At 54.3% G+C, this 70078-nt stretch overlaps 2 protein-coding genes across 2 annotated transcripts in view; both read right to left on the bottom strand.

The window, feature by feature from the left end:
* The window catches only part of C1QA (complement C1q A chain), a 1834-nt gene extending 937 nt beyond the window's left edge, over positions 1–897 (bottom strand). The window contains exon 1 of the mRNA XM_065894994.1: positions 735–897. Coding sequence (XP_065751066.1) covers positions 735–897 — 163 coding nt within the window. The remainder of the gene's footprint in view (positions 1–734) is intronic.
* Positions 898–34194: 33297 nt separating this feature from the next.
* Positions 34195–68277, bottom strand: EPHA8 (EPH receptor A8). The gene is made up of 17 exons (XM_065881522.1): positions 68184–68277; positions 62843–62907; positions 56147–56810; positions 48326–48481; positions 45810–46145; positions 41292–41416; positions 41054–41216; positions 39653–39746; positions 38601–38668; positions 37611–37775; positions 37226–37411; positions 36882–36943; positions 36100–36309; positions 35186–35335; positions 34909–35099; positions 34448–34621; positions 34195–34309 (listed from the first exon to the last, which is right to left on the bottom strand). The coding sequence occupies exons 1-17, from the start codon at positions 68275–68277 to the stop codon at positions 34195–34197; spliced, it is 3018 nt and encodes a 1005-aa protein (XP_065737594.1).
* Positions 68278–70078: the final 1801 nt, after the last annotated feature.

Genomic DNA, 70078 nt, shown 5'->3' with positions numbered 1-70078 from the left:
CACGGACTACATGTAGGATGCCTGCGTGCAGATTGTTTGCAAATGCCTGTGCAGATCTTTGTGGTCTGCTATGGACTGGGAGGCTCAGGGCGATTACATGAGACTTTCCTTTCCTGCTCTGGTCGTACCCTCCTCCCTTTCCCTTCACCCTTAGCCTTTTTTCTAGAACATGAGAGTTTCTGAAGCCTGAAGGGGCAGGGAAGGGGGAAGCAGGGACAGAGTTGTGGGGAAGCTGGAAGCAAAAAAGATAGTTGCCATGAATTGATCCCTCTCAATGTGCTAGGTGGGGTTATTTCTCCATTTTACAGATGAGGAAACTGAGTCTCAGAGAGGATCAGTAAGTCGCTCAAGGTCACACAGCAAGACAAGGGCTTCTGAGTCTAAAGCCAAGAGCATTAATCTTTCTGGTAACTGAACAAAGACCAAGGACTGAGCACAGCTTTGGGACCTTTCCTATTCATTGCTTGCAGTGACCCAGTGTCCAGAGGAGGAAGGTGAGGCCAAAGAAAGAGGACCCAGGCAGTAGAGGGGATACAGAGAGGCCACTGGGGCCTGTGGACATGGCTTTGGAAGAAGGCTAGGCCCCCCCTCAGCCCCTGGGACCAAGTGCAGACTGGAGAGGCTTCGTGTGTGGGCCCAGGTGGACTCCTGTTTCTCAGTGCCAACCCAAGCTTCCACCCTGGTGGCCAGGCGAAGCCCAGGGATGAGGGACTGGGTTCAGAGGAAGGGCTTACCCTGCTCCCCTCGCTCCCCCTTGAGGCCTGGCCGTCCGGGTCGGCCGGGTATTCCTGCGGCCCCGTCCCTCCCATCCTGTGCTCGGCAAACGTCCTGGGTCACCGAAGAGGCCAGGGATATGGCCAGCACACCGATCACCAGCCAGCCCCAGGGGGCTTCCATGGTGTCACTGTGGAGACACGGGCAGGGCCTGGGCAGGCTGGACAGCACACACTCATGCACACCCAACACCCACACTTGAAACCCCCCAACCCCGCCCAATTCTATCTGTCTATATATATCATCTCCCCGACCATTGCACACACACCCCCTTGAGGGCCTTCAATGTCCACCCTCCATCCAGCTCCAGGGACCCCAAACATACACAAAGAACCACAAACTCACACAGATACACACATGCAACTGAACATACCCGTATAGTTACACACTCAGACGCACAAACACAGCTTTTCGCTCACGCACCTACACAACACAATGAGCAAACTCAAAAGTCCACCACACACTCCTGGACACACAGACTGACACCCAAACTGACATGCCCCCCCTCCACCTGGACACACACAGTCATATACTCCTACAGGTGACTGAACAAATATTTATTGAGCGCCTGCTCCCTGTTTAATTTCCACCCTCTCACCCAGATGGCAGAGCTGTGCATACACACGAGAATTCACAAACACCTGACACACACATCTGCTCCCTCCTCCGCACACTCGGCCCCCCTCAGCACCCACTGGAGGACAGAGGGCTGACTGCCACCCGCTATCCCTTCGTGGGACCCCTCTGCTGGGCTCTGACACCCCCAGCCTTTTCCCAGCTTCTTGTGTTTTGTCGGGGTGGGGGCGGGACCCAGGAACTTTGGTTACAGCTCGTGGGTCTGTCACTACCTCCCCCCTCCCCCAAGCCCCTGGAGTTAAGGTCCCCCCACTCATTCATTCTGGGTCCTAGATCAGTGTCTCCCCCCGCCACCCTCACCCCGCAACACTGTCCTGGCACAGAACCAGCCAGCAGAGCTCTCTCTCCCTCCCTGCCCAGTCCAGCCTCCTGGGCCACCCCTGCTGGTTCCCTGAACTTTACAGCTCCCTCCCTGTCAAGCGCTGGCCTCACCTGCGGCTGGTCGTCAACGCACTGGATACTCCGGTCCTTCACCCAGGGACCCCTGTGGGACACCCAGCAGGGCGGTGCTGGCCTGTGGCCAACTTTCACATCCCTTCCCACTTCCACTTCTCCTTCCCTGAAACTGCCCCCAGTGTTGCCCTAGGGCCACAGGCCTGCAAGGGACATTTTGAGCAGACCTCAGCAAGACTGGGACATGGGACATCCTACCCCAGCCACAGATGGTGTGGGGACAGGGACAGCAAGGCGGGAGTCTGCCGGGGGGGCCGTGGTGGGGATACTGGGCAGGGCTGTGAGACCCATAGAGGCCTAGAACATCAGGGCAGAAGGAACCTTTACAGAATCAGTAACTTGTAAGACTTTCGTGATTATGAAAGCAGCATGTATTCATTGCCAAAGCTTGGAAATACAGAAACGCAGAAGAAAGAAGAACAGCGCAGTAGTAATGGGAAGCTCAGTAATCAGCTTCCCAGACCTGCCACTTCCTAGCTGCATGTCCTTGGAAAGATACTTAACCTCCTGGGGTCTCAGTAAATTGGAAACAACAGGTTCCACCTTGTCGAATATTATAAAGTTTTAATGACATAATACATATACAAAACAGTGGACACACGGTGACCACTTAATAATTAGCTTTTATCAACATTTAAAAATCAGCGACAAAAGCCCATCTAGAGAATTGCTGTTAACATTTGGATGGATCATCTAGCCTTACTCACTCTCACTGACGGGGTGCTCACTACCTGTCAGCACAGCTCACATTGTCATTGACACCTTGGACCTGGAGAATGTTTTTCTTTAGATTGAGTGATTCTGTCTCCTCCAGACTGGAGACCAATGTGTTCAGGCCTGGGCTGACCATGTCTTTCTGTTTCTTCCCGGGACCATGTTTTTTGTCATTGTTGTTGTTTTGTTTTGCTTTCCAGAGGGAGGAGGAGAGGAAGAGGAGGAGAAGAAGAGGGAGGGCTATTGTACCTGGGCAGGTGAAGACAGTCTAGGGCCAGGGTTTTCAAGCCTTTGGGACTCCTTTTTCATTTGCAATCTTGTGTGACATACAATATATATACAACAAATCTAGATGGGGATGTTCTGGTTTAAGGGTGGGGACCCAGAGCTCCTCCTGCCAGCCCCTCTACTGCTCCCCAGGATTCAGGGGCTTAGGGGAACTAGAATTTCTCTATGACCTTGGGCAAGCCACATCACTTTTCCAGACCTCGGGGATACAGTCCCCTCGGTGAGCTGCCGAGGGATTATATGAATATATGAGGAAGTTTATACTGTCAAACACCACATTAAAATAAGTCATCATTATGAATAATATCTGTGTGACCTTGGGCAAGTTACATAACCTCTCTGAGCCTCACTTTCTCAAGATGAGAGAGTGGTGGGAAGCAGAGAACGGCAGAGGCGGCATGAGGGAAAAACAAATACTGTGAAAGGCTTCTCAAAATATAGTTTTCAAAATATTAAATACAAAATTCATATAGAAATACATAGTGAGCTCATGTGAATTTTCTTTGTAGCTTATAAATGAAGGAACAAAGCTACTGCAAAGAAGGATATGAGAAAAAAATTTATATATACTTATATATGGTAAGAAAGATTCAGTAAAAACAAAAACAACAATAACCAAAAAACCAAGAATTCTGGAATATTCATAAGGTTGCTAAGTTACATACAAAACTGGTTAATGTTCTATAGGGCAATAAAACCCTAACGTCGGGGCTATCTTCTGTATTGAAAAGAAATCACTTGCATCTCTACCAGACAAAAATAATTGGCAACTTATCAGTTTTGTACCAGCTAACAGCTATCTTTATAGAGCCTGGGCCCTAATCAATAGTAAATAATAAGTCGAGCAAAGTGACATTCTCCTGGAGTGTCAGATGATCCTTAGGAAGGCTTGTTAGACACTACTCGAATTTGACTTTGAAAGGACACCAGTTATCTATTTGCCTTATTTCCAAGTGTTGGATGATTTCACTTACCAGGCTGTTACAAGAGTATAAACACTTCCCAAGAAATAAAAGACATCGATAGTAAGAAGCATATCATTAGTGTGAAAAGTAATGGGTTGGCAATAGCCCTGTGAATGTCACAGCTGGGACACCTTCAATCAGAGGGATGGCGTTCTCTTCCTTTTCTCCAGAGCTCAGGCTCTTGGAGGGGAGGTAGGAGATATAGGGATGAGAGGAAACCCCTTGTCATGCTTGTGAGGTCAGGATCCAGGAGCTCCATCCCACAGTATAGCCAAGGGTCTAAGGAATACCAGAAAAATAATTTCTAAATTACTCAAATTCCTTATGGTGGAGTCACATCTCACTCAAGGGCTGCGTTCCAAAATCAGCATATAAGGCAATAATTGTAAATGGTCAGTATTACCCTTGGAAGAAATTCTTAGGAAAGCGCCATGTTGGAGACTGTATTACCATTTAGGGATACTTCTATGCTGTCACTTTTAGCTTTGACATCAGAACAGATTTCTTGTTCTTTACTTGCATATCAGTTGGCTCATATATACTCCCTTTTTCAAAAAAAAAAAAAAAGAAGAAATTCAATCTTTAAAGTTTAGAGTTGTACTCAGTGGTGAGGCATTTAGACCACAAGAGGCTCTGGATTTGAGGCAGACCTGGGGACTGCAGGAAAACGCTCCAGAATAGGCTCCTCGAGGGTCTGGAGCGATGGGCAGCATCCCTTTACCTTATTTTCATTGGTATCATTAGCTCTTTCTCACTCTGAATTTTACTAGGCAAAATACAGATAGTCAGATGTGCATGTAATGTAACTCTGAAGTTCTTGTATTCCTTTTTTTTAAATTAAAAAACATTGAGGTATAATTTACATACGGTAAAATGCACACATCTTAAGTGTCCTGTTCAATGGCTTCTCATGTAAATGAAGATATCCTTTACCGCCACCCAGATCAAAATACAGAACATTTCCATCACCCCAGCAAGTTTTCTCGTGCCCCTTGTAGTACAGTCAGCCCTCAGCGTCTGAGGGTTCTGCATCCACAGATTCCACCAACCGGGGATCAAAAATATTTGTAAAAAAATTCCAGAGTTCCCAGAAAGGAAAACTTGAATTTGCCTTGCGCTGGCCACTATCTACATAGCATTTACATTGTATTAGGTATTATAAGTCATCTAGAAAGGATTTATAGTATAGAGGAGGATGTGGGTCGGTTATATGCAAATACTTCTCCATTTTATAGAAGGGACTTGAACATCCTCGGATTTGGGTCTCCGAGGGGATACAGGGTTGTCCTGGAACCAATCCCCTGCCGATACTGAGGGACAACTGTACTTCCCCCTCCCCGCAATGTGACCAGCGTTTCGACCTCTCTCGCCATGGGTTATTTCTGCCTGTTCTTGAACTTCACGTAAATAGAATTGTTCAGTGTGTGTCTTTCGTGCCTGGCTCCTTTCATTTCACACGCTTGTGAGAGTCAGCTGTGTTATAGCTGAGTAGTTCTCCATTGCATGCGTACAGCGCACTTCATGTCGCCCTTCTCCCGTTCGTGGATATTTCCGTTATGATGAAGAGAGCTGCTGAGAACGTTCTCGTACAATCCTCCTCCTTGTGCCACCCTGTGAACGGATGTGCTTAAATCCCTGTTGTACTGTTTGAACACCAAGAAGCGGACGTGGAGTTGACGTGGATACTCCTTCCTCTCCCATCCACTGCCCCACACCTCCCTCTTGCACTCCCTCTCCCTCAAAAACACAGACCTCCTGGACCCTCTACCCTATCCGCTTGTTCTCCTTTTCCTAGCTCTTTATTATGGAGATTGTCTTAATCTTGGCTTTCTTGTGAAATCCTTCCCCTCCTCTGGGACCTTCTGAATCTCTCCTTCCATTCTCCTTCCCTCCACCCAAAAGATCAGGGGTCTTTTTGGGGGGCGGTGTTTGGGAATTCTCTCCTTCCATTCTCCTTCCCTCCACCCAAAAGATCAGGGGGTTTTTTTGGGGGAGTGTTTGGGAATTGGGAAGGGAGCTGTCAGAAACTGCTACACGTTTTCAGTGCCTCTCTCGGCAGATAAAAGAGCTTTGGGGGATTGTTTTATGAAAAACGGAGGGCATTGTAGAACGAGAAATGATTTATTGTGGAGACGGAGGCAGCATGGGTTCAAATCCAGCATCTGCCTCCCTTTTGCTCTTACACGAGAGAACTCCTGTGTCTGGGGAATGGCGGTGACCCCTCGGACTGGGACAAGGTTTCTGATCAGTGTGGCTTGAACTTGGCATGTGGCAGGCACTTAGCAAAATTCCCACCTGCTGCTCAGGGGACCATGCACGGAGACCAGTTGAGAAGTTTGCGGGAAAAATGTAAAAAGAAGACCAAACACAGCACAAATGATTTTGTGGGAAGAGTAAGAAAAATACGAAGAAGACAAACTCCCCTAACAGCTGGCCACAGCTGGAGACCAGCATCCTGGCTGCCCAGGAGGAAGCAGCCAAGCCTGCAAGGGGCCAGGTGGAGCCGCTCTGGGAGAAGTTCCTAACGTGTAGATCACAGATCGCAGGTCGAGCTGGAAAGGCGCTAATGGAAGCCATCAGGCGTGCAGGCAGATGAGATGTAAAAAGATTAAGAGGATTAGGAGACAGTTTGGAAAACAGACAGTGCAGGCTGTGAGAGCCAGCAAGGAGGACAGGCCTCTGCCTGGTGGGGGATGGGCCCCGGGTCCCGAGGGCTGCCTGGACTCCACAGCTGGGAAATGCGGCACCAGGAAGGCCTGGATAATTCGAGCGTCAAAGGAGCTCACATAGATGCAAGGGGAGTAGCCAGGGGAAAGCCCCACCCTAGCCCCACCTTTAAATCTCCCGCCACCCTTCTTCCCCCCATCCTCCTCCACCAGCGCCCCCAACTTGCCATGCAGAAATGACCTCCCTCATTTGCCCATCGCTTGGCCTGCAGTTCCACTTCTACTCATTCTTTCCGTGGGGTAAGCTTTGCCTTCTCTGGGATGTTTTACAGTTAAAGTTGTGTCTTAGTGCATTTGCAAGACGTTAATGGGCTCTACTTAGTGAACCCTACTGCTAGGCTTAGTACTGGTGCTCAATACACTATCTAAAAATTTCATCATCACAACCCCAGGGAGGTAGTACTATGACAAGCCATTTTTACAGATGAGGATCAGAGAGGGTAAACAATCCCCACAGGTCACACAGCCAGTAAGTGGTAATGTTGTTTCCACCACAGCAGGTACCTTTCTGAAGATGTTCACTGGCATCCTGCAGATCGGGGGTCTAAAACAGGAACTCTGAAAGGGAGAGAGGAATGGAGGAGATAAAAGTATTGGGTATGGGGACTCTGAAGGCAAGATTTGCCAGCTTCACAAGTTTACCTCCCCTGTGCCAAGCATTTTACATATATCTTCTCACTTAATTTACACAGTATCCTTACAGGGTAGTATTTTGGTTCGTTTTTAAAGAGGAAGAAACTAAGGCTCAGGTAAAGTGACTTGCTCGTGGGTCTAGAGCCGCCAGATTTAACAAATAAAAATCCAGGATGCCCAGTTCAATTCGAATCTTAGATAAACAACACAATGCATAGGATATACTTATACGAAAATCATTATTCATCCTGTATTTTATCTGGCAGCCTACAGAGGTCACACAGCCTGTGGGTGACTATTCTCCCCACTCTTCCTGGCTCACTGGGAAGGCTATCTTGGTAGGAAGATGTGGACTGAAGGGGATGCTCGTCTCTGCCTCCCAGGGGAAAGGGGAATAGGTGCCTTCACCTCCGCCTGGGGGCCAAGATCACTGCTCTTGTGGGCGAGCCAAGACCCCCAGCCAGGTTCTCCCACTGTGACCCCCCATATCATTGCCAACTCTCTCCCTGCCCCAGACTTTCACCAGGAGAGGCCACTATGGGCGGAGGCAGGGGACTTGGGTTCTACTCCCAGCTCTGCAGGGTGTCCATGGGCAGATCACCCCTCCGGGTCTCAGTCTCCCTATTTGTAAAAAAGAGGGAGGAGTTGAACCAAAGCAGTAGTTCCCTGGGTCAGGGTCACCTGGGGGAGCTGGGCAAGGATACCGTTGCCTGAGCTGCATCCCTACGTCCCGCATTAGAATCTGTGAGGTGGGGCTTCTGCCGTTTTCATAGGCGCCCTGAGCGAGCTGAGGCAGGCAGCCCAGCATCTTTCTGGAGCTCTGACAGCACCTGAGGGTCTCTCCAATCTTGTCAGGTGGGCTGGGCCTGCCTTTTTTATCAGACAAGTGGGGAGCAGGTGCTGAAGTGCCTAGAAATGCCTTGATGAAGTAGGAGAAGTGGGGGAAAGGCCAGGTTTGTTGGGTTGGGTGGGGGTGGGAGGGAGGGAAGGTCACTAAATCTCCCTGGGCCTGAGACCATTTCCATCCTGGGAATTCAGAAATATTTCTCACATCCGAGTAGAGATTTATGTTTTACACAGCCCCTGCCTGCCTCACGTGATTCCCCGCCAGGGGACTGGTGAGACTACTGTTGTCAGTCCCGGTGAACTGATGGGAAGACCGAGGCTCAGAGAGGGCAATCCGTTTCCGGTGTTACACAGCAGAGCTGGTCCAGTCTCCTGTCTCTGGGGCCGGGACTCCGCCGCCAGCCCCACCCTAAGGCGGTCCTGGAAGAAGCTGCTTTCTTCAGTGTGACGTTCTGAGCCTCCGCCTCTGTCCTGCCAGCCACTCACAGCGGGCAATTGTCCTACACTTCCCTACCTCAGGTCCAGTCTCCTTTCTCCTTTCCCTGAACCGGGGCAAGCCCAGGGGCAGAGCCGGGATTTGGGCGCAGGTCTGCGGCGATCAGCTCCTACTCATTTTTCCACCCACAGGGCGGCTTCGGAATTTGGGCTAATGACAGCTGCTTCAGCCTGTTTCCTCCCCATCTTCCCAGCCCTCTGCTGATTACAAATAAACACCAGTCTACCCGGGAGAGTAATTAACTCTCCAACGTGGGGAGAACTAATCAGCCTGGAGTTTGCTGCAGGTGGGAAAAATGAAGGCTTTTCCTAAGTATATGCAAATGACACCCCTAGTATGCAAACCACCCTCTCAGGCTCCCAGGAAAGGCTGTCAGAGCTGCCGGCGCCGGCTGCTGAGAAGGGAGAGGCTCTGGGAAACGGTGGCCCCAGCTGCAGGGGTCCTGGGCCGTCAAGTTTAGGGAGGTTGGAGGGGTCAACGTAGGAGTAAGGGGCTCACCTTCGGGGCTCCCCCACACACCTGCCGTCCTTGTGTCTAGAGCTCTGCGGGAAGACAGAGGGAGAAATAGGCTCAGGGCTCAGAGAGGACTGGCTTTGAATCACAGCACTGGTCCTTGCTTATGTGACCCTGGGCAAGTCACTCCCACCTTCCTGAGCCTCCGTTTTCTCATTGAAAGATGGGGATACAAAGACATACTTTTCAGGCTTGTACTGAGAGTTGGACAGCACACAAAGTGTCTAACGTGGCCCGGCATTTCAGCGTTCAGTAACTGGAAACTCTTACCAGAAAGCATCAAAATATGCCCGTGGCATCCCTGTGGGCCACGGACTCCTGAGTCAAGGCTCCGCCCCCTTGGGGGCTCATCCTCTCCCAGTCTGCCTTTCAGGGAGGCAGTCAGTCTCGTGACATGTGACTTGAAAGGCTTCAGGAATGGCCCTTCTATTCCCAGGTATGTTATTTCTCCTGCCTTGCCTGTAATTCTGGACCAGGACTGGGGTCAGGAGTGTAAGGCTCCCAGGGAGGAAAATTTAAGGAGGCGTTCACTCAGGACCCTGTGAGTGCAGAACTGATACCGAGAGTGAACATCTCCTTAAAATGTGTGCCCTCGGCACCCCACTCACCTCATCCTGGTCCAGGCTCTGCTGAAAGCCCACATTTGTCAAATCATCTCTCAGAGTTAAGTGTTGTCCTTTAAAGTGCAGGGATGGGAGAGGGGAGCAGGGAGAGGGGCACGAGGAAATTTTTTGGGTGATGGAAATATTTTATATCTACGCTGGGGTATCAGGTACACGGGTGTACACATTTGTCAAAACTTACCAAATGGTACATTTATGTGTAGTTCACTGTATATATATTTTACTTCTGTAAAACATAATTTTAAAATAAATAAAATGCAGGTGTCTTCTGGGAGACATCACACATTAATGTATAATGATGATGATGACCAAGGTGGTCATCCAGCCTCTGCTTGTATACCCCCGGTGACAGGGAGCTCACTACCAATGGAGCCAGGACATCACTTGTTTGGCAGTGGAACTAGGATTTGAAGCCAGATCTGACTCCAGAGCCCAAAGCCTTGGCCTCTACTCTACTGACTGTCCCAGGATTGTCTGTGCTCAGGAATCATCATGAGGGTTAAGTGAGGTGCGATATGTGAAATGTTTGTCACATATTGTGAGATATTAAGAGCTTCTGCACATCTGGAGACACAGGGGGACTGCACTTCCCCACCTCATCCCAGCAGTTAGGTGGGGTCTGGGACCAGTTCTGTGCAATGACATGTGAGCATAAGTGACATTGCTGGTGCAAATCCTCTAACACACTCTTGTTCTGCCGCTGCTGTTGAGGAGTCCTCATGTTGCGATGGTTAGAGCCACAGAACCCTAGTGGCCTGGCTCGCTGAGTGTCTGCATGGAGGACAACTGCCCTGCAGAGTCATCTGGACCACAACAGGCTTTGCAGGGGCGATGGGTAAATCTTGGTGGTGTCATACCACTGAGGTATGGGTTGTTTCTACAGCATAACTTCCTTCTCCTGAGCCATACAGCACAGGATGGGCCTGACACAGAATATAATGACGTTGATATTGTTGCTGGCCTCATAGGCTGAACCACCCTCCTCCTCTTCATTTTCAGGCTGTCGTTGTCATTGACAACACCCTCAAAGAACCCTTCAGGCTGCACCCTCCCCAGCTGATCCCCGTTGAGCACCAGGGTCCTGTCCTCAGCCTGAGCTCTCCAGCACTGCCCAGACTTTCATCAGTTCTGTGTTGTCTAGGCTGGGCTCCCAGGATTCTAATATGAAAAATTACCCAGGTTCACCTTTGGAGAGCCTAAATTCTGCGGCAGGGAGGCAGATACGGAAATAACTCCCAAAGTGGAAGGCTTATCGGGTGCCAGACAGTGTAGAAACCCGAGGTGGGAGCTCCCAGTTGGTAAGACAAGAGTTACCCCAGTGCAGGAATCTTGGGAGACTTCTTGGAGGAGGAGGAAGAAGGTGGCCACAGCAACTCCCCTCTGGGTACTCATAGGCTCTCATCACGACTCAAGTCTGAGTCCCAGTTCCTTTACTTCCCGCTGTGTAATGCAGAGCAGGCATCTTCCTTCCTAAAGTCTTGGTTGTCTCATCTGTAAAATGGGGACTATAAAAATACATCTTGATAGAGCTGTTCTGAGAATTGAACAAGTTAATATGTGTAAAGAGCTTTACTCAGTGCCTGGCATGTGGTAATTGCCCAATGAAGAGCTGTTTTTATGACCACATTTGACCTTTGCAACAACCCTGCAAGAGAATAGAAATAACTAGTATTGTCTCTGTTTCGCAGACGAGAAAAATGAAGCTCAGAGAGGCCAAGTGACTTGCCTAAAAACACACAGCTAAGAAGCGGCTGAGCGTGGACTGGGAGCTGTGCCTGCCTTTCACCAGAGCCTGTGTGGTGTTAGGATTTGTGTCCTCACTGCTTCTTCTGACTTGACTACTCTTTCCATGCCTGACCTTTGAGATTCCACTCTTTTTTTTCTAATTGGGGCAAAATATACATAACAAAAATGTTTACCATTGCAACCGTTTTAAAGTGTGCACTTCAGTGCATTGAATACATTTACCTTGTTGTGCCGCCGTCACCACCATCCATTTCCAGAACTCTGTTCGCATTAAACGAAAACTCTCCGTTCCTCCTCCCTCCAGCCCTGGGCAATCACGTTCTTTTTTCTGTCTCTGTGAATCTGGCTACTCTGTGTACCTCACATAAGTGCATCACACAGTATTTATTCTTTCATGACTGGCCTATTTCACTTAGCAGAATGTCCTCAAAGTTCCTCTGTGTTGTAGCATGTGTCAAAATTTCCTTCCTTTTGAAAGCCGAATAATATTTCATTGTATGTATTGTCCACATTTTATTTGTTAATATCTATTCATCTATTGATGGAACTTGGGTCGCTTCCATCTTCTGGTTATAGTGTGATTAATGCTGCCGTGAACATGGACGTACAAATATCTGTTAGAGTCCCTGCTTTCATGAGACCCTACTATTGCCGCCATCTTGGGGGGCCACTCCAAGGTCTTTGCCAGGAGCCCCAGTTCTCAGTGATCCAGGAACCAGACCCCTACCCAGCTCACGGCCCACTGGCCATTCTGCTACCTGTTCAGCTCCATGCCTTTGCCGTCACAGTTCCCCTCCACCTGGCATGCCCTGCTGTACCATCTCCATAGTCCAAATCCATGTGTTCCCCAAGGCTCATCTTGAATGCACCCCGACTCCAGGTAAGCCATCTCTACCCTCCGGGGTTCTCTCCTGCCCCTATAACACCCAACCCTCCATCTATCCCTTGCTTAAGTCTCTGATTACTTTAAACCTTAGATTACTATTATCTGTGCCTGGTGCCTCACCGACACCCTCCCTTTCATGATAGGGAATTTCCTTCAGAATATTGTTGAGATAATCTCCCTTTGAAGAAAAGCAAAAATGAGAGTCCTCCTCCCGCCCCCCAGAATGTGTCCAGCTTGGGTGACCAAAGACTCTTCGGTTTAAAGCACTAGAGGTATGAATTAGAGGTAACGTGGCTTCCTGAGTCTTGTCACGCTCTGACTTTTCAAGCTAGAAGAGGCAGCAGAGTCAGTGGCTAAATACTCCTTTTCTGAGTGGGTCTTAGAACCGAACAAGCCCCGGGGGGACAAAGATAGGAGGCGCTCCGGGAACCAGACCCAGCTTGAAGGCTGTAGTGAAGGGAGGTGGGTAGAGAGGGATCATAGCAAGAGGGCTGAGCTCCATGGCCTCTTCTTACTTTACTGGGTGGGGATTTGAGCCCTGGCCCGGTGCAGAAGCTTCTCCATGAGAACACACAATTGAAGACGGGAGCCCAGGCACAACCAAGTTCCACCCACAAGAGACTGTGGACCATGTCCTCCTCAAGAGAGAAAATGGAGGAAGGCAGGGGTGGGGGACAGGGGCCATGGACTCCCCCATTTCCCCTGGCGCGGGCCCTGAATTCCAGGTAAGAGGGCTTTCGTCCGTTCTGAGATGCCTGGAGTGGAGGGTCCTTGTGTGTGGACCCTGTGGTGGGTCAAGAAGTGTCACAATGGACTTTGAATTGTTTGAGCCACATAGAAGCCCCAGCAGACTGTTAGTCCTGGGGGACGGGGGCAGGGGCAGGTGAGAGTCACCTGTTCCCAGCTTGACACAGTACCTGGCCCATGAACGGAACCTCCTCCACCATTTCCTCCCTCTCATCCACCACCCCCCACCCACAACCCTTGCTCACTTGCTAGAGAAGCAGCCTAGAGAGCCTGGGTTCAAATCCTGACCCTGCATCTCCCCAGCTGTGTGATATTAGGCAAGTCACTTTATTCCTCACTTCTCTGCACCTCAGTGTGTCCAGCTGTAAAATGCGGACAGTAATAGAAGCCACCTCACGTGACTGGGCTGAGGCTGAGTGGGGTCAAGACAGTAATGTCTTCAGAGCAGGGCCAAGCACATAACAAGTGCTTACAAACTAGTAGATGCTGTTTATTCCAGAAACACATAGTGCTTGCTCAGGGAAACTTGGCCAAGTTAATGGGAAGGAGCATGGAGAAGGAACTTGGGCTCAAAGTCAGCAGGTGCCTGGTTGCCTCGAGGCAACTTAAGCAAGGAGAGCTGCTTAGCCGCTGGCCCCTCCTCGTCTCCACGAAGTAAAACTACAAATAGAACTACCACATGACCCAGCAATCCCACTACTGGGCATATACCCTGAGAAAACCAAAATTCAAAGAGAGTCATGTACCAAAATGTTCATTGCAGCTCTATTTACAATAGCCCGGAGATGGAAACAACCTAAGCGCCCATCATCGGATGAATGGATAAAGAAGATGTGGCACATATATACAATGGAATATTACTCAGCCTTAAAAAGAAACGAAATTGAGCTATTTGTAATGAGATGGATAGACCTAGAGTCTGTCATACAGAGTGAAGTTAAGTCAGAAAGAAAAAGACAAATACCGTATGCTAACACATATATATGGAATTTAAGGGAAAAAAATGTCATGAAGAACCTAGGGGTAAGATAGGAATAAAGACGCAGACCTACTGGAGAACGGACTTAAGGATATGGGGAGGGGGAAGGGTGAGTTTTGACAGGGCGAGAGAGAGTCATGGACATATACACACTAACAAACGTAGTAAGGTAGATAGCTGGGGGGAAGCAGCCGCAAGGCACAGGGATATTAGCTCGGTGCTTTGTGACAGCCTGGAAGGGTGGGATGGGGAGAGTGGGAGGGAGGGAGACGCAAGAGGGAAGACATATGGGAACATATGTATATGTATAGCTGATTCACTTTGTTGTAAAGCAGAAACTAACACACCATTGTAAAGCAATTATACCCCAATAAAGATGTTTAAAAAAAAAAAAAAAAAAAAGAAGTAGAGGATGTGCCTGCTGCCTACACGGCCAGGCTGCTGTGGGTGTTAGTGGGGGGCTTGGGGTGAAGGCACGGGGTTGGGAGGGAGAGCAGTGCAAACGGCCTCAGCTCAGCTATTTTCTCCCCTGGGAAGTGGACTTCAAAGCAGCCCTCTCTGGGCACCCCCCCTCCCCCGCCCCACTCGCTGTCTCCAGCCTCTTGGCTCCCAGCAGACAGCAGTGGAATCACTGGTGGAATCAGCACCCTTCCCTTGGTTCCCACCATCTCCCACAGCAACCGAGGCTGCTGAGGGGTTTTCCAGAGGCCGGCTTGACCTGGCGGGGAAGAGATGAAGCAAAAACTCCTGGGTTGGCCTCTGGGGCCAGGCTGGGTATTGGTTCCAGGCTGCTGTCAGCGTCAGGCTGGGGCACTAGTTCTGCCCAGGCACCTAGAGGGGGCCCTGGTTTGGGGGCTGGAGACTGGGTGCTCGGCCAGGCTCTGTCTATGCTACCTCAGCCCCTCCTTCTTTCTTGGGGTGTATCTTCACCTCTAACAAGCACCATCCTGCCTGCCTTGTGGGGCTGGGGGCAGACTCTATGGGGTGATGCTCAAGAAAAAACATCCCCAAAGCCAGGCAGATCTAAGGGCGTCAAAGTTCTGCTCGCGGGTGACCTGCTCAGGGTCCCCCACAGACATCCCACAATACGCAGAACTGGGTCTGAACTTAGAGACGTTTCTGGAACAGAAAGAGTGCTGGCTGGGTAGCCTCTGCTCCCTCTGCAGCCTGCGTGCTGGCCTTGAGTCCGTGACACCATCTCGGGGCCTCAGCTTCCCTGTTGCTAAAGGCGATGGCAGTTAGCCACCCTGTAGGGCAGGCAGGGAGTTTTTTTAAAAAAAAAAATCTCAATGTTCACAACTTCCCTGCCTGGGAGATATATCATTCCAAGTTTACAGATAAGAAAACGGGGGCTCTGAGAGGTGATGTCATTTGCCCCAGGCCAAACACTGAGAGAATAAGAGAGCAGAGGTGTAAACTGGGTTTTACCGTATACGGATCTGTGGCCTTGAGCGAGCACCTTTGCCTCTCTGAGCCTCAGTTTCCACATCTGTAAAATGGGAGTGGCAGTCTCTTCTGTGCAGGCACTAAATAACGGCAGGCAGTATAAGTCCTAGGAGGCCTGGCTGAGGTTTGAACCACGGCTGCGTGACCTCTTGGACCTGCTCACATGCCAGGCTGCCTCTGTCACCTGAGGGGTGGGGCTGGGTGACTTCCAAGAGCCTTTGCAGCTCGGCTTGAGTGTTCCCTGCTTTTAGCTAAGCCTCTGGATTCCTGGAAGGCCTCTGTCTGATTTCATTTGCTCCGCTCCCTGACTTTTCTCAGAACTCAGCCTTCAGGCCCCCGGGGCTGGTTCTGGCCCCTCCCAGCTCTGTTTCCCAGAACCCAGGTGTGTGCAGGGTCTTCTGTGGCAATGAGGTGTTGTGATTTCCTAGGGCCTTCAGCCTCTGTGAAGGGCTAACTGGGGGTGCCACTCCAGAGCACTCCCCCTTGGCTTCTCAGCAGGAGGGGGTGGCCAGGTTATTTTTGTGATAAAAGTTTAATAAATTGAAAGGCACGGTTTTCATTCTGTGGGTAATTAGCTGCCGCCGCTGCGCTCCCTCTTAATTGTCTCTCTCACTCCAGACGGGCGTAGATCAATAGGAAGCGGCCGCTGCATGGTGAAAGTCACAATTAATGAATTGTCGAGCACGTGTGTGTCTCCATCTCTGTCACATCAGAGACCCAGGGGTGGCAGCTGCCCACATTTCTGGCTCTTTTGGTCCAGCCCAGGCCAGAACCCCCAGATGCATGTGACCACAAGCCACACCGTGCACACTTCCTGCCTCTCCCTCGGGCAGCAAGGCTTCTGGAGAAGGGGTCCCCTGAGACCCCAGGCTCGAGAGCTTTCTCTGACAGCCAGCATTTTCCTGGTACCCCACGCCAAATGCAATCACCACTAGATCTCTGCCCAGATGCCTGTGCCCTGGTTCCCTGCCTCGTCCTCCAATCCATTCTCCTCCCTGCAGTCTAAACCCGCAGATTTTCTAGGTTAAAACTTTGGCTCTATCTTAAATAGTGGTTGGTTACCTCCAGTGCTGGTCGGGGGAGGTACTGACTGGAAGAGAGAACATTCTGGGCTGCTGGGAATGGTCTCCAGTTTTATTTGGATGGTGGTTTCATGGGTGTATACCTATGTACTAAGCCATTTTTCTATACACTTAAGATCAGTGCAAACGGTTAAACACGCGAGACCAATGTCCCTCCCTCATTCAGTACTAACAACTTACATTTATGGGCCAGGCACTGAGACAGGATCACAAGAACACGGCCAGAGAGTGATGGAACCACAGGCCCTGCTTAAACATATCTTTCCTAATCTTCACCACCAACCTTGGAGATAGACAGCGTTATCCCTGTTTTACAGATGGAGAAACAGAGACACGGAGAGGGGAGAGGGGAGAAGAGGATGGGGGTTGGAGAGGAAGGACCTGTGTACACTGGGGGCTTGTGTGCACCAGACACGAGCTCGGTGCTTCACACACCTCCTCCACTCCAAGAAGGCAGGGCGATATGTCCCAGTTTACAGACAGGGAAGCTGAGGCTCAGAGAGGCGGGGCCCCTAGTCTGAGGTCACACAGCCTGGGGTTGCTGAACTGGGTCTGGAACCTGGGTTGTCTCACTCCAACGTCTCTCTGAGCAGCAGATGTGGAGGAGGGGGAGGGAGGACAGAGAGAAGTGAAAGGGTAGTGGGGGCCTGAGGTGGGATGAGCCCGTCGGGAGTACACCCAGCAGGTGTGAGTGTGAAAGAGGTGGTGCTGAGGACACACACATGGGTGCACCCACACATATGCACACTTATGCACACTCCCCACTACTTCTGCTTCACTCTAACCTTTCTAGTGGGGCTTCCTGCTGCTTCTCTGCGGCCAGTGGGTCCAGCCCTCTCTCCTCTGTAAAGGCGGACAGGAACTGCGTGGCCTGAGGTTTGTGGTGGCCGCACGCTGCCCGGCACCCCGAGGGGCCTGGGTGAGGGAGCTGGGCCCTTCCTCTTCCTCCATCTCAGCCCCGCTCCCAGCCCCATGGCCACCCTCTCCTGCTCCTTCCCCAGCGGCTCAAGGCCCCAGCTCTGCAGGTGATGCTTGGCTCTGGGAGGGGTTAGGCCCCGGACCCCAGGGCCAGTGTTCCATTCTGCTCCCACCCCTTTCCGCTTCCTCAAGCAGGACCATCCACCCACCCTGGAGCTCAGGGTTTGACAAATATTATAAGAACTTCCTCGCTGGTGGGGCAAGGTGGTGCCCGTCCAGTCGGCTGTTTCTTGGTGAGAGCACAGCAGTGAGTCCAGCCTCCCCTTCACAGCTGGTCGTCAGGGGAGGCCACCTCTGTGCTCCCACCACCGGTGCCGACTGTCATTGAGCCTTTGAAGTGATGCCTGATTTCCAGTCTGTCTGAAGTCACCGGCTGTTCATGCAGCAGCTGGTCCAGCAAGTTCCCCCCCAACCCCCCGCCGGGCCTTTCCATGACGGTGCCAGCCGCCAGGGACTCGGGGAGACAGCCACTGGGTCTTCAGGGGGGTAGCGAGAGGAAGCCGAGATGCCATTTCTGTCCTCAGGGTCTTCTAGACTGAATTTGCTTATTTTTTGTTTAAAAGGACAAAAAAATAAAAAAAGTTTCCAAGAACCCTAATGTGCTGTTCTCTTCAAAGAGAAAGAATAAGGATTAAAAAAATAATAATAATGGGGCTTCCCTGGTGGCGCAGTGGTTGGGAGTCCGCCTGCCGATGCGGGGGACGCGGGTTCGTGCCCCGGTCCGGGAAGATCCCACATGCCGCGGAGCGGCTGGGCCCGTGAGCCATGGCTGTTGGGCCTGCGCGTCGGGAGCCTGTGCTCCGCAACGGGAGAGGCCACAACAGTGAGAGGCCCGCGTAACCGCAAAAAAAGAAAAAAAAAAAAAAAAAGGGCCAAAGGTAAAGCCTTAAATTTCTTTGAACATTTTAACTGCTGTGGCAGCTGCACAGGGGAAGGTGCTGGACTGGGAATCCTTTTGTGATGCTAATGTGCCGTGGGACCTTGGGCAAGTCACTGCTCTCTGCTCATCAGATCCCTGATGAGGGCTGGACCCATTCTGCCCCACTCCACATTTTGGGAGCCTTCCTACAGGCTGTGCTGTTTGTTTTTCTCCAAGACTGACTGCCACAGGCCACCTCCTCCTTCTCAATATGAAAGTCTTCTTCAGCCCAAGAAATTAGAGAGTGAGAGGGTAGAGGGGATTTTAGGGATCAGACAGGCAGGATGGTCCCTCTCAGACGTGGGTGCATAAAAGTCTCCATCTTGAGGATGTCACAGCTGGGGATCAAAGGGGTTACGTAACTTGCCCAAGGTCACACAGAGAGGGAATCTGTAGTAGCAGGATTGAATCTGTGTCTTCTATCTCCCCAGCCAGGGGCTTTTTCTCCTACCTCATTAAATAGTAGGAGGAAGTTCCCAGAGAACAGGGGCCACATTTATGTGACTTACTTTTTTCAGCTGAGGCCTCTGAGAGGGAAGTTTAAGGGTGAGGACTCTGGGGTTGAACAGAATTTGGCCCTGCATCCACTGCTCCGTTTGTGTGACCTTAGGCAATCAATTTCACATCTCCGAGACTCAGTTTCCCTAACTGTAAAATGGGGTTATTCCGTGTGCCTCCTTTGTGCACAGCTGTAAGAATAAAGGATAAGATGTGGTTCCTGGCACACAGGAGCCCTCCCTAAACGCCGGCAGCTCCTCTTCCAAGTCCTTAGCTTGGGGCTGGAGCTGCATCTGTTTCTTCGTCAAGCACTTGGAAAAGGAGGACACCCGGGGCCAGTCTCCAGGGCCTGGCTGTCACGTCTGCCTTTCACGCCACACCCCTCCCACCAGAGCCCCTTCCTGGGAGAGACAGGCAGCCCACGGCAGACTGTGCAGGAAACGTCAACCTCATCTCGCTAAGAGGTCTCTGCTGACACTGATGAGACCCCTCCGGCAGGCAGAGTGGGCAGGTAGCGGTCCAGGGCCTGGCCTTGCTCCCCCTGGACCTAGACTTTCTTGGTCCCCCTGTCACAGCACTGGCTCCAGCCCCTGGGAGGTGGCCCTGAATATTGCCTGGGGCCGGGGGGCCATGTAGCTGGTGGGTGGGCAGCTGGGTGGGCTCAGCCTCAAGCAGGGGGTGCACAGGGCAGGTGCCCAGTGGGTGTGGGCTCAGGGCTGGGAGACAGAATAAACTGAGTTGGAATCCTGACCCTGACTCAGCCACTCACTAGCTATGCGACCTTGGGCAGGTCTCCAAACTCAGGTTCTTCAACTGAAAGTGGGGACAGGGTTAATGCGCGCCCCACAGGGCTGTTGGGAAGACTACAACGATCTTCTAGTGCCAGCACCTGACACATGCACTAGGAACAGAATAGGTGGAAGATGCTATGAATACTGTCATGCTCTTGCCCTCACGGCTGGGCATGGGATTCCTCCATCCATTCATTCATTTACTATTCAATAAGGACTTATTGTGCACTAGTATAGTTTGCCAGCCCAGTTCCAGGTACTGGGGAGACATCAGTGAAGATAGAAAAGGTCCCTGACCTCATGGAGTTGACACTCTAGTGGGAGTGGTCCAGAGGGGACAAAGGATGGAGCTGCACAGCAGCAAGAAGTAGAAGAAAGGACACAGAAGACCTGTGTTCAGATCCTGGCTCAGCCACTAACTTGCTGTGTGACTTTGGACAAAGAGCTTCCCCTCTCTGGGTTTCAGTCTCCACATTTGCAAAACGGAAGTAATTGCCCAGCCTTGCATCACCAAGAGACGAGTCTCCAGTGAGGCACTAGGAGAATCCTTTTCCTGATCAGCTTCCTTACCCCGAATAAGAGGGCTGAGAAACTAGCAGAGGACCGGTTGGTGCTGCCTGCCGCACTTCTACTCAACCTGGACGCCCCGCCCAGAATACCCCAAAGCTACAGACCTGGAAGTGGCTGCCCCTCCTGTTAAAGTCTGGCCCTAAGGTGGGGGCAGAAGCTCTGTATGTCTCCTCTGGCCCTAGAGCCTCCAGACTAGGACCTTGAGATCTTGTTTCTTCTAGTCACTCTCAGGGTGGGATGCTGGGGATCCAGGCAGCCTTGTTGCTGGAGAAGACCAGTGATATTCACTCATTCATTTATTTGTTTGTTAGCAGTCACCCAACACACACTCATCCAGCATTTACCATGTGGCAACCCCATGTTAGGTACAGAAGATCAAGGGTGTGTCAATTTCTTTAAGCCTCTGTGCCTGGCACTGGGGACAAAGTGATTAGTTGACTTATTCGATGTTTAGAGACACCTACCATGTTCCCTGTGCAGAGTGTCAAACAAATATTGAGGTCCTACTCTGTGCCAAGCACTATGACTGGTGCAGGAAACATAGACCCATAGGCTTTCTGAGCACCAGCTCTGAGTCAGGCACCACACGCGTGGGAGAACGGCAGCCTGCATTTTGTATGCGGACATGAAACTCAGAGTCTCCCTGTGGCTAACGAATCGTTGGGCTTCACAAGAGAAGTGCGAGCAGACCCCCTTGTCCATGAATTTGCTAATTGAGCTCCTCCAACTCAGACATTAACCTGCATTACCATAAATACTGCAGAGAACAGCCATGCACAATTGATGCTCAGTGCTAATGGAGAAAATCAGTCGAGGAATAAAACTGAAATGGAATCATAAAACCTTATTTTCACCATTAATTTGAACCTAGTCTCCCTTAAATACCTTTTGCTAAATCTTTCTATAACACTCCAGGGCTGGAGAGAGGGAGTGGATGCCGACAGAAGGGAGAGGCTCTGCAGTGGAGGTGGGGTGGGGGGGAACTGGAGCTGGAGGGCTGGAGGGGCTCCTGGGTGGGCCGGCCAGTCTGCTCTGCTTCGCCGGGGGCAGCCAGCCCTGGTCCATGGCAGACAGAGGTGGGTTTTGGTGATGAGTGAACCCAGCTCCACACACGGAGAAAAATGAGGCGAGGGAAGAGCAAGGTGGATGGACGGGCAGACAGAAAGGCAGGACTGATGGACCCCCAGGTAGACAGAGGAAAGCACACAGACACTGAGAGACAGATGGGCAGCCGGCCTGACCGATAAGGGAGTTAATGCACAGACAGACTGACAGACAATTGTGATGACAGACTACAGGTGGACTGAGAGGTGGGAGGTCAGTCTGACCATTGGGAGGACAGGTAGATAGACCTAGTGGGAAAACAGAGGGGAAGACCGGTGGATAGACAGACTGACAGACAGATGGACAGCCAGACTGACCTACAAGAAGCCTGACAACCAACAGGCAGACTGACAGAATCACAGGCCGACAGACGGGCACAGTGACAGTCCAAGAAGCAGATCAGGGAGAGGCAGGTGGCCAGTCTGCCCATTGAGAGAACAGATGGACAGAAGGACTGACAGGCCACAGGGAGTGAAGGCTGGAGTTGGGGCAGAGGCTGGGGTTGCTAACCCTCCCTAGATGTGCCTGGGGGGAGGGGAGGGGAGGAGGAGGCCTGGTGGATGCCTTCCTCTCGAGGGTCAAGGACTCGCGTGAGGGAGACAGGTGTGCTGGGTGCTCCCCTGGGCCCCAGGCTTCCCGGCCTCTTCCCCTCCTTCTCTTCACAGCCACATGCAGTGTCTGTCACGCAAGGCAGGAGGCTCGGAGCTACCGCTGAGACCTGTTCCATGGTTGGGGGCTGCGGACAGTGACTGGACCCCTCCCTGGGTCACCTGGGCCCAGGTGTCTGTAGGGGGCTCAGATCCAGTGAAAGGTCCTAGCCCTGGGGACATGGGGCATTTTAAGGCCCCGGAGGGAGCCTTCTGGTCCGCTGCCCGCCTGCCTCATTTATACCCTCTAACCCTGGCCACACCTCTGTGTGGAAGGTTCTGTTGTTAGCCCTATTTAACAGAGCAGCAAACTGGGGCTCAGATAGGGGAAGCACCCAGGCCAAGGGCTCAGCTTGAGTGGTGGCAGCCAGGCTGCGCACAGGAAGCCCACGTACACTCTGCTCCTTGGCGGTTGAGGCTGCTTCTGGGTCCAGGGCCCTGTGGCTGGGCAGTGTGTCTGTCAGACCCTGGGGTCGCCATAGGAAACCTCCCAGCCCTCAGACAGAGGCCACTTCCTCCAGTATCAACTTTTCCAGTGATCAAGATGCTTTTGGGCTCCATCTGAGGGCCTCCCATCTGCCTCTCAGTTGGTTGCAGAGTTAGGTGGGGCAAACCCCCAATAATCAGGGCCCTGGTCAGTCTGACTCTGTTGCTTGTTCCCTGCTCTGTAAACATGGCTGGTGGGGAGAAATTTGGGGCTTCCCTGAGGAGCGCCCTGCTCCTCCATGAATGGAGCCTCAACTCCCACTTCCTTGATTTTCATCCATTTCTCGTTTTGGTCATCAAGCACTCAGGACAAGAAATGCTTCCGTTCATCAATTAATGATAGTGGTAGCAGCAGCTGTAGTAGCAGTAACAGCCTTCGATGGCGGGGTCACTAAGAGAAGACAAACTATGTTCCAAGCTCTAGAAAGGTTAACTCACACCTCACAGTGAGTCTGTGAGGCAGGCGTCCTCCCCATTTTACTGGCGAGAAAGCCAAACTTACGCGGCTTCTCTAAAGTCTCGTAGTAAGAGGCAGAGTCAGGATCTAGCTTCTGGTCTAATCCAAAGCCTGGGCTCGTTCTGCTGCTCCAGGCAGGATTGGAGAGGCAGCCAGAGCTTGATGGGCCTTCTGAGAGCCATGGCTGGATCACGGGGAGCACGGGAGGAGGGGAAGGAGGTGACAGATGGTAGGGCAGGGCGGGTCCAAGAACCTGCAGAGCTGGGAGGCAGGCAGCCTTGGTGACTTACAGACACCCTGGGCTGCTGCAGGTGAGAATCACTGTCCCATTCCTCATGAAAGAAACATCAGTGTTAATCGGATCAGGCCCCACACCCTGTGCCGGGCGCCTCATCCATTTTTAATTTATTTCTTCCTTAAAACTTAACCCATGAGGAGGGGGTGGGGAGGGAGCTGAGAGAAGGCTGTGGAGGGATGTCGAGGAGAAGGTAGTAATTCCACACCTTCTGGATTGGTTCAGGGAGACTTCGTAGCACAGAGGTTAATAGCACAGTTTGGAATCACATACGTCGGCATGATTTCAGCTCAATTACCTACTAGTCATGTGACCTTGAACAAGTCACTTCCCCTCTCTGAGCCTCGGTTTCCTCTTCTGTAACATGAGGCTAATGAATACATGCCCATAGGTCGTGGCAGGCACATAATAAGTGTTCAGTAAATTGCAGCCATTGTGCCTAAGGGCTGGTCTGCTCTCATGAGGACCCTAGAAAAATGGGATGTTTTGTCTTTCTCACTGTCTGGAAGCTCATTTCTTCCTGAGGCAAAATTATCCTTCACTGGGGGGACTCTGACCATAAGAAGGGTTTCTTAAGTAGAGTTGAAATCTGCCTTTCTGAAGCCTCAATCTTCCGATTGTGGGAGGAAATATCCCAAATCCCTTTCCCAGGACAGCCCCTCCGGGATCTGAAGACAATGATAGGTGATGGTCCCCTGTCCTTGACACAATCTCCTGTTGCCATGGCTCCCAGACCCCCCTTTCAGCATGGTATCCTCCCCTTGACACACCCAAGGTTTTGTTTACCTCCTTCAGCACAGTCTAACAAATATTACTGAACCAGGACCTAGGCTGTACCAGCCTCACCCAATCCCTGAGAAACTCCAAAAGAAGTATTTAGGCAAGAAGAGAGGCAAGGCTCTAGACGTGCCAAGCCAGCATGGAGCATGGCAGGAAAATCACTTCCCCTGACTATGGCTCAATACTTCCAATAATCCAGCCTCAGCTCCTCTCAAAGTCCAGAGGTGGCCCCAGCCCAGGCCGTGGAGTCAGGCGTCTGCAGATGCAGAATCAGCACCAAGGACAGCTCCATGGTGTTTGGCTGCAAGAGTGTCCTGCCGGGTTTGAGGCTCAGTGCAGTCCAGGGAAGGTGACGGCTCCAGTCCTCAGACCACTGGCTAAAGACTGGCAGGCCAGGCTATCTGGTCACAGGGTGGAAGTGCTGAATAAATGTTGAATAAATAATTTACTAAGTCTTGGTTTCAGGCAGGACAAGAATTAGGAGAAATTATGGAGCATAAGTTCAGAAATTGGGGACCTTGGGGGGAAAGCAATTTGGCCTGAAGTTGGAGGCAAGAGTCTTAACTTGTCTGAGCCTCAGTTTCCCCAGCTGTGAAAGGATGGGAAGAAGGATGGAGATATATATAAAGGGCCTGGTACATAATCCCTCTGAGACTTGGCCTTTCTTGAGGATAGTGCCAGGAGTGTCTGCCTGGCCTGTGAGTGATGCTGGGAGGATCTCAGAGGAGGGGCCAAATGCATGTGTTAAACTGGATTCTGGGGCTCTGCTGTGCATCTGAAATTGGACACTACGTGTCCACGATGTTCCTGTGAGGATCCGCACACGGAGGCAGAGTGATTCCTATTCTGAACATCTTGACAAACGTGCAGTTCTGTCACTGGAGGAGAGACTAGGGGAGGGAGGGAATCAGAGATGACCATCTGAGCTTGGCATCCCTGCATGCACAGGCACACACACACACACACACCCACACACATGCTCCTACTACCCTCTACATAGTGACACACCACTCATATACTCAGTCATGCGCTGATTCATGTCACAGTCATGGAAATGCATATCACACACACACACACACACACACATACAATTGCATATACAATAGTACACCAACACCAATCACACATACTTGTGTGTTTTATGTATTTTACTCGCTGAGTTCTACATACAAAGACACATCCATTAACCACAGCCACCTTTACCTTCATGGCATATACTTACTCATCAGAGCCATACTCGCAGAGACACATGCATGTACAATCCTACACCAACAGTCATACACACCCTTGGAGATAATGTCATACATACCCTTTTGCACAGTTACTTGCTACCGCATGCACAAAAATATTTGCACTATCTCTCAGAGTCATCGAAACACAAATCCATAACAGTGCCCACTCCCCCACCCGCCACTCTGCCCCGTCACTCATCCTCTTGGTCCTGTGAGCCTGGGAGGGTTTCCCAGGTGTGATCTGATGACTGGGTGATTCCTGAGCTTAGGACAGGGCCCACATCCCTAACCCCTCCCTCCAGCACACCTCACCACTGCCCTTCCCCAAGGAGTCAGGTTGACCTGGTTTGAATCCTGGTTCACCACTCACCAGCTCTGAGCAAGTTACATAATTTCCCGGTGCCTTGGTTTCCTTACTGGTAATAATGGAATAGTAATAGCAACACTCTCATAAGGCTGCTGTGAGGACTGGAAAGCATGCATGGAAAGCACTTGTCACTGTGTCTGGCACATGATAAAATTTGGTAAATAGTGATTCATTAGTATTAATAACAACAATAAGCCACCCGCAGAGGTTCCCAATAGATGCCATACAGACATTCTTCTTTTCATGGCCTCTTTCACACAAGTGCGTGGCCGGGGAGGGGGGGAGGAATAATTACCTTTTTGGCATCCAAAGATGATGTCAGCATTGGGAGGGAGGGGACTGCAGCTGGGCTCCCCTCCCCTCACCGCCTTGGCCCCAGTCCTTGTGTCACCTTGGCCATGCCTTCACTTGAACCTTCCCTCGATGGCTCCTGGCTTCCTTCACCTGAGTCTGCATCACTTCTACCCCTGCCCTCTGCCCAGCCAAGACCCTGGGCCCCCTTCTTCTTCCCTTGGGCTCCTGCCACCTTAAAGCAGGAAGGTGGCTTTCTGGTTTATCTTGGTTTATTTTATTTGATGCTGGACCCCTCATCTTTGGTATTCAGAGAGGAGCTCTTGTGATAATCTCTCCACTCTAAATGCTCATCACATTTCTCTTAAAGCCACAGGCGCTCCCCCCATTCCCATCTTTTATTCATCACCTTCCACCAGCCCCAACACAGGAGACATGGAAATGCAAGCCCTCCAAGGACTGCGAATTTCACGCCAGTAGCTGACCCTTCCCCAGCCACCGAGGGTGGGAGAGATGGAGGTGTCCTAATGAGGTGCCCGGGGAATTGGGAATGGAGTTTGAGAGGTGGTGGTCCACGGGCCTAGGCCATCATCCCCTGGGTGAAATGAGAGATAGAGGAAAAATGGTGAGGGGCCTTCCGTGGGGCTAGGATGCTAGCCTACCCCTTCCTGCTTCCAAAACCTCACCCATGCTCACCGACAGCCTCACCCTTGCACCATCCCAGAGATACCCAGCCACCTTCCTTCAGCTATAGTGACCAACACCAGACATGATCCCTTGTATCTTACCCTCATATCATCTTCTAATCCTCATGACAAGCCTGTGTGGTGTGTATAGTATTTGACCCCCTGTAATGGGCTCAGGGTCACATGGAAGGGAAGGATGAAGAAACTGACCCCAAGATAGGGCACTTACCCAGGGCCCCAGTAAGGGGTATTTGTCTGTGTCTCTCTCATTCACTGAATTCTGACCATGATCTAGCCCTGGGCTGAGCACTGGGGTTCTCTGGCTAAATAGGAACAGCTCTGGCCTTAATCAGTCCACAGGGAGTGGAGGGGGATCTATCACAGTGCAATATAAGTGTTTTAATGGGAAGTCTGGGGGCATGTGGGAGCTCAGAGAAGGGAGGCATCCATCCCTAAGTTAGGGAGAGGGGTACCAGAGGTTGGGATCTTCAGTAGGGGAGGAATTAACCAGAGGGGGAAGCAGAGGAAGAACATTTCTCTAGTGGAAAACATACATGTTCCATAGCCATGGGAGAGGGCCGAGAATGTTTATGGACCTGCAGGTGTTTTCTTGTGGCTGTAGGGTCCTCTGTGGGTTTTCTGGGGAGTGGGCACAAGGGATGAGACAAGATACATGGGTAGGGCCAGATTAGAAACCTTTGCTTGGTGCCTTGGATCACCTCTTCCTACACCTCCTCTAACCCCCAGTCGTGCCATCTGTTTTCCTCTCCCCATAAGCTCCCTCAGAGGGCTGAGAGGGTTTGGTCAGCTTTGCCCACACTCAGGGCCCAGAGGGTTATTCTTCCAGGGGGCTTCTGTGTTTCCTCAGGGGAGTCCAAGTAGAGCAAGGCTCCAAAGAGATGAGATACTAATGGTGAAAATTCAGGCATTGTATCTGATTAAAGTGTAAGGTGTTCATATGTCTGAGGATTTCCTTTTGATCATCAAACTGCTCCTCTGGGGAATTTTTTTCCCTTCTGCAGGTGGTCCTAGAATGGCGATACCAAGATCCAGGAGGTAGAAGACAGTCCAAAGCTGCTTTGGGAAGCCTTCCTTTAATGCACGTTATGAAAAGTTAGGTGGCCTGGGTTCAGACCCAGACTGTGTCTCTGATGCTGTGGGAACTTGGGTGAATCCTTTTCTCTCTCTGGGAAGGGCTGGGTTTCTTTATTTAAGAAACCTAGAGGGTGTGGAGAATGAACAGTCTGGTTCCTCAAAGCCCTCTAATTCTATAATAAAACAAAGGAACTTATTCCAATATTCTATGATCCTATGATCTGGCTTCTATGTTTTCTCTAGGCTGTGAGCATCTTGAGGGCAAAAATTATCTTATTTACTCCAGAATTCACAGATTCAAGGCAGGACCTATCACAGAAGAAGTGCTCAGTAAATATACATTCATTAATTCATTTATTCATTTATTCATTCAACAAACACCTGTTACACACAAATGAGGGCCACAAGTGTGCTGTGTGCTAGGGTTAAAGCACTGAGTAAATTAGATACCATACTTGCTTTTTAGAATGTATTGAATGATGGGGGCAGAAAATAAGTAAATAGACCATGTATAGCCTCAACAGGTTTTAAGGGCTATAAAAAAATAACATTGGTTAACACAGTAGAAAGTGACCCAGGAAGAAGCAGTCACTGTCGGGCTGAACATTTTGAAGACATGGAAGAGCATCCCATGAAGGAGGAAGAGCTAATGCCAAGGCCTGGCACGTTCAAGAAGTAAAAAGAAGGGCGTGAGTGAGGGGAGGATGAGTGGAGGGAGGTTGGAGAGGTCAGCTGGAGCAGGTTGTGTTGGGTGTTTTAGGCCGGGTGAGGGTTTTAGATGTCATTATCAACTTGATAGAAAGCTTTTGGAGGGTTTTATAACTAGGGAGGTGGCATGATCTCTTTAAAATTTTTAAGATCCCTCTGGCCATCCATGGAGAATGGATTATGGGGGCGAGAGAGGAAGCAGGTGGACCCATGAGGAGGCTCCCACAGACCGCCAGGGGAGGGGAGTAGTGGTGGCTCAGACTTGGGGGCGAGTGGAGATACATGGTTAGATTTAGAGTGCAGTTCGGAGAGAGCTGACAGGACCTGCTGATCTGTTGCTGCACAGCCAGCCCCCAGCCATTGGAGTCCAGCACCCTGGACAGCGCACTCCACTTCTCCGAAGGGCTGGTTCCGGTTTCTCCCGAGACGCTGAGATCCCTGAAAGCAGCCCTCATTACTTTCTAATTATAAAACATTTCACTTTCTAATTATAAAACTTTTCAACATTCAGAAAAAATCAGAAAATAATGTGACAGACGGGTATGTGTCCACCAAGATTAAATGGGTGTTTAACATTTTGCCATATTTGTTTCAGAGCCCTCTCTTTTTAAAAAAGAAAATAACTGAAACCTATCAATACAGTTCAATACCCCTCTCCTCCTTGCCTTTATTCCCCAGATGTAACTGAGCTGAAGCTTGTGTTTATCTGTTCCAGACGTGTACCGTCTTCATCTAGTTATGCATGCAAAACCTGTAATTCTATTGTTACATAAATTTTAAAAGTTTATATAAATGGCATAGTAACCGTACACATTCCTTCGTCATTTATTTTTTCACTCCATATTTATGTTCTGGAGATTTACCTATACTGGGACATGTTGACCTAGTTTGTTCATTTTAACTGTGATAGATGATTTCACTATATTTATAAAGCAGCTTATTTTCCTGTTCTCCTGCTGAGAGGCAGTTAGGCTGCTCCTCATTTTTCTATCACATACTAAGGTGCAATGAATATCCTTGTCCATGCATCCTTTTTCATATGAGTTTCTCTAGGATGCATAGAAAACACTCTGGGTTCTCCACCCAGGTTCTTTGAACTGCAGGTGCACTCATCCTCCAGCTGCTGTGTGTTGGCTGCTAAGGGCTCACAGCTGCTCACAGCTTCTTGGGAATGTCCTCATCCAGGAAGTTATAAGTTGCCCCCCTGCATTGGGCAGCCCATAGCCAATGACTGATGGATATGGGGGGGTGCAAAATCTGGCCCCCTTGCCTCAAGGCAGATTCGCTCTGCAATGTTATTAATGCTCCAGACCTCCCCACAGGATCAGATTGAAGCTAATCTCCAACTGAGAACCCACCATTACTTAACATTTCCTCCTACCTTATCTGCCTGTCCCTCTCTCTTCACATGAGAGCCCTCCCTCAATAAATCACCTGCACAAGAATCTCAGGCACTGCTTAGGGGACCTAACCTAGGACAGGCACACACTAAGGCAGAGCTGCTGGGTCTCATCTTAAAATTTACTGTTTCCAAATTTCTCTCCAAAGTAGTTGTACCAATTTATATTCCCACCAGCAGTTTATAAATATTGCTATTCCACCCCACCATGTTCATCGAGACTAACGTTATAGATTAATTTTGCCAATCAGATTGGTGTAATATGCTATCTAATTTTTGTTTTAATTTTCATTTCCATGCTTACTAGTGATGTTGAGAATCTTTTTAATATCTTTATTGGCCATTCAAATTTCTTCCTCTGTTATTTGTCTGTTCATAGCTTTTGTCCATTTTCCTATTGCTTTGGAATGTTTTGGTAAATTGATTCTTTGAAGTTGGAAAAAAATTTTTTTTTTTTTAAATTTTGGAAACTAATTCTCTCTTGGTTGGTTGCACAGTTTACCAATATCTTCTCCCAGCCATGGCTTTAACAAATTTATTTTTTGTCTTGTAGAAGTTTTTGATTTTAATGAAATAAGATTTATCATCATTTCCCTTTATCATTTGTGCTTGTTGTGTCTTATTTTCTACTCTAAGATCGTAAAGTTATTTTCCTGTTTTCTTGTAAAAGCTTTATAGTCTGCTTTTTCACATTTAGGACTTTGATCAACCTGGAACTTACTTTGTGAGTGGTGTGAGCAGGAATCTACTTTTATCTTTTTCCATGGGGGTATTTAATTGTCCTAACATCACTCACTGACTACCCCTTGCCATGTTTCAAACAGTCATATATATCTTTGGATCTGTTCCTAGACATTATTCTGTTCTTTTTATCTGTTTCTCTATTCCTGGGACTAAATTAAATGATTTTAATTATTAAAGCTTTATAGTAATTACTGAGATCTGGCAGGGTGCAGTTCCCTTCCGCTTCCTCTTATTTCTTCTTCAAAACTGTCTTAGCTATTCTCGGTTCTTTATTATTCCATCTACATTTTGGGATGACCTTGTCAAGTTGCAGAGAAAACCTCATTGCAAGTGTTACTGGGAATAAAATGTATAGATTAAATTGGAAGCTACTAGTCAACTTTATAACAGGGAGGCTTCCCATCCACGAGCATGATTTGTTTCTCCTGTGGCTGTTATTCTTTATCTCCTCTGCATTCCATCCTTGCACAGGGCGCTGCCTAGGAAATGAATCTCCAAACCCTTCTCATCCTCCAGTGCCCAGCTGAATTCTCTCTCCTCCAGGAAGTCCTTGGTGACAGTCCTGGTCCTCCAGGCTCAATCTCCCCCACACTCCTCCTCTAACCTCCTTTAACCCCTCTGCATGCACCATTTTCTGGACACTTAGCCCCCTGGATCCAATTGAGGGAACCATTTTTGTGCACTCTGTACCTCCGCCTAGAGTTCAGCTTTGTATCCCCAGTGGCACACACTACATAGTAGGTGCTCTGTAGGTCCTACCGAGATGGTTGGTCCTTAGGGAAGAGAATGTTATTGTCTATGTAATAACAGGTTCTTCCTCATAGGAGACAGCTGGTTCTGTGGGGTGGCGCCTACATCGGAGTTTAGAGTTCCAGGGGGAAACACATCTGGCTTGAGCTCAGGCAGATCTAGCTTACATGATGGTTCTGCCACATGGGACATTGGCCTGAGCGTGATTATTAGTGAGATTGTAGGAAACACATTAAATGTGTTTTCTCCATGGTCCCCCTTTCCCAAATTGAGGGAGAGGCAGGAAAGAAGACACTCCCCTCAGCTGGAGGGGCTACTGGTGATCATTTACTTGTTCATCAGCAAGACCCCAGGGGTATCTTCCCCAAATGTCTGAGCCATTGACTCAAATGGACACAGTTGGGCTCTGCTGCCACCACCCTCTCCTGCTGCTGTCCCCTTTCTCTGGGAGCAGAGTTGGGTCCTCTGCCTCTTGATGTAACTATGGAAGCTGCTTGCATCCTGTCTTCCCTTCCCTGCCCCGTAGGACCCAGGTCTCTCGATGGGCCCCTTGTTCCCAGGGAAGCTGTCCCATGAGACGCTCTTTTCTCATGCGTTCCTCCTCCAGGGCTGTCCTTCTTCCCCAAGAGAACGCGAGGCAAGGGCGACGCCCAGCTACAAGGGATTGAGCTCCAGTGTTAAGCACCATCTGTACCTCACGGAGGAAAGAACTGGGGTCCCAAGGGGGTGCTTCCTAGCAGAGCATGAGCTTTGGAGTTGGACAAAACCTGGGCTCCGATTCAGACCCCCCAAAACTGACTTTAGGCAAGTTATAAGACTCAGCCTCCTCTTACAGAAAATGGGCACATGAATCCTACCTCCTAGGATAGATGAGAAGACCAGAGAGGGGAAAAAATACGTATGGGATGCATGCCGCAGGTGCACAGCATAAGGTTGGTCCTTCCTTACCAGGAGAGGTCAAGGTTGTAGGAATGGGAAGAAATGGGGGACACAGGCAAAGATGAGGCAGAATTTATTCTCAACGTGGGTAAGTACAAGATTCAGGATGGAGACCACAGAGAGGCAGATCTCTGGGACTTTGAGGGGCACCTCACACTGGGGGCAGGGGCCACACTTTCCCAAGTGCCAGGCCCACTCTGTTCCCCCTGGCTGTGAGGATACAGAGCCCAGGAACTGGGTGAGAGTGGGGTGGGGGTGGGAGGAAGACAGGGTCCTCCCCGGATCGTGTCCTGACCATGTTTCCGACTTCCATAGGAAGGAAGAACAGCTCGGCTATATAGTAATATAATATATAGAGGTGTAGAGAGCTGGCCGCGGCACCTGGGCGGGGCTGAGACTCCCCGAATTATTGCAGGAGGGAGAGGGGGCTCAGTGCTGGTGTCTCCGTGGAACAGCTGTGCTGGCTACTGGGAGGGCTGGGCAGGGGGCGGGGCTGAGCTTGCCCCTCCCTCGGGGCCGGCAGGGGTAACCCGGCATCCTGCCCAGTGGGGTTCCTTGGGCCCCCGCCAGCTTCCCCTGGGATGGGGCTTTCTCACCCTGGGTGCTTCTTATGTGCTTTGAAGACCATTTTTGCATTGTCAGGAGTGAGGAAAAAATATTCTGACATGGTAGAAAAAGATATTTACATACCCTGGTGGGCCGTTAGAGGGAGGGTCAACTCTGAGTGGGGGGCGACTTCCTCCTCTGTGCGGGAGGACGTGGGGAAAAAGCCCCGGGAGGAGGCTCAGCTCTGAAACTTCGCTGCCATGTGACCTTGGACAAGGCACACTCCCTTGGTCTGCCCGGAAGGTGCAGGAGGGGTGGACTTGGGGCTGAAAAACCAGGATGTTATGGTCCTTGTTCCTAGGTGTGGGTCTGGGGGGCAGGCCAGGGCTGAGCAGCGAGGTTGGCAGAGGGACTTGCAAGTGACGAGCCCTAGGCTGTGCAGGGGCATCAGAGACTAGAAGGAAGTTGGTGGCCCCTGGCCCCTGGCCAGGTAGCCAAGTTCAGCTGAGGGCATCTCACGTACCCTGTGTTGATGCCCACACAGAAGGTGGCCAGAGGGGCTGGCCGGGAACCCTGTTTTCCTGTTGAAGCAGTGGTGGGAGCCAGGTGGAGGATGCAGGTGGCCCCCCACCAGCTAGAGGGAGGGCTCAGACCTGAGATAGAGCCGGGGGTGGGCTCACCTGGGCGGAGACAAGGGTGGGCCTGGTGCTGGTGTGGTTTGGAAGTAGCCCCTGGCTCCAGCCTCCAGGCTTGGGGGAGGGGGGTGAGCTTCTCCCCAGTCCCTGTGGGTGCTGAGACCTGGGCCCACAGCTGATGGGCAGTGTCACACTGAGCTCCCTGCTCACGCGTCCTCACGCTGTGACACGCATCCTCATTCATGACATGCCATCCACAGTCACACACACGTGCCCCCAGCATTAACGAATAAGCACACTCACCATAACTGGCACACATCCATGGGGGACCTCATGGGTGGACACGTGTTCACAAGGGCTCCTGTGACCTCGTGAGAACACACCCCTACAGCATGCGAGTGCGTGCACACAGGCACCCTCACGCACACGCGCACACACACAGAGGCAGGTGAGCGACATTGCTGTTGGGCTCAGTGGCATTGGGGCCCCGGCCTCTGGGAAAGAGAAGGCCCTCTGCCCTGGGGGCAGGTGTCCCCTCCCTCCTGGGCACAAAAGGTCCCTTCCCAGGTGGCCTGACCCCAGATAACTCCAGGTCTTGTGGTGGAGTCCTCGGCCTCCCTGGCACCTGAGGGGAAGGCAGCCAATGAGGAGGGACAGAGGCCTGGGATGGCCAACCCTGCGAGTCCTCTGACGGCTGGCATGACCCAGGGCTGGCTCGGTTTGGTCAGAGGTGCCGGTGGGGCCCCTGGGTGCTGGTCAGCTGGGCCCTCATGGTCTGGATGCTGCCCAGGATCTTCTTCTGGTGGCCCATGAGGGTGATGCCCAGGGCACGCACATCCCTGTAAAGGAAGGCGGTGCTGACCTGGAAGTCTGGGAGCTGTGGAGACGGGGACATACCCATCCCTGGAGCTGCCATCCTCAGCGGCTCCACCTCTGGTCTCTGCCCCTGCTCCCGTCCCCAGGGGCCCACCACTTACTGAGCATTCATACGTAGCACCATGCCCAGAGAGGAGTAACCCCCAGCAGCGAAGTGGTCCCGGTAGCGGCCCATACGGATGGAGTCCAGCCAGTCCCCCACGGTGAGGCCCCCGCCGCCACCCCCGCCCCCGCGGAGGTCAAAGCAGCTCCGGGCAAAGGCGGGGGGCGGGCACCTGAGGCACAGGGGCCCTTGGTAAGTGGTCTGCCTGGAGACACTGGCGCCAGCCACTCAGCCTCCATCTAGGCTCGGCAGTGGCAAGGAGGGTCTGAAGGGTTAGACCGCAGGCTTGGAAGTAGAGCTCTGAACGGGGGTCAGAGGCCCAGTCTGGGTCTGGTCCAGGGGTCAGGGCAGAGCCATCCCAAGGCCTGGACTAAGTCTGGGCCTTGTCTAGGGCAAGCGGGGAGGGCAGCTGGGGTGGGCGGGGCTGGGGTGGGCGGGGCTGGGGTGGGCGCCAGGCACCTGTTGACAGTGGCCGTGGCCCTGAGACTCTCAGGGCTGCGGATCAGCGTGTCCAGGACGCTGACGATCTGGGAGAAGCGAGGCCGCTGGGCCCGGTCCTTGTGCCAGCAGTCAAGCATGAGCTGGTGCAGGGCGCGGGGGCAGCCCATGGGCGCGGGCAAGCGGTACCCCTCCTCCACGGAGCTGATGACCTGTGGGGGGAACATGGCGATGGGCTGGAGCGGCCCTTCCCTCCGAGGCCCCGGCCACCTCTGCCCAGCCAGGCTCCGGCACTCACGTCCCGGTTGGTCATGTTCCAGTAGGGCCGCTCCCCGTAGGCAAGCACCTCCCACATGACCACCCCAAAACTCCACACGTCGCTGGCCGAGGAGAAGGTCCGGAAGGCGATGGCCTCAGGGGCCGTCCAGCGGATCGGGATCTTCCCTCCCTGCGACGGACACACGAGTGTTGAGAGCTTCTCCCCAGCTCATCAGGGAGCTGAAGGCAGGGGTCTGGGCTGGGAAACTCGAAGGCTGGCTGGAGAGACATGGCCTCCACCTTCCAAGAGCACCTGTTCTGATGGGGGAGACCTGCACATGGAGCTGGTGTGGAGACTGAACAAAAGACAGTGGGTGGAGGGCCTGGCACCCAGGAGATGCTCAGTAAGTATCAGTCAACAGGTTGATGTCTGAACATGTGATGAAGCTCAGAGAACGTGGTCTAGTAATTTTCCAGCTCCCCTGGAGGGTTGTTTTTGGTCACAAAATCCTTTCTCTAAGTGAAACCTTATTTGGAGGCTCAGTGGGCGAGATCCTAAGGGAAGGTCCTGACAGAGGCAGGGGTGGAGGCCCTCCACCCTTAAGGCAGCCCCTTAAAGCACTGCTAGAGAAGCCCAAATCCCCCCAGAACACATTTTGAAAATGCTGGTTTTTAGTCAAACGTTAGAGACAGACGTGGAGTGGAGGCGATTCAGAGAGATGCCAACTCTCCCCAGAAATCCTAGTGAGTGAGTGATGGGGGGACCGGCCCTGGTATCTCCGCAAGCCAGTTAGTGACGGAGCAGAGGTGGGAAAGCTTTGGTACAAACTGAGGTGCACAGAAGAGGTAGGACTCGCCCCAGGTTGAAGGCAACCCTGAAACATCCAACTTCCCTAACGACACGTGGGGGGCTCCATCCCAGGGCCTGCTGGAAAGGGGGTGCGGGCTACGCACTGTGGTGGTGTAGGCGGCGTCGGGGTCATCCTCCAGCACCCGCGAGAGCCCGAAGTCAGACACCTTGCAGACCAGGTTGCCATCGACCAGGACGTTGCGGGCAGCCAGGTCGCGGTGGACATAGCCCAGGTCCGAGAGGTAGCGCATGCCGGCGCCCACTCCTCTGAGCATGCCCACCAGCTGCATGATGGTGAACTGCCCATCGTGAGTCTGCAGGGGGACGTGGCTTGGGCTTCAGGAAGGCTCTTTGCAGTTTACAAAGTGCCTCACTGCTTAGGAAGCATATTGCTGTTTAAGGTTTGTTCTCACGTCTCATTTACACTCAGAGCAACCCTGAGAGGTAGGTAGAGTGGCAGTGACTGGTCATCCACTTTGCAGAAGGAGAAATGGAGGCCCAGAGAGGTTTCGTCCTGTGCCTAAGAGCACCCAGCAGATAAACGGCACGGCGAGGGCTGGGCATCTAGGGATTTCCACCACCACCCGCCATGCCTCCCAGCTGACTGGGGCCCTGGGTGCCCACGGAGGCACCCCTCTTAGCCTGTGTGCAGGACAGGGCAGCAGGATCCATGCAGCAGAGGGACTTCCACGTGATGGGGGTGCTGAAAGGCAGTTTGATGGGCTGACCCTTAAGACCCCTCCCCACACCTGGCTCGCCCTTCCCCAGGTCTGTTAGGTCCAAGCTCTGGGGAGGAGGGGGTATCTGGAGGTCTCACATTATCTCCCACCACTCAGACTGAACGTCCCTCCCCTGGCCCAGGTGAAAGGAGCGGCGGGGCACGCACCCTTAGGAAGGTGTCCAGAGAGCCGTTCTCCATGTACTCGGTCACGATCATTGCCAGCTGGCCTGGGGAGGGCGCCGGGGAGGAGGTGGCACTTGGTGGGGGGATCAGGAACATGCCCCCCCGTCCCCGCTATGAGCTGCCAGGAGCTGGGCCAGCACCCAGGGCCCCGGGGAACGTAGGGTTTCCACTGGGGTTCCAGGCTCTGGGCCCCCTTCCATGCCAAGTCATCTGGGGACCTGAGCCAGGGGGATGGGGCAGGGCAGGGTGGTCTGGGGATGCACCTAGAGCCCTGACCGCAGCAGGAGGGGCCCTGCAGGGTGAGGCTGCTGTCGCCTGGCACCTACCACGGGTGACGACACCTTCAAGGCGGATGATATTGGGGTGGTCAAACTGACCCATGATGGATGCCTCACTCAGAAAGTCCCGCCGCTGTCTCTCCGTGTAGCCGGCTTTGAGGGCCTTGATGGCCACGGGCATGTCCCGCTGTCCCGGCACCTGCAGATGCCCGTAGCAGACTTCCCCGGACTCTCCTGTGAACCCAGGTGGGGCAGGCAGGGGGTGGGCGGTGGGACCTTCCTCCCCTCACCCCAGACTCTGCACTCTCCCAGCCCCACACACCCGAGTGTCTGGCCATGCCGGGCATCTTGGTTCCCCCGTCCCTCTGCACTGGGTGTCCCTCCCCTGGGCACCCCCTGTGATGTCCCCACACTCACAATCCCTGAAGCTCACCGGAGCCAATGATCTTCTCAATGTGGATTCTAGAGGCCTCGATCTCGCGGGTGAAACCGCGGCCCACCCGGCCCGGCTCCTCGTAGGTGTGGGGTTCTGCATAGAACTGGGGCTCTGGGATCTTCCCCGGAGGGTGGTGCAGGGGCAGGAAGACGGGTGGAGGCGCTGAGGGGCCAGGAGAGAAGGGCCATCGGTGGGCTCCATGAGGACATTCTCTCCCAGCATTCCCTGGGCCTGGGACGGGACTGGTGGTGGGGTGAGAAGTGTCTCCGGGAATCCCAGGATGTGGTGGCAAACAGGTGCCCAATAAGTGCTTGCCAAGTGTAAGCATGGTCTCTGTGGAGTAGATCTGAGCTCTCTAGGGGACTTTGGGATTTCTCGTGAGTTGTGAGCCTGTCTGTCATTTTTCTGGGGTTACTTTTAGGGTCCTTAAGACCTTTCTCAATTGTCCTAGGGTAGGAATGTGACCAAAAAAGGTCACATCACAGTGCCAACTCAGACTGATGGAAAGCGGGTCTCTAGAAGACTGTGTTAAGAAGGATTCTGAGACCGTATTCAGGCTCCATGGGAATCAGTACCATGATTGATTCTGCCGTGGGCAAAGAAGTGGGGCATTGAGGTAGGCATCCCTATATTTGCCCTGTTTTCTGAGGTTTCTGCAGGGTCCTGAAAAAGTTCTTTGTAGTAGGGGTTCTTATCCAAGAGTATATGACCCCCCAAAGGTGTATGTGAAATTGTGCATGAATGCCAATATCTGTGCATTTCCCTGGGGAGAGAGAGGGTCTGTAGCATCCTCTTCAAACCCAGGCAAGTTGCACAGCACTGCACCTCTGGGGTTTCAGGTCTCTGTGACAGCCTGCTGTCTCTCTCTGGGGCTCTAGTCTTTTCTGTGGGCGCCTTTCCCCTTCCCACCTGCGCCACCCCCAGACCAGCACTGGGTCCTACTGTGACCTCCGCTTTTGCATTCGGATCCCTGGGCCCTGCACTCACCCTGCCCGTTCTGATACTGCATCTTCTCCTCGTCCGAGTGCTGGAAGGCCTTGCTGTAGCCGCAGTGCCTGTGGAGGGTGGACTGTCCCTGGTTTCAGGCCTGACCCCGTTCAGGGACACGTCCAAACTCCTCCCTTCTACCCCCCTTCCCCTTTCAGGTCAGTTTCTGCCACCCCGGTCCCTGCCCCTGCAGGGGGGCAGTCCCAACCTCAGGCTCTCAACCCAGCTGAACTGTGACATTTATAAACACCATATAATTTACAAAATCAAGTCCACTTGGCCCTCACAGCAAAGTCTATGGCATTATTAGCTCAATTTTACACGAAAGCACCCCTGGTAGAGGGGCTGGGAGATGAGGCTTCTGATGCCAACGCCGCCGTGTGACCTTGGCAAGCTCCTTCCCTTCCCTGGATCTCAGTTTCTCCATCTATGGACGATCTTTCCAATTCTCGCTGAGTGGGACCCTAAGCCCGCACCACCTCCCTCTGGAACAGAGTGGGAGGGGGAGAGTAACTAAGGGCACGGTCTTTAATTTTAACAGACCTGGGTCCTGTCCCAGTTCTGACACCTACTTAGTTGGTGGGCTGGTTTAAGGGTTCTGTGTGTCTGAAACACATCCGAGTGGAGATGGGAGTGGGCAGCTGGACCTCAGGAGGAAGGCCTGTGCTGGTGGCACACTTGGGGAATGTCAGCGTGAAGGTAGAATTCAAAGCCGTGGGCCCTGATAAGGTTACTCAGGAGAGCTGGAGCTGGGTAAGTAGGAAAGAGGAAAGGGTCCCAGGCCAGCCTGGGGCCCTCCTGCTTTCAGGAAGTTGTGCAGAGAAGGGGCTGGAGGAGATGGAAGACAGGCCAGACAGGTGGATGGAAAGTGGGGGGTGAGCCGGACATGGAAGGCAAGAGAAAAGCGTCCCAAGAAGGAGGAAGGAAGAACAGGTATATCTGTCAGTGAGCCCAGGCACAGGGGATCACTGGCTCAGCAGGGCTGGGGACAGGCAGGAGACACAGTGCTCCAGGGGAGGGGGGTGGGGTGGCCGGGGGCCAGGACCACCCACCTCTTCTTGCAGATGACCAGGAGAAGAAGCAGGACCAGGCCAGTGATGAGTGTCAGGCAGATCCAGACGATGGTCCGGGTGTCGTAGCGGGGACCTGTGGGGGGAGAGCAGGCTGGGGGGCCAGCCACTCAGCCCTGGCCTCAGGGCCAGAGGTCTGGTGGCCTTCTCGGGGCCCGGCGGCAGCCTCCTTGGCTGTGAGCCAGCCCAGAGCTGGGGCGCAGGCCGCACCCTCCTCTGCCCCACCCTCCCCTCTACAAGTCTCCCCTTCAATATCCTGCTTTGCAACCTGGTGCCACCACTTCCTGGGACTGTGTAACCTGGGCAGAGTCACTAGACTTCTCTGAGCCTTAGCTTTCTCACCTGTAGCATGAGTCCAGAAATGCCTGTCCTGCCCGTTACTGTAACAGTGACAAAGCTGAATATACTGAGAGCTGCACAGTCAGTAACCCCCATCCCTTCCAGGGATAAGCCAGTATTATCGTTAGTTGTCAGATGAGAAAACCGAGGCCCAGAGAACTCAAGGAACTTACTCAAGGACACACAGCAAATGGGATGGAGCCGGGCAGGATTCCTACCTGGGCGGTCTCATCATGGTATCAGACCTAAGAGCACTTGAGACACACAAGTGCCAAGGGGGTGCCAGGTTGAGGAAGGTCATCAACTCAGCCTTGAACCATCTGTCTTAGCACTGCCCCCCTGGAGGGTGCTGAGTATAGGAGAAGACCCCAACGGGCTGGAGATGGGGGCAGGGGGTTCCCAAGCTTGAATGTGCCTCAGAATCACCCTGAAGGTATGATCAAACCAAAATTTCTGGGCCCCCAGCGCCAGGGTTTCTGCTTCCGAAGGTCTGGGGTGGGGCCTGAGAATCAGCATTTCTGATAGCTCCCAGGGGCTGCAGCTGCTGCTGGTCCTGGACTACACTGTGGGAACCGCTGTTCTGGAGGCGGGGGGTGCAGGGCAGGATGATACTGGGGAAGGGCACAGAGTTTGTCCCCAAGCTGACCAGGTTCAAGTCTTGCTCTGCTGGGTAACCTTGGGCAAATCGCTTTACTGCTCTGACCCTCATTTTCCTCACCTGTAAAATGGGGATGTGGATATTGCCAACTCACTAGAGGGTCTCTGGGACGATTATAAGGTAGTCCTGCTAGCAAAGGGCACCATGATGCCTGCAAGTCACGCTGATGCTCGGGGAAAGCCTGCATTTGATGGGCTGTTACGAGCTCTGTCACCTCGGGCGTGTAACTTTCCTTCTCTGAGCCTGTCTTTTCACCTGTCAAAATGCTGATTTGGCCCACGCACCAGCTCAGCATGCACTCGTTCCCCTCCTCTGACCACCATGACCCTGGCCCTGGCCCTGGCGCCTGGCCCAGCTCCCTCGCCCTCCCCCATCCCTGCACTCACGGGGTTTCCCGGTCTCCACCTCCATGGCCTGGCTGAAGCGGCCGCAGCCAGCCGAGGTGCGGGCTCGGACCTGGAACACGTAGCGGGTGCCCGGCTTGAGGCCCGAGACGGTGGCCCTGGTGGTGACAGCTTTGAGGGTGGAGTAGCTCTGCATCTCCTTGTCCTGCCCGTGGGAGGGGTGGTCAGCCAAGGGTCCCTGGCCTGGTGGCCTCCCTCTTTCTCCCTTCCCCGTGGGTACCTTCTCGTAGTACTTGATCTCGTACTCCAGGATGATGCCATTGGGCTGCTCTGGCTCCTGCCACAGCAGCGAGACGCTGGTCTGCCCGGCCCGCTCCTGGCGGATCACCACCACCTGGGACGGGGCTGGGGCAGGGGGAGGGAAGGGAGCTCGGTCAGGTCAGATGGGTGGATGGGTGATGATGGGGAAGGGCCTCTGTCTGCCCCTTCCTCAGGCCCCACCCAGGGATGCTGGCTTGGGCCACACTCACCTTGCTAACTGTCCTGCCACCGCCCCAGGAGAGCCAGTACCCTCTGCTCCTCCTGGCAAATCATTGGCTGCCACCCTGGTCAGTTATCTGGGGTTGGCACAGCCTGGCTCCCAACTGGGATGCCGGGGTTGGCTCGACCCAGATGAGGCCTGACCTCGCAACTTCCACTGTCCCCTCCTCCTCTCTGGCCAAGCCCATCCACTGGAAGCATGCTGGACCCCCGCCAGCCCCATCAAGCAGCCGCACTTGTCGACCCTGAGGCCCCATCACCTGATGTCTCTGTCTCCGCGTCACCCACCCCCGCCCGGGGCCTGATGTGGAGCATGCTCTCAGGAGCACTGAGGAGGGAGGAAGAAAAGGAGAAGGGAGGGGAAGAATCAAGGGAACCAATGCCCTCACTGCCTGGGTTTGGAGGGACATGAGCTGAGCCTGAGGCCCATGTGAGCTCAAGTATTCTCGAAGTCACACTAGGTCACCCTTTCGCCCCCTTGCTCATTCCGTCCCCCACCCATTCCCTCCCCGACTCCTGTGCTCAGTGCAATCACCCCTGAGGTGAGTCTGTTGGGAAGGGTCGGATGTCGACCCAGCCACAGCCAAACCGAAGGGACTGCCCTCAGAGTTGCAACCCCGTCCTCCCTGACCCCTCCAGCTGCAGCCCTCCCCTCAGCTCACCCGAGTTCCGACTCTGCCCTACTCCTCCTGTGCCCCCGACCTGCCCCATGTGGCCAGCTCTGGCCTCATAACTGGGCATCTCATCTCTCTGGCACACGTGGGAGCTCCCCGAGGCAGGGATTGCACATAGTAGATGCCCAATAAATGTTGCTGGATGACGCTGACATGAAAAATTAAGAAGCAACTCCACAGTTAAGTTGGAAGGTGTGGTACAGGGGAGACCCCACCAGCCTGGGAATCAGGTCTGGCTTCACAACCTGGCCTGTCTCTTGTTGGCTGGGCCCATGACTACCTCTGGGCAGTTTCTCCACCCAGAAAGTGAAGCTGCTGGGCACCAGCTGCCAGGCGGAGGTGAGGCTCAGAGAAGACCACTGTACGTGTGGGACAGACACCAGTGCTAGAACACATGGGTGCCTCTTAAAAACCAAACAATTTGCAAGGCAAGAGGTGCTGTGTGAGTGGGGCAGACACAGAGGGAGACTGGGGCTCAGAGGTGGGATGGAAACAGGGCGGAGCACCAGAGAGGGCTCCAGGGAGGAGGGGGTTGTAGAGAAGAGGCTACGGGGAGGCACGGGGAGGGGGAGGGGCAAGTGGTCTCTGAGGACAGACCTCCCGCATTTGCTCAGGGCTGCTGTCTGCCCCAGGCCCCCAGCCCAGAGCTGTAGGTGTCCACTGCATCATCCCCCTAGAATTTCCTGAATGACTCCCACGTGCTGGGCAGTGGGCTAGGACCTGGGGATACTGCAGTGCCCAAGACAGCCCTCAAGGAGCTTATGGTCTAGTTAAGAGAGACAGAGTTAATAAGAAAATAAATCAATGCATAATTACAGGTATGCTAGGTGCATGGAAGACATGAAGAGGGTGCCGTGATGGAGAGGACCTTACGTCTGCAGGAGCCCAGGAGGGAACGGGGCCATTTCAGCTGAGGTGGTCCGGGTGGGCCTCCCAGAGGCGGGGGGACAGCTAACCGAGGACTGAAGGAGGCAGCGAGGGGAACGTCATGGGGAGGAGCACGTCATTCCGACCGAGAGGTAAGGCCAAGGCCCAGGGCAGGGAAGGGCTTGGTGTGTCCAAGGATGAGGACCCGAGGCCAGTGTGGCTGGAAGGGAGAGAGCCTGGTGACAGTGGATGGGGTGCGGCTGGGGAGGTGGGCAGGGGAGGGTCTGATGGGTCCCCTGAATCATGGTGCAGGGTTGTCCAGGCAACATGAGATAGACTGAATTGTGCCCCCCCCCAAAATTCGTCTACTGAAGCCCTAACCCCCAACACGTTAGTATTTGGAGATGGAGCCTTAAGGAGATAATGAGGTTTAGATGGGGGCACTGATGCCTTTCTAAGAAGAGACACCAGAGAGTTCTTTCTCTCTTTCCTTCTCTCTCTCTGCCATGTGAGGACACAGTGAGAAGGCAGCCGTCTGCAAGCCAGGAAGAGGGTTCTCACCAGGAACCAAATTGGCCGGCACCTTGACCTTGGACTTCCGGCCTCCAGAGCCGTGAGCTGTAAACGTCTGTGCTTTAAGCCCCGGCCTATGGTATGTGTTATGGCAGCCTGAGCTGACTAGGACCGATGGCATGTGTGTGTACGGGGTGGAGGGGTCGGAGTGTGGAGGGGGTCACGCTGAAGGGAGACCCAGTGGGACTGGCTGGTGGGTGGATGAGGCACGATGGGGGGATAGCCAAGGATGACGGCTGGGTTTGGGGCTCAAGTAACCCCACGAACAGCGGTGCCACGTCCTGAGATGGGGGCCTGGGGAAGGGGCTGGTTTGGGGGTGCTGTGTGTCTGAAACACATCGAGTGGAGATGGGAGTGGGCAGCTGGACCTCAGGGGAGAGGCCTGTGCTGGTGACACACTTGGGGGACATCAGCACGAAGGTGGAATTCAAAGCCGTGGGCCCTGATAATGTCACTCTGGCAAGATGGAGCTGGGTAAGTAGGAAAGAGAGGAGGGTCCGGATGTGCCTGGGGTCCTCCAGCTTTTGGGAATTTGTGCAGAGAGAAGGGGCTGGTGGAGATGGAGAAGGACAGGCCGGAGAGCTGGATGGAAAGTGGGGGGTGGGCTGGGCATGGAAGGCAAGAGAAAAGTACTCCAAGAAGGAGTAAAGAAGAGCGGGGGGTGGGAAGGTGGAGTGCCCACTGCAAACTGAATTTCTCGGGATAGGTGGGCAAAGGCGCCTGATTGGAGGTGCCCGAAGAGGCCCACAGAGGAGAGGACGCAGATGTGTGAGCAAGCCAGCTCTTTAAGGAAGCTTCCATGTAAGAGAAGGAGTCTCGTGGCTGGAAGGGTGTGCGGGCTCACGGGAGGCTGTTCTTTTTTTTTTTTTTTTGCGGTACGCGGGCCTCTCACTGTTGTGGCCTCTCCCGCTGCAGAGCACAGGCCCCGGACGTGCAGGCTCAGTGGCCATGGCTCACGGGCCCAGCCGCTCCGCGGCATGTGGGATCTTCCCGGACCGGGGCACGAACCCGCGTCCCCTGCATCGGCAGGCGGACTCTCAACCACTGCGCCACCAGGGAAGCCCGAGGCTGTTCTTTTTAATGATGGAGCACACGGAGCAGTGTGAGTGCCGAAGGTTCTCTGCTCCGCCCTCCACCCCTGACCAGCCGGACACCTGTCTCGGCCACCCCAGTGACACGTGGGCAGGCGCGGGGCCTGGCACCACGCACAAGGGCCTACTCCTCATTGCGTCGCTAGCACTGAGCAGAGAGCTTGGCATCTCACAGGTGCTCCACAGGTCCCAGAGGAATGAGGGTCTCTTGGGAGGATGAAGCCCTGGCGTCAGGGAGGGGGTGCCCTGGGTTCAGGGTTGGGAAGCCTATTTCACTTGGGAGTGAGGCAGACCTGGGTTCGAATCCTGACCTGCCGCTTCTATGTGGTGACCCTGGCTGGCTCCGGGCCTCAGTTCCTCCTCTGTGATACGGTGGGAATGGAGTCACTGAGCCAGGCCTGCGTGGTGTTGGGAGGAGACGGGGGTGGGGAGCCACAGGGCACGTGCCAGGGGCGCTGTTAACAGGGAAGCTGCCACAGGCGGCCCTTGGGTCAGGCTGCCACTCGACAGGCAGGACGCACCAGAATTTGGAAAGAAAGGGGCTAACTTCAGTCCAACAACTGGCTAGAAACAGAGAGGTAAGTGGTTGTCGTCCAGACCAGTCTGAGCAAATCCATCCCAGGGGCAGCAGTGGCAGCTGTTCTGGACAATGATAGTCAGAGTGATTTGATATTTTAATGACATTTATTGAGCACGTACCGTGGGCCAGGTACCGGGCTAAGCATTTTCAGTTCCTTCATTTAAGCCTCAGTAACAGAGCAGGTACGATTACTCCTATCACAACAGGGAGGAGACAGAGGCAGAGAGGGAAAATTCTAGAACCCAGGCCTGGGATGGTCATGCTAGCCTGCCTCTGTGCTTTTTGGTTTCCTTCCACTCATAGAACATGTTTTACTTTTCTAAGGCCGCAAAGCCTGTAGCTCAGAGTCCTGGTGAGGAAGGCGGAGCCCAGAGAGGCAGGCACTTGCCCAAACGCCACAGCGAGTCTGCGCAGTGCTCGGATGCCAGGGAGGACGAAGGGTCCGGGAGCTGGGGACGGGCGTCTCCGCCTACCTGCCTGGTTCGTGGTGATGTTGACGACGGCAGCCCGGCGGGGCTCTGGGCTCAGGTCGGACACACCGTTGACGGCCTCGATCCAGAAGGAGTAGTTCATGTGGGCCAGCAGGTTGGCCACCAGCAGGCTGGCCTGCACCAGGCTGGTCTGCTGGGGCACGAAGCGGGTGCTGCCCCCGCACGTCTCGCAGTGGCCCAAGGCCCAGGGGCAGCGGCGGCACACGGCATTGTAGGTGATGTCACTGCGGCCGCCCCGGTCCAGTGGAGGGGCCCACTCCAGGGTCACAGAAGTCCCATTCACGCTGGAGATCAGATTCACTGGTGCCGAGGGGGGGCCTGGAAAGCAGAGAATGACAGGTGGGCGTGGAGGGCATGTATTTGGGCCGGTCTAGTCTCCCCCATCAGGTCAGGGAAGGGCTGTGGTTCCCCCATGATACTTGGGGCTCCCTAAGGGTAAGGGCACACCTACCCCATCCTCTGGAAGCTCCCCTGGGGCAGAGGCAGTGTCTCTGCCATCAGATTGGGAGCACAGTCAGGGTCTGGGCACAGAAGCCACCCTTCCCCCACCCCACGTAGCACCACCCGGATCCTGGGGTTTGTGCTTCACAAGCTTTTCGTCCAGAGCTGGGCAGAGTTTGCACATAGCAGCTACCCTGGGTGTGAGATGTCCCAGTCATCTGCATCCCCCACCCCACTCCTTAACCCCCTGGCTGGATTTAATGTCAATGACACTGAACACTGTGGTGGAGAAAAGCAGAGCCCCATGTGCCGAGTGACCCCTCCCCACTGCCCAGGATGGGAGCCCCAGTCTGGGCAGCACAAGGACACTGGAGAGAGGGACAGGGCTGGGGGCTGGGAGTTGGGGTAGGATCCTGGGCGTGGGGATTTGAACCAGGAGGGCCTGAGGGTCGATGGAGTTCCAACTCTCAGAATCTCAAGCTGGGAATCTTAGATCTTAAGAAAATAGAATTGTAGAATCTCAGAATCATAAAGAACCTTAGAATCTGCAGGGTGTGGAATACTAAAAGCCTAGTCTTTTACAATCTTAAGATTCCTAGAACTGGAGGGCACTGGATTGTGGATTTGGAGAGAAACTGGAGTCCAGCCAGCTGAGTGCAAATGTTTGTGACCTAGAGCCGGGCTCACCTGGCCTGAGGAGCCCAGAGCAGTCACCATGCCCCTCAGCAATCCTTTCTGCCCCAGCAGGTCCCACATGGGGCAAAGGCACAGGTCTGGGCACAACAGGGGAGGGAGGGAGGGAGGGAGGGAAGAAGGGTTTACTCGTGCACGCGTGTGTGTGGTGTGGTGTGTGTATCTGTGTGTAGTGTGTGTGTGTGTGTGTGTGTGTGTGTGTGTGTGTGTGTAGCAATGTGAATACACCTGGGCCCTTACCTGCCCTGTGCAGGGGGTCTGGGGAAGGGTGGTGATGGAAGTTGGGGGAGGGGGAGATGGAGATCAGGTTGGGGTAAATTCTGGGGCAAAACCCATCAGCACCGAGTAAAGTACCCCTCACCCCGTCACAAGAGCCCAAGGCTGGTGAACAGCGTGGGCTGAACTGGCTGCAGCTCCTCCCCAGCGGGGGTGGGAGTGAGAGGCCCCTTTGGGACAGGGGAGGGGAGGCCACGGAGGAGCTGTATCAGCAGAAATGCCAAGGCAGTCACGCAGCCCTGCAGGCGCGGCGCCGGAGTCCCTCGGAGCCCCCTCAGGTATGGGGCATGCGCGCTGCTGCCTCACCCTCTCCAGGCGCGCGCCTCCCTTGCAGGGCCAGGTGTGCTCATGGTGAGCTCACAAAGCGGGCTCGTTCAAGCTCCACGGGGACTCATGAGTCCGTTCCAGGTACGTGTGCACGCAGCCCTCTAAGGACACTTTGCACACGCGGGCACAAGCACTTGAACACTCACACCCTGTGCACCTTCTGCCCGAACTGCTACCGACAAGGACACACACAGCCAATCGCTGCAGGCCTCCCACAGCGCACACAGCAGCCACACCCACCCCATACACACAATCACGCACACCCCCCCCAAAGCAGTTCCCCGAATTCAGCAGCTCCCCCCAGTCTCTCAAGGATGGCAGTGATGCGGGGCAGGGGTGGGGGCGGCTCCTCTGATGCCCGTCTTGCCGCACAGGCAGTCCCCCAGCTTGCCCACCCCAGCCCCCAGGACACTGGCATGACCCTTGGGTCAGAAGATGACCAAAGCCACCTGGTGCTGGGAAGGGCATGAGTCCAGTTCTGTCCTGCCCTTTGGAGCAGAGAGGAGAGACCGAGGGAGGAATGGAAAGATTTCCATTGGAGAGATGGCAGGTGACCTATGACAAGAAGCTGGGAGCCCAGAGAGGTCAAGGCCATTGTTGAGGGGTCAGAGTCACCCCCCATCCCCGGACTGGCCCCTGGCCCATGAGAGCCACCTGTCCCTGCCTCGCCCGCTGAAACCTGGCTCCCTGGGAGCTTGAGGGGCCGAGCATGGGGTCCTAGCCTAGTCTCGAGGGTTCTGGGGCCACGGGGTGGTACTCACGGGTGCAGGCTGCAGACGGTGGGTCCAGGGCTGCACGGAAGTAGCTGAGGTCGCAGCGGCAGGCCTGGGCGGCAGGGGCTGCAGAGTGGCTGTGGGGAGGGCAGCGGGCGCAGAGCTGGTCCCCGGGGGCCGACTTGTAGAAGCCCAGCTCACAGGCTGTGGAAGAGAAGGAGGCTTCAGGTGAGCCTGCCGGGCCACCCTGATGGGCCTCAGGGGCAGCTCTCTGGCCCCGGGGTTCCTGGGGGATCCCCTGAGGGACAGAGGTACAGACCTTCAGCATCACCTGTTCCTACTCTCATCTGCAGATGGAGGGACTGAAGCTCAGAGAGGGCCTCTGACTTACATAGGGTTGCACAGCGAGTCGGAGGCAGAGCTGAGGCTGGGACCCTGACACCTGAGTCCCAGCCCCAGAGTCAGCACAGGGCGGAGCGTCTCTGAATCCTCCAATGGCCCCTCCCACCCAGGCTCTGTCGTTCACAGGGCACTTGTCCTTGAGCGAGACACCAGCCTCAGGGGCAGGGGTCAAGGCTAAGAATCTGAGGGGGGCCGAAACCCCAGGGGTGTGACCTGAAAGCGGGAGAGGGAATGGGGGTGGGGAGGAACGTGACTGGAAGAGACGTGTGTGATGAGACCAGAGGTTCCCAAACACGGACAGGCGTGGAACCATCCCTATAAAAACACAGACCCCGGCCCCATCACAGCCACTGAGTTAGAAGAGCCAGGGGTGGGGCCGGGGAATCTGTGTTTTACAAGTGCCCCGAACAATGCTGATGTCCAGGAATTGCAGGCTCCTGACCCTCCCAGTCTCACCGTGGCTGACCCGATATGTTTCTCGTATCTGACCTCTCCGGCCTCTGAGAGGCACACACATCTTGCTCCTGATGACCACAGCAGCCTCCAAACCTGGCCCCTAGCCCCACCTCCCCAGCCCCACTGCCTACGAGATGACTCTTCCTTTAGCCAGTATCTATGAGCACCTATTCTGTGCCAGAGACACAGCCACGAACAAGGTCCACATGGCGTCTGCCCTCAAGAAGCTGGCAGTTTTCAAGGCGGCAGAGGGAGACACAGTAATTGAGGCTGTGATCATTTCCAGAAGGAAATAAAGCAGGTGATGTGGCAAAGCGTAAATGGTGGGAGGAGCGACCTTCCCTGAGAAGGTCTTTGAGTTGTGGCCTAAAGGCTGAGAACGAGTCAGCAGGAAGTGCGATGTTGTGGGTTGAGGGACTCTCTAAAATGACACTGCTGCTGGGCCAAACCCTCACAGGCTCCGCATGGCCTAAACAATAAAGCCTGGTGTTCAAAGCCTCCCTGCAGCCTCCTTCAGGGCCCCTCCCTCTCCCTCAGGCCGAACTAAAGGACTGGCCATTCCCCACACTCAGGAGTTGTTTCCTGTCTCGGGGCCTTTGCACATGCTGTGCCTTTTCTCTTTTTGTCACCCTGTCGAATTCTTTCAAGATTCATTTTAACTGTGCCTTTGATGAAACCTTTCTGGACCGCTCCACATCTCCACATGTACACACACACACACACACACACACATACACACACACACACACAGAAGCAACCACTCCTCTCCCTATCTTTGCATCCCTGTTCGGTCTCACCACCTGCAACATTATGGCTGTACTTTTTCATCTGTGTGTCTGACTCTCTCTCCTTGAGGGTAGATCCTTGTGAACAGGGCAGGGCCGCCTTATTCATCTCAAAGTTCCTAGAGTCTGGCTCAGGGTAGAAGTTGTCAACGCTGGTGGGAGTTTTCAAAGTGAGCTAATCCGGCCATTATCTGCTCTGGGTAGAAAGACAACCCAGGGGTTCAGGAGGACCAAATGCTGCCCAGCCAGGCAGCTCCCAGCTCCATCTGTGGAACTGAACTCCTCTGCAACGGGGACCACCAGGAAACTCACTGGGATCTCTCTCCGATAAGTCTCTTTCTAGAAAACTCAGTGCTTGAGAGAAGCTTCATTTGCAAAGCTATGTCACTTATTTGATTGTACCTCTTTATCATAATAGTTAAAATTAGGTTAATTTGTAAAATTTGACAAACTTGAGAGAAAACCTGAAATCAGGAGAAATGATGATGCCCTTAAGTTGCTTCCCAGGCTCAGAGGCCGTGGAGCCAGAAGGGGCTTATAGGCTGGGAAGTCAGCAAGAATGTGCCTCCGTTTTGAGACCTCTTTCCTGCCCCCTGGGGAGACCCCAAGAGGGCTCAGGCCTGACTGGGGGCTGGGTGCTTGGAGTTGTGGAGAGGGTCCTAGCTGACACCCTGTGATCTCCCCTCCTCTTCCCAGAAGTCCGGGCACAGCCTAAGAGCTTCCTTCTGAGCCCAAGAAGCAGACAGAGGAAACGGGCTTTGCACTTCACCAGCAAACATTTATCGAACCTGTGGCGGCACTGAATGACACTCTTCCTCACTGTACTGATCGGGTCCACCTTGATCAACATCTCAGGAACCGTTTGCTTATTCTGTCCTTTATTTATTCCTTCACCCAAATTTACCGAGCCATGGACCGGACGTAAATAAGACCTAGTGCTGCTTTCAAGGAGCTGTCAGAGCAGTGAGGGGCAGACCAGGACACGTGCGGTGACATCTTGGTGTGATGCATGGCACAACATGACAGCCTTTGTTTTTTTGGGGTTTTTTTTGCGGTATGTGGGCCTCTCACTGTTGTGGCCTCTCCCGTTGCGGAGCACAGGCTCCGGACGCGCAGGCTCAGCGGCCATGGCTCACGGGCCTAGCCGCTCCGCGGCATGTGGGATCTTCCCGGACCGGGGCACGAACCCGCGTCCCCTGCATCGGCAGGCGGACTCTCAACCACTGTGCCACCAGGGAAGCCCCAGCCTTTGTTTTCTGAGTCCCTGACCATTCAGAGCTGTGCTAGTCCTCGGGTATTAAAGAGCAGAAACTTGGGAGCAGGCTGCCTGGGTTCCTTTTCTTTTCCAGCCCCTTCCCCTAGGCTAAGTGACATTAGGCAAGTTGCTGGGCCTCTGTGTCTTCATCTGGAAAATGGGGACAATAACAGTTCCCACCTCCGAGGGCTGTTGTGAGGATGACAAGAGTGAATACACGTGAATTCACACGAGCACAGCGCCTGGCACTCATTACCACGTACGCAGTCAGCATGTATACGTCTGTTTGGCAGAGAGGAAACAGAGGCTGGGGAGCTTGAGTGCCTCGCCCCAGGGTCCCCGCTGAGCCAGGATGCAAACCCCAGTCTTTACGCCACCAACCTGTCAACACCTGGCCTCTGCTTAGAGGCGGCCCCGCCATCCTGCCACTTCACCAGTGGGCGGTTCTCACACGCTCGGCTAACACCCATATGGCTATAAAGTGTCAAGGCTAGATTAATCCGCTCAATGAAAATAAAATAATCTTGAATAAGAATACTAATCACCAGGCCTCAGGGAGCCCGGAGACCTGGAGGCAGAGCCGGGAATTAATGGCTGAGACAGATGGAGCGGCTCTGGGCTGGGGCCCGGCCCTGCCCATAGACCCAGGGCGCTTCCGGAGTCTGCAGTGCCCGGTGTCGGCCGTGCGCCAGGAGGGGCTCCTGCCCCTGCCGAGGGCACCTTGCCCAGGCCGCCTGTCAGGCCGGCAAGCTGATGGAGACCCCGGCCACCTCTCTCCTCTTCCCCACGAAGAGCTTGAGATTTGACAAATAAGGTGTCTGCTGGTGGCCGACCAAAGGAAATTAATTCTAAATCAGATTTTGAACACAGTCAGGAAGGCAAAAGAGCTCGTTGTTCATGCTGCCCCTCTGAAATGAGATGCTCTGATATTTATAGAAAGATGATTAGGGCCACAGAGGGTGGTTTATATTCTGTGTCCAGGTGACAGAAAGGACGGTAGCCAGGAGACTCTGGGGGCTGCTCTGTTGGGTGATGTTCTGAGAGGTCCTTCTTCTCTCTGGAGGGGGTGGGGGGGGATGCAGCCACGAGTGGGGGGAGGTCACTGGGTCAGGAACTGGGTAGTGTGGGGAGCTTTCTGGTCAGGGGGTTGGGAGATTTGGGATTCAATCAACCACTCCTAGCTGTGTGCCCTTGGGTCAGTCACTTCGCCTCTCTGGGCCTCCATTTCCCCACTGGTAAACTGGACTAGCTCCGCGTGGCTCTGATATTCTTCCGTGGGTCCCTGAGGCCCGAGTGCAGTCTCCATAAGGATTCTAAAAAGCCATGTGATTGGGCTGGTCCCCACTCCTGGGCTTTATTGTCTTCTCCGTAAAAGGAACTGCTGCCCAGCCACTTCTGGGGGGAGCCTTGAGGGTGAGACTAGCGAGATGGGAACCTGGCAGCTGGGAGGGTGGCTCTCTCCATGGGCCTGGCCGCTGTTGCAGCCCTCAAGCTCTGGGTCCCTTCTCCTATCACCAGAAGGAAGGCGGGGGGGCACTCGGGTGGGAGAAGCCGGGAACCCCTCTCCCAGCCCTGTTTGCTCAGACAGAACTGCCCGATGGAGAAGGCCAGGGCCCCTCGGGTCTCAGGAGGCCCCGCTCAGGCTGGGCAGGGGGCTCCAGCTTTGAGAGGCCATCTCAAGCAGCCCAGCAAAGGCACCCCCAGTCTGTATCCAGCTCCTGCTTGTGCCCCACCCTCTCCTACTCTCAGGCTACCCACTAGGGAGGGGTGGGGATGGGCGACACTGCAGGGCCGCTGGCCCAGGCCTCCCGTTGGGGGAGGGCCTCAGTTTTGCACCTGTGCTGTTTCTTTGAAGGAGGTTAACAGACAAGCGCAGAAGCCCACCTACAGGGTTAAGAAAAGTCTCTCCTCGTGTGATTTAAAACCGGCATCCCCCTGGGCTTCCCTAGTGGCGCAGTGGTTGAGAGTCTGCCTGCCATTGCAGGGGACATGGGTTTGTGCCCTGGTCCGGGAAGATCCCACATGCCGCGGAGCGGCTGGGCCCGTGAGCCATGGCCGCTGAGCCTGCGCATCCGGAGCCTGTGCTCCGCAACGGGAGAGGCCACAACAGTGAAAGGCCCGTGTACCGCCGGCATCCCGCCCCCAAACGTCACTGCCCGCAGTGCACTATGAATTAATATTTTTTATAAAACCTGTAATTATCTTGCAACTGGCATAATTACGCTGCATTGTGATTTAAATGTAAAATTCAAAATATGCTGCAATTCCCTAACCCTGCTTTGGCATTTCTTCATTATTTTTTATTAACGTGCCAGCAGCGTCAGGAAATGGGAGTGGCCTTGGCTTCTCCCAGCTCTGAGGAGGTCCCCCTGCTCAGGCCGTGGAGTTTCCACCAAGAGTCCTGCCCTTGACATGCTGTGGGTCCTTGGGCAAGACGCATTCCCTCTTTGGGCTCCACTTCCCATCTCTATCAAAAAAGGAGGAGGCTGGAGTAGTACCTCTGAGTGAGGCCCCAACCCCAAAGTCAGGAGGACCAGTCTCCCTCCTAAGGGCAAGGATGTACTCTGTACAAACAAGTGGCCTGCTGTGCTCACTGGCTCAATCCAGGGTTGGGGGCAGCTGACCTTGAGCAGGTATCTACTGGCTAGCCCGCCTGACTGTTACAGCTTATACTGTCCTGGTTACTAATCTTTTTAACGTTACCCCAGGGGGCTTCGCAGAGAGCTTTGTGGGCAGAGGAAGCAGTTCAGGGCTCTGGAGTGAGACAACACGGGGTCAGATCCCTACTCTGCCACTTAAGTTGAAGGGACTCAGTTTTTCATGTCTGTAAGATGTGGATATAATACCTCGCTTAGAGGAATATTGTAAGGATGAGAAACTGTGAACTCCCCGAAGGCAGGGATGCCCTGTGTCTCTATCCCTGATGCCTGGGACACAGTAGATTCTCAACAGAATGAGTAACTGACATAATGTGTACTATGTGCTCATTAAAGTGCCTGGCACATGGCAAACACTCAAAAAATTGTCACAAAGGGACTTTATATTCCCATCCGAATAAGGGGATGTTGGGAGCTGGCTCTAGCGGGGAATGCAGTCAGGATAGGCCAGGGATAGGTGAAAAGCCTACACACATGGCTCAGAGTAAGACAGACCTGACTCAGAGCCCAGCTCCACCTCTCACCAGCTCTGAACCTAAGCAGGACACTACCTCTTGAGCCTCAGTTTCCCCATCTGTAAAATGGAATTGTAATACCTGCCTTGCTACAACGAGCCAATGAATGGATGTGCTAGGAATCCCCCTGCAAGCTGTATAGGCAACAGGGATGTTTGTTGTTATTGTTACTACCCAGAGGGAAGTTGAGAAGTACAGGGATGTCTGTGAAGGAACCAGGAGAGGCTGGAGGCCTGGAGAGCCTTGAAAACTAGGCCACAGAGGGTAGAACAAATCCAGAAACAGGCAAATGTCACAGAAGGTGCTTCGGGGTTTAGGGTCCAGGAGAGTGAAGACTCGTGCCAGCTGGAAGTATGAAAAAGCTTTCTTAAGGCAATCAGAGAGCCCCAGAGAGGGGCCAGAAAGGGCCTGGTGGCTGGACAGAAGAATCTAGTCCTGGAGATCTCGGGGCAAGATAACTCCTAAGCTGGACCAGGCTGGACTCTGAAGCTACTTTGCCCATCACCTGAAACTGTCAGCCTGTGTCCTGCTCAGTCCTGCGAGCACCATGGGGCCTTCCTGCCGGCTAGGGCAGAGGGGTGGTGCTGAGAGGCCTGAAGGTTCCTCTAACTGTGGTCTCAGGGCCTGTGTAGTACCAGCAAAGGGCTCAGAGGATATTTCTAGTGTCTTTCAGGGCCCCGTCCCAGTTTTCACTGAGGCTGTCTGGGGACAGGCCCTAGTGTCTCTGATCCCTGCCCAGGAACATCTCCCCCCTCAGGAGAACCAATGGTCCCAGAAGCAGGCTTCACTGAGCTCTGAGTGCCATGTATCTAGTCCCTGGGGAGATCAAGGAAGGGCAACCAGGTGGAGACCACTAATAGCTGGGGCACCAGCTGTCTGTGCACACCAGCCCTCCCAGGGTTCCTGGGCTGTCAGGACGCCTAGCTGCACTGCCCCCACATCGGGGTCTGCTGGCCACACACACATGCACACAGCCCGGGCTCTGGATCCGGCTCCTCGTCTGTGACACAGGAACCCCAGCAGTACACTGTGGGAACAGGAGTTATTTCATGACCCAAGTGCTCCTGGCCGTCCCTTCCCCCACATCCCTAGATAAGCTCCCCCTGAACACAGGCAGGCTGTGACATGCCCACCCCAGACAGTCCTCCCGGGGTGCCCCTGCCCGCATAAGCTCACAATGGCCCTGTACACCACACATTCGCCCTGAGCCCTGATTCTAACCCACACCTCCTCCCGCCCAACAGGTTAGAAGTTTAGTGGTTCTGAGCCCAGACTCTGGAGCCAGACTTCTGGGTTCAAATCATAGCTCTGCCACTTCCTAGCTGTGTCACCTTGGGCAAGTTGCTTTGCCTCTCTGTGCTTCAGTGCCCTCGTGTTTAAAGCCAGCATAGCAGTAGTTCCTGTGTCACTGGATGGTTGTGGGGATTAAATGAGTTAATACGTGAAAAGTGCTTAGACCAATGCTGGACGTGTTAGGTCACGTCACTGTTCCCTAGCACAGGCATGTACCCGGTAGTGTTCCCAATCACACTGGTGCCCAGAGATGTACCTCTCTGGGTACATCATGACGCCCACGGAGGGTCCACCTGGTTGTGGTGTGTCTCCCACCCCACAGCACACACACAACACACACGTGGGTGGCCTGGTGACACAGGAACGCTGGAGGTCCACGCATCTTCCCAGGAGCTGTGTGCACCACCCAGGAGCTTGTTGACTGTGCCAAGCCTGCTCCCCGGCCCCCAGCATCCCTGCCCAGACTGAGCCCAGCTGCCGGCCCACCCGCACAGAGGCGCGCTCACCCACACAGGCATCCCGCCGCTCCTCGTAGCCCGCACTGCACACGCACTTGCCGATGGGCACCAGCCACTCGCCCTCGGCGCTGCAGTACATTTTGGGTGTGTCCCGCTCCTCGGAGTGCCGCACGCACTGGCCCCGCACCTCCACCAGTGAGGATGAGTCGGCCCCCGTCACCGCCTCCGAGAAGGCGGCCAGGTTGCGCACCATGGTGGGGCACTTCTTGTAGTAGATGCGGAGAGACAGGATGGCAAGGCAGGCACCGATGTCCTGGAAGGCCAGGTAGAAGCCACGCTTGCTGAGGGGGCCCACACCTCGCACCTCCGTGTTGAGCTTGAGGCGCCGCACACCCAGGTCGGCCCCGGTGAAGCTCTCGTCGGCCGCGATGGTATCGATTTTGAGGAACTGGCTCTCCTGTGTGCTGCCGCCCAGGTCACGGTCCGACTCCAGGTAGTAGAGGTTGAAGGTCTCCTTGCAGGTGCCTAGCACGCCGGGCATGCTGTTGCAGTCCCGCAGGGTGAACTTGATCTCGGCGTAGACGCGCCGGGCGCCGTCGCGGGGCACCCAGCTGGTGCGCAGCCAGTTGTTCTGGCTGGGGCTCATGACGTTGCACACCTGGTATGTGTGGATGGGCCGGAAGGACTCGTCCACCTCGTTGATGGAGTCCCACTGCGGGCAGAGAGAGCACAGCCAGCTGAAACAAGAGGCAGCACCTGGCCCTCTCTCACCACAAGCCACATGCACTGTGCTGGTGGCTTCCGGGGGAAGAAGATGGAATGTTCTCCAGCCTCAAGGAGCTGACCTTCCAGCGGACTGTCAACCAGATGCCATGCACCCTACAGAAGTGATCTCATAGAGTGTCACATCCTTCTGGGGAAGTGTTATTTGCTGCCTTTTCACAGATGAGGAACAGAGGGGCTCAGACATAGAGCCATGTGTCTGGGGTCACATAGCTAGTGAGTGATGGAGCTGGGACTGGAACTGATGCCAAAGCTACAAAGCTCTGACCTCATTTCTACACGGCTACTCCGTCACTCCCAGAGTGGGGTGACTTGCTTGGGGAAATCAGTGACCCCACTGGTCCAGCTTCCATATCAGCTGCCAGAAGGACCTTTCTAATGCATGAACCTGACTGTGTTGCACCCCCCGCCTCAAACCCTTCAGATGCAACCCCTGTATTGGTGCTTGTTGAGTGACTGTCTGATAGATGGACTCCCTCTGCCTTGCTGTGTGTGATGTTCCCTCTGCCCCCAACCTAAGGCTGGGGGCTCACGGGCTGGCCTGGATCCCACGCAAGGGGGACACCAGGATGTGGGAAAGTTGAGTATGATTGCTCCTGTGCCAGGTGCTGGCCAGGAATCACTGATTCAGTAATAAACCAGTGACCATCACTGACACTATCAACAGAGTGCAAAAGCAACCCACAGGATGGAAGAAAATATCTGCAAATCACGTATCTTAGATGGGATTAACATCCAGAATATGTAAGGAGCTCCTACAACTGAACGACAAAGAACCAAACAGACCTGTTAAAAAACGGGCAAAGGCCTTGAATAGACATTTATCTAAAGAAGATACACAAATGGCTAAATAGCACATGGAAAGATGCTCGACATCACTAAGCGTTAGGGAAATTCAAATCAAAACCACGATGAGATACCACTTCACACCCATTAGCTATTATCAAAACAACAGAAAATCACAAGTGTTGGTGAGGAACCCTGTGCATTGCTGGTGGGGATGTAAACTGGTGCAGTCACTGTGGAAAACACTATGGCAGTTGCTCAAAAAATTAAACATAGAATCACCATAAATTCCTCTTCTGCGTGTACACCCCAAAAGAAACAAAAGCAGGGGGCACTTCCTTGGTGGCCCAGTGGTAAAAGAATCTGCCTTCCAATGCAGTGGACGTGGGTTCGATCCCTGGTCAGGGAACTAAGATCCCACATGCCGCGGGGCAACTAAGCCCGTGCGCCACAACTACTGAGCTTGCATGCCTCAATGACAGCCTGCGCACCGCAACTACAGAGCCCACGCATTCTGGAACCCATGCGCCACAACTAGAGAGAGAAAACCTGCATGCCACAACTAGAGAAGCCTGCGCACTGCAACGAAGAGCCCTCGTGACGCAACTAAGACCCAAAAAATAAATAAAAATTTAAAAATATTTATTTATTTATAGGGACACAGACATTTGCACATCCACGTTCATAGCAGCCCGAAGGTGGAAACACGAATGTCTATCAGTGGATGAACTGATAAACAAAATGTGTCTATCCATACAATGGGATAGTATTCAGTCTTAAAAATGAATGAAATTCTGACACTTGCAACGACATGGAGGAACGCTGAGGACATTATGCAAAGTGAAATAAACCAGACACAAAAGGACAAATCCTGTATGCTTCCACTTATTTGAGGTACTTAAGTCAGATTCCTAGAGACAGAAAGTAGAGTGGTACTTGCCAAGGGCCAGGGGAAAGGGGGCATGGGAGTTACAGTTTAATGGGTACAGAGCTTCAGTCTAGGAAGATGAAAGACTTCTAGAGATGGATGGTGGTGATGGTCATATAACAACGTGAATGTACTTAATACCACTGAACTGTAGGCTTAAAAATGGTTAAGATGGTAAATTTTATGTTAAGTGTATTTTATCACAATTTTCTTTTTAAAAAAGAAAGAAATACACCAGAAATACTCCCTGCCCCCAAGCACCTCACATCCTCACAGAAAAGGTGTGGAGGGTGACACACCGAAGGGAGTGGGCACATAGGGTATGGCGAAACTTCCTGTAGGCTGAAGCAGGACCCTCCTTCAGGGATGGGAGGGACGAGCCCCAGCAGAAGCTGGGAGGTGTAAGTAATGTTCTGCAAGCCCAGTGTGGACACAGAAGCGTCGTACTGAAGACACAGTGTTGTGGAATGATCCGAAAGTCCAGAGGCCTGGGTTCTGGGCCTGGGTCAGTCTCTAAATGGCTGTGTGACGTTGGGCAAATTGCTGCTCCTCTCTGGGCCCCAGCTTCCTCGGCGGCAGAATGCTGATCAGCCAGGGGCAGTCACTGTTGGGCTGAGTTCAGTGGACTCCGGAGGAGGAGGGGGAGGGGCTGGTGGCCAAGGGCAGAGGGAGCGGCCAGGCTCTGGGTCCCTGTCCTGGCTCCACCAGAGATGTAGTGCCTTGATCTCTCTTGGGCCTCCATGTGTATTGTCCTTGAACTAGAGATCCTACTGCTTAAGCAGGGCATGGGGGAAGGGAGGAAGGAGGTGAAGACCACACCTCACGGGGCTCTGAGAGTCTGCGGGGTCCTGAGGTGTCCCACAAGCTCTAGAGTGAGGACTGTGGGCATCTCAAGTCTTTCCTGCCTGACGAAAGCCCCTCGGCCTGACTTCGTCTTGGCCAGTTATATATGCCAGTCCTCAGTGCCCTTATCTGTAAGAGGGGCTCAGAAAGGCCCCACTTCAGTGAGGCTTGAGAGGATGAAAGGAGGTGCCTACAAAGTGCTTAGCTTGGGCCTGGCACAGAAGGCACCCGAGGAACAGGACTGGCATGATGCGGAACGGGCAGCCTCTTCCCAGCCCACCTGTGCCTGCCTCTAGGGACCACTGGGGAAGCAGTCCAGGGCGTGCCCACCTCACCTGAAAGGCTGCGTGGCTCCTGCACGCCCCACTCCAAGAAGGGCCCGCACGCTGCACCCCGCTCTGCAGCTGGGGCTCTGGGCAGCACTGAGTCACATCTGGGGTTAAAGTCATTGTCACAATTAATGGAGCACCAAAGAGCCAGCCAGCTGCTCGCTGTCTGTTTCCTGCCAGGGACCTGGATAAATTAATCAGTTCAATCTCAGTCTGCTCCAGCCGCTCCACCAGTGCCAATGCCCTGGCTCAGCCCAGGGGCTGCTGCAGACACCCAGAGGGGCATAAATTCCTGGAGGGTGGGAAAGGGCGGAATCAGCCCTGTTCTCCACCTGGGGCACTCTCACCCCAGCCACCTCTCTGCCCCCTGGCACACTCCTCCTCCAACCCCCACCACCGCTCTGGAACTCTGTCCCCCTCCCGGAACAGAATGCAGCAAACCAGCTGTGCGTCCCTGGGTATATCACATTCCCTCTCTGAGCTTTGGGCTTCTCATGGGTCAAAGGGCATAGCTAATGCCTGCCCCTTTCATCTACTTCATCAAGCGAGACAATAAAAAGGAAAGTTCACGGGCTTCCCTGGTGGCGCAGTGGTTGAGAGTCCGCCTGCCGATGCAGGGGACACGGGTTCGTGCCCCGGTCCGGGAAGATTCCCACATGCCGCGGAGTGGCTGGGCCCGTGAGCCATAGCCGCTGAGCCTGTGGGTCCGGAGCCTGTGCTCCGCAACAGGAGAGGCCACAACAGTGAGAGGCCTGTGTACCGCAAAAAAAAAAAAAAAAGGAAAGTTCACGAATGGCTGTTAATTCACCGGTAAGGTGGAGCACCACCCAGTATGTGGAAGGAGGGGTCCAAAGAGAGGGGCGCAGCCTGGTTAAAAGCATGAGCTCTGGGGCCAGACTCTCCTGACCTCAGCAGAGATGCTTAACCTCTCGGAGCGTCTGGTTTCTTGCCAGTACGATTGTCCTTTTCCCACATCATCTCACAGATGAAAACTGCGTGGAACAGGTTCTGTGATCATCCCTGTGTTATAAACGAGGAGGTGGAGGCGAGGTAAAGCGACTGGCCTGAGTCACGCTGATTAGAGGTGGCACAGCACCAGCTCGTTCAGACCCAGCACCGCTGGCTTTAGGCCGTGTGGCCTGGCAGACAATCTGATAACTCTGTGATGCTGGAGACAGTCCTGGATGACCCTGCTACCCAGGGTGCGTAACAAACTCCAGAATCAGAAGGGTGGATGGAACCTCAAGGACCATCACTCTCCACCCAGCTGACACTTGTTAAACAAAGGATTCCCAGGCCCCTCCCCAGACCCACTGAATGTGGGCATCTGTGTGTTTCACCTGCCAGCCTGGCACAGGTTCAGGATCTAGAGTTTGGAAACCTTCCTTCCTCTCTGGGCAAGCCCAATCTCCAGGCCCCATAATGCTGGGAGGTGGTCCCTGGCCCAGTAGACAATGCAGCATTGGTTCCCACCCCTTCACAAGGTGGCACAAGGGACTCAACACAGGCTCCAGGCCCAGAGAGATCTGAGTTTGCGTCCATCACTTGGAACCTGTCTGATGGTGGCAAGTTTTTTCTCATTGCTCCGAGCCTCAGCTTCCTCATCTGTGCAATGGGGTGGCTGCACCCACTTGCAGGATTGGTGGTAGGGATGAAATGAGATAACGTCCATGAATTGTTAAGAGCTATGTGAATATAAGTTATTTGTTCTAACTCCTAAACGAAATGAGGTAACTCTGAGCCACTCTTGTTTTTTTTGCTTGTGCCACACAGCTTGCGGGATCTTAATTCCCCGACCAGGTATTGAACCTGTGCCCTCAGCAGTGAAAGTGCGGAGTCCTAACCACTGGACCGCCAGGGAATTCCCTGAGCCCCTCTTTACAGCACCCAGTAAACAAAAGAACCTTAGATCACCAACGTGATCGACCAAAACCCAAGTCTGGCCATATTCCTCACCCCCTGCTTAAAACCCTTCCAACTTCTTGTTACCCTAAAAACCAAGTCCTAAGCTCTGAGTGGGACAGAGGGACAGACATACCCAGAGCCAAGCCGGGGAGCCAGGCCCATTCCTTCCTAGCTGCTGGGTCTCAGGGGAGATGCTGACCCAGCCGACATCCAGGCAGTCACCTGCTCACAGGTCAGCCCCTGCCACTGGCAGAGCCGGTTCACCGTGCCAAAGCCCTTCCACACCCACGCTCACCCCGGGAGACAGCCACGTGGGACACACAAAAGAGTGCTTCACAGGGAGAGACTGAAGCCCTGGGGGGTAAAGGGACATCCCAGGACCCAGCCTTTGTCCTCAGGCAGAGAAGGGGGTCCTCTGGGCTCTCGGGGGCCCCTGGCCTGCCCCTCCAGCTCCCTGAAGCCTGGTGCAACAGGGCTGATGACAGCAGACTCAGCTTACTGATACCTGGGGACGAGACCCCCAGAGAGAGAGGAGTTGGGTTCATCCTGACCCCAGTCACAGGCCACAGAGAGCCCAGCTGACAATCTGACCCCAAAGTAAAGAAATATTCAAATACCAGCTCAGCATCATCATCACCATCAATATATTATTATTCCTCTGTCTCCAGAGGCATGGGGGCTGCCAGAGTGTTCACGAAAGACGTCCTGGGTGTACGATGCGTTTGTGTCTGTGGTGGGGATGCGCGTGCTTGTGTGTGTGCGTTTCTGAGCACGTTTGCAGGAGGAAATTTATTGAGATGTAACCATACCACACACTAATAACAAGGATAACGATTATACATTTAATGAGGGCGCACCGTGTGCCAGGCACAGTGCCAAGACCATGGAGGCCGGATGGGCCTGGCACACAGACATAAGCATCCCACATCCATGCCTCAGACTTGGAGAACTGGGAGGCGGCACTAGGGTCGGTTCTGGAATCCCAAAGACCTGCATGCACTAAATTTAAGAAATCAGCAGCTCTGTCTCTGACTGCTGTGTGTCCTTGGGTAAGTCCCTTCACCTCTCTGGGCCTCTGCTTCCTTTTGATCTGTCTGATGACAAGACTGTGAGTCACAGCCTCTCCCTACTCACAGAGGGACAGCACTGGCCCCACTGCCCATCACTTACCCCGTGAGCGGGATACGTGAGCCAGCCCCAGTCCCCATGGATGGTCGACGTGTCCAGCAAATTCACTGTAGAACAGGAAACAAGAGCACATCAGACCCCTGGGCCCCCGTTCCCCAGTCCCATAGGACCAGCCCAGCCTGGCCACACTGGTCTGCTCTCAGCCCAAACACGCCAGCTCCAGTCTCGGGGTCCTTTCTCACTTCCCCACCCTTCAAGCCTCAGTTCAAGTTCTTTCTCTTCCTTGAAGCCTTCTTCCACCATCACAGCCAAAACATAATCTTCTCACCTCCCAGAACACAAGCTGCCCCGAGTGCCAGGCTACCCTGGTTGGTGGTGCAGTGGGGTGGCTAGGAGCTGGGCTCAGCAGTGCAGCGGTCCTGGGTCAGAACCCCAGCTCTGTCAGTTAGACACTGTGTGTCCCTGAGCAAGTTTCCTCCCTTCCCCAAGCCCCCATTTCCTCCCCTAAAATGGGGTGACAGTGATGCCTGCCTTACAGGGGCTTGTGAAGATGACCTGACCCTGGGCCACTCATGGGACATGATGGCGTTCAAAAGCACCCACCGACGTTCACACTGTTAGGTCAAACCTCCCCCCAGAGGACTGGCCCCAGCTTTCCCATCACCAGTGTCCCCCAGTGGGTGCCTCGCACCAACAGGTCCTCTGTGCACACGGGACGTGGAGGGTCTTGGAGAAGGAAGAGCTCCCTCGTACGGAGCACCTGCTACGTGCTGGGCTCTGCTAGGGGAGCCTGAGATGCCTCATCTGTGGCCCGCACAACACGGCTGAAAGGTGTGTTCATTCTTATCTCCATTTTCCAGATGAAAACACTGAGGCTCGGTGAAGATCAGGAACGTGCCTGGAGCCCCACAGGTGTAGCTGCAGGGCTGGCATCCAGGGCACCACAGACAAGGCCACCAGCCCTGGTAGCTTGAGCCCAAGGAGCAGAACCTCTGGGCTGTCACTGTGGTGGGAAGGAGCGCTGGCCTGAAAGGCAAGTTTACTCTAAGCCAGACCCTCAAAGGGGACCCTGCAAAGTACCAACAACAGGGTGGAGAAAAGAGCCTGCCTTTGGAATCAGACATCACTGGGCTCATATCTCAATACAGCTACTTGGTAGCAGGTGACCTGCACTTCACCGAACCTCAATTTCCTCATCTGTAAAATGGGGATAATAATATGTAAGGGTGGGCGAGGGTAAACTGTAAAGCCTGGAGTCAATGCCTTACCAAAGCTGGTTCCTATTCCCTAAATCCTGGCCCTCCTGCCTCTCTCTTGGGACCTAGGAGCCATCCACTCACTTTAAGGTGATAAGGATGCACTAAACTGTGAAGAGCAGGGCTTGAATCTCAGCACTGTCTCTAACTGCTGTGTGTCTTTGGGTAAGTCCCTTCCCCTCTCTGGGCCCCTGCTTCCTTTGATCTAGCCGATGAAAGGGCTTTGGGCTCCAAGGTCCACAGCTTTCATTTCACTTTCTCTTCTATGTACCCCCTCTCCCAGCCAGCAACCAGGGGCTTCCAAACAACCCAATCTGCAGACTGCGGCAGGTCACAGAGGGTTCAAACGGGGCCCTCCTGGAACTTTCCCGAAGAAAGGCTGGGTGTCCTTCTGCCTGAGATTTGCAGAGCTCTGCGCCTGCCCCTCAAAGATGGAGACAAGTGTCCTCAGGAAATGTAGGAGTGAGGATGCACTTACTCGCTGATTTTCTTCCTCTTTCTCCTCTCACCCTCCCCACCTATTGTCAGGGGCCCCAGAGGCTGGCTGGAGAAACGACTTGCCAAACCAGGAAGGGGCCTCTGAGGTCCTCCCCTGGGTCCCCAGGGGCCAGGTGGGATCAGGGGATGGAGCCAGTGTCTGCAGAGGGATCTCCCTTCCCCGAGCCCAGCCGGCCTCATGCCAGGGGCACAGGCAGAGAAGCCTTCCCGCCTCCCTCCCTCCCTCCCTCCCTCCCTCCCTCCCTCTCAGGCAATGGAGAGAAAACTGGGTCAGGCAGCTCTCTCCTCCTGCTGGCTGGGGGGAGGGGGAGGGGGCCGCACTGCAGTTTCCCCCAGACCAGCAGGGCCCAGTTTGGGGAGAGGGTGGGGAAAGGGGACGTGTGGGCTCCCCCGCCCCACCCACATCCCAGCCCTTTGCCAGCATCACCCAGATACAGCTCAGACCTGCCCCTACCCAGGGGCAATGGGTGTCCCCCACTGGGACTTCTCCCCATGAACACCCTGACTCTAAAGGCAACTGCCTACAGACCCCACTTTTTAGACCCTTCCCTCCCCTCTGGAAATCCCCAACCACACCTGCGGCTGCTTCCTGATCAGTCAGCCAGGGGGCTCAGATAATCCAAAAATAAGTCAGAAGTGCATTCTATTGGATTCAGGAGGAGTTATAGGATTCCAGGGCTGCTTGCTCCAATTCCCTCCAGACCCTTCTCTGTCCATCCCCTCCCCTCCTCCCCCTCTGTCCCCTTCTTCCCTACCTCATGTCCCCTTCTGTGGGGGGAACACAGAGTGTCTCTCATGGGAAGCTCCAGGCCCACAGGAGGGCTCGTCAGGGCTGGGGAGAATTCCAGCGTTACGCCCATCCAGCTTGGGCCTGAACCCCCTTGGAGATTCCAACCCTTCTGCTCACCTGGGCTGGGCTCTCTCCTGCCTCTTGCACTGCTGGACTGCAGGTCTGTGTGACATCTGTGAAGTCAAGGACCCTCTCTGGGCCTGTCTCCCCACTTGTAAGTGGGAGGATTGGACCCATGGTCTCTTAGGGCCTTCAGTGAAGCAACCACTTAACCCCTCTGTGCCTCGTTTTCCTCAACAGCAAGATGTCTGTAGGCATCCTTCCTGGGCCTACTTGCCAGGCTGTTCTGGGGGATCAAACGGGTCCCTCTCCTGCTCTGAGAAGCACAGATAATTCCTAAGCCTCTCCTATTCGACTGTGGAAGGCATTATGCGATTTCTTTTCTTCTCCAGCACTGTCACCTTCCCCCATTCCATTTCACTGAGACTAATACCTAAATTGATTTACATTCCCTGAGGACGCAGTGCATGATGGCGAGGCTGGAGAGTTCGGGGTGGCCAGGGGATGTCAGCCAAGATGCGAATGCCTTGGAGATCACCCAAAAGTGGTGTATAATCCACACCACAGAGTGATAAGGGTTCGAGCCTGGTGGGGCTCAGGGGCATCTCTGCAGGTGTAGGACCATCCCCAGCACTGTGAGGGACCTGGCATATGGGCACTTGGGCAGCCTGGGGCACTGTCACCTTTGCAGGACCCCAGCTGGGAAAAGAGCCCCCTCCCTGAGTTCCAACAGTCTCCCTGGCCAATCCTGACTCTGCACCAGCCCAGGGACTCCTGGCTGTTCTACGTGGAACCCATGCCCCAGGTCTCCACCCGGGACTGTCAGACCTGCGTGGGTAACCCATGTCCAGCCATGGGTACCCTGCTGTGTTGATCAGATAGGTGTGGCCTGGCCCTTGGACAACGTCTCCCTCCTTCTCACCCTTCACAGACATCCCCCCTTCCTCTCCTTGAGACCTTGCCTCTTCCCCAACTGTCGCCCCTCCCTGGACACATCCTCTCTCCCAGGCTAATGGTCCGTCCTCTGCTCGGGAGCCTGGTCAAAGTCCCCTCCCCAGGGGCTCTGGGGTTTGCCAGTCTGGGATTCTGGAGGGTGCTGGCTCCTCGCTGGAGAAGAGAGTTGAAGCAAGGAGCTGGGGATGCACCACCCAATGCCCAGAGCCTTGATGTGGGCCCTTCAGAACCCTGCCGGGTGAAGAATCTGTCCCCTTCTCCCCACCCAGCCCTGGGAAAACTGTGTCCTCAGGCCACAGCTCCAAGAGCTTCCAGGTCCCTTGTGCACTCTTCCCCTCAGCTCCCTTGCTATGGTCCCTGCTCCCTGCATGGCCCCTGTTTCATTGGAGATTATGAGTTTATCCATGTCTCTGTGTGTTTATTCTGTGCACATGCATTTCTGTGGGCATGAATGCAAGTTTGAGGGTCTTTTTATATGTGTGGCGTCTGCCCATGGATGTGCATATTTTCATGTGCATGAATCTTTACATGTATATGTGTACACATGTGTACTGGCCGCATTTCCGTGCATCTGACTATGGCGTGGGGAGGGGGTTGTCCGTGCACATGAGTCTCTACAGGCCTGGGTCTAGGCGTGTGAATCCTAACGTGTGTTTGTTTGTGCATGTCTGGTTGTGGGTACGACTGCATCTCTGTGAGCCATTCGTGTGTGAGGGGGTGGATCTGTGGTATATCTGAGCGTGGATGAGGAACACTGGCTCTGGAGCTTCCTGGAATCTGGAAGTTCATCCTGCCAGGGTGAGAACACAGCTCTGGACCCAGGATGTCAGTCCCAGGATCCTGCACAGAGCACCAGGTCTAGCCTCCCTCTGGCAGAGCTGCAAAAGCAGAGGAGGTCCAGGGCAGGGGCTGGCGTGAGGAGCAGAACCCAGGGTGGCATCCTAGGCCGGACCTGGAGTGTCCAGCGGGGCTAAGATGTACGTGTATGTGCACGCGTGCACGCTTGCACATAGGTGTGTGGAGACCCAGACCCTTTTGGCTCCGACTGCTCAGCCCTCACGCCCATCCTGTGTCCCCTGAGTGACCAGACTGCCCCAGCCTTGACTCCGGAAGACCCAGCTCTCCAGGGCCTTTCCATCTGCAGCCCTCTCAGCCCCCTCCTCACTGGTTCCTTCTCCCCAGTGCCCACCAAAGCTGCCTCCCCTCCGGCTGTCACCCCCTGGCTGCTGTCCCTCGTTCTCCCCCAGTCCTCCAACCCTCCAGCCCGGCCCACTTCCAACACCCTCACTTGCTGCCGCTCATTCCCATCTTCCCCCAAACCCAGTCCTGTTCTCTGATCCTCGTTGCCCCGAACCTCATCCTGCGTCCTTGTGTCCCTCTGCTCTCTGTCCTCTGTCCCCACCCCTGTCCCCTGCCCTGTCTCCTCTCTGCCCTATACCTCTTCTCCTGTCTTCTGTCCCCCAGTCCTGTCTCCTCATCCCCAGTGTCCGAGCCTCAGTTCCCTGTCCCCCGCTCCGAATCCATCAGTCCTTGTCCTCCTGTCCCTGCCCCGGTGTCTCTGTCCCTCATCCTCAAGCCCTCCGGTCCCTCTCCCTCAGCCCTGTCCCCATCGCCATCGCTCTATCCCTTGACCCCAGGTCTCTCCCGCGGTGCCACGCCTGCCCCCCAGACACAGAGATCCCAGCTCCTTTGACATTCGGGGTCGAGGGAAAGGAAGTTGAGCCTCGCTCTGGTTGCGCGAGCCGCGCCCCCAGGCCCCTCGGCGCCCCCCGCCCCGCCCCGCCCCGCCGCCGCCGCCGCCGCCGCCGCCGCAGCCGCCGCTCACCTTCGCCGCGCGCCGCGGACACGCAGGTGGCAGCCGCCGCCGCGGCCGTGACGACCCAGAGCGCCGGGGGCAGGCGGCCCCGAGCGGGGGCCATGGCCGGGCCGGGCTGGCGGGGACGCCGCGCACCCTGGGCTCGGCCGCAGCGGCCCGCGCGTCGGCGCGCTCCCTGTTCACCCGCACACCCGGCTGCCGGGCGCACACACCGGCGCACAAGCCGACTCGCAGCGCACACGCGGGCACTCGCGCCCGCCGCCGCCGCCGCCCCGGGCGGGGGCCGGCCCGTCACGGCGCCGAGCCAATCAGCACCGAGGCGGGTGGGGGGGACACGGAGCCCGCACCGCGGACACCGACCCGTGGACACCGACCCGCGGACACCACAGACCGCCGCCCGTGCGCACGCTCGCCCTCGCCCGCCCGTACCTTCGGGGGCGGCGCGCGCCACTCGTCTGCACGTGGACTCAGCCACCGCGCACCCAGCCACGGTTCGGACGCCACGCGACATCGGGACCCACGGACCCACCCGGGGAGGCCCCGCGTGGACACACGCGGGCACGCTCTCTCTTACACACGTGACCCTCAGGCACACGCGCCCCCAGAAGGTGCCTCGTGGGGTGATGCGTACACACTAGTTCACGGACAGAGGCTCAGAGGCAAACTCAGAAGCACTTTTAGTTAAACGTTCTCTCCCCTCCCCCACCCCAATGACCGGGCACCCCGGGAGGCCTTAGAGCTCAGGCTCAGGGACCAGACAGATGTTTCAGTGCTGGCCTTGGGCAAGTTTCTTAACCTCCCTGAGTCTCAACTTCCATGTCTGTAAAACAGGGACAAGAGTGTCTATGTCCTAGGGCGGTTTTGAGAACTATATTCAAGGACCCAGGTAAAGTGCCCGGCATACTGCCAGACACACAGCCAGTGGCCAGCTTGGATGATGGTGGTTACTATCCCCTGCTTTCCCCTCCCCTGACTTCATTCACTCCAATTCTGTTCCCAGGATTAGAGATCTCATCCTGGGGAGGCTGCAGGCTGTAGGGGGAGGACGGTGTCGTGGGGCTCCCTCCTGAAGCCTGACCTACCAGCCTCCAGCCCGGTGAGCACCTGGTGGGCCAAGCTGTCCAGGAAGCAGATAAGAGATCTGCAGCTCCTGGGGACTGGCTGGCAAGTGTGTGCCCACTGGGGCAAGTCTCACTGCTGCTCTGCCTTTCAGCTGGTGCAGACCACTGCTCAGCCCCCTCTGAATACACTTCCACTCCTGTGCTCACTGAGGAAGAGTTAGACCAACGGCTGGAGGTTACATGGGATGATAAAGGCCATTTGGGGAGTGTGTGCTGTGTACCAGACCCTGTTTTAGGCGCTTTATAAACTTGGGTTACTTTAAGCCTCACACAGCCCCGCAGGGGAGGTGCCGCTAAGGAAGCTGAAGTACAGAAAGGCCATCATTCGCCTTAGATCACACAGCTGGTTCAATGCTAGAGAGGTGCTCAGATCCAGATCTGCTGGACTCCAAGACCCACTTCTTTCCTGTGCGTCTTTCTTTGTTACAGAAAGGGGAAGACGGCTCGTATTAGGAGCCCTTTTCTAACAGCTCAGACCAACTGCCTCAAAGATGTAGTAAGCCCCCTGTTAGCTGAAGCGTTCAAACCGACACTAGCTAGAGACTGTTCAGGGACGCTGTGAAGGGGGCTGGGGTTCAGGGGAGCAGATCGGATTAGACCCGGAGAGGCAAACTCAAATGCCCATGTGAGACAGGCAGGCAGGCTAATGAAACCTGTCAAGGGAAGTGTTCCCAGCTCCAGTCAACGTTGCCCTGGGGGTATGAGCCCAATTTTCTGCGTTTTCAAGAGAAGCTGTATATCTGGAATTTTTATGTGGTGTCTCTTAATATTTAAAGTTGGCAG

Source organism: Phocoena phocoena, chromosome 1 (genome assembly GCF_963924675.1).
Source record: "Phocoena phocoena chromosome 1, mPhoPho1.1, whole genome shotgun sequence".
NCBI lineage: Eukaryota > Metazoa > Chordata > Mammalia > Artiodactyla > Phocoenidae > Phocoena > Phocoena phocoena.
The sequence above is the reverse complement of the archived record's forward strand: the minus strand, read 5'-3'. Positions and strand labels throughout refer to the sequence as shown.

Bases quoted from the DNA above. Each gene is read 5' to 3' on its own strand.
- EPHA8 (XM_065881522.1), bottom strand. From the start codon at position 68,277: ATGGCCCCCGCTCGGGGCCGCCTGCCCCCGGCGCTCTGGGTCGTCACG. The intron at 36,944-37,225 runs GTAGGTGCCAGG...CGCCCTCCCCAG, and splicing joins TGAAGGTGTCGTCACCCGTG to GCCAGCTGGCAATGATCGTG. The intron at 34,622-34,908 runs GTGCCTGGCGCC...CCTGTGCCTCAG, and splicing joins GCCACGGCCACTGTCAACAG to GTGCCCGCCCCCCGCCTTTG.